General features: G+C 40.8%; 4 protein-coding genes and 1 long non-coding RNA gene across 10 annotated transcripts in view; 1 reads left to right on the forward strand and 4 right to left on the reverse strand.

The window, feature by feature from the left end:
* Window positions 1-3,084: 3,084 nt before the first annotated feature.
* Window positions 3,085-4,885, reverse strand: LOC125240644. Its single transcript, XM_048148642.1, has one exon. It carries the CDS (start codon window positions 4,831-4,833, stop codon window positions 3,346-3,348), a length of 1,488 nt encoding a protein of 495 aa, XP_048004599.1. The 5' UTR covers window positions 4,834-4,885; the 3' UTR covers window positions 3,085-3,345.
* Window positions 4,886-10,147: 5,262 nt separating this feature from the next.
* On the forward strand, window positions 10,148-32,623 carry LOC125241866 (TELO2-interacting protein 1 homolog). 4 transcript variants are annotated; one of them, XM_048150551.1, is made up of 19 exons: window positions 10,148-10,711; window positions 11,528-11,670; window positions 12,327-12,501; window positions 14,330-14,519; window positions 14,905-15,046; window positions 15,474-15,642; window positions 16,015-16,202; window positions 16,707-16,895; window positions 17,648-17,836; window positions 18,330-18,497; window positions 19,093-19,317; window positions 26,020-26,162; window positions 26,517-26,612; window positions 26,866-27,184; window positions 28,165-28,274; window positions 28,655-28,842; window positions 29,056-29,161; window positions 29,726-29,848; window positions 31,951-32,623. In XM_048150551.1, exons 1-19 carry the CDS (start codon window positions 10,512-10,514, stop codon window positions 32,167-32,169), a joined length of 3,282 nt encoding a protein of 1,093 aa, XP_048006508.1. In that variant the 5' UTR covers window positions 10,148-10,511; the 3' UTR covers window positions 32,170-32,623. The 4 variants fall into 4 exon arrangements, with proteins under 4 accessions (XP_048006508.1, XP_048006522.1, XP_048006515.1 ...); XM_048150565.1 differs by having other exon boundaries at window positions 14,905-15,040; XM_048150558.1 differs by having other exon boundaries at window positions 14,905-15,033; window positions 15,464-15,642.
* Window positions 32,624-33,508: 885 nt separating this feature from the next.
* Window positions 33,509-37,929, reverse strand: LOC125238864 (proton-coupled folate transporter-like). Its single transcript, XM_048146336.1, has 6 exons — window positions 37,096-37,929; window positions 36,870-37,002; window positions 36,386-36,487; window positions 35,927-36,064; window positions 35,454-35,610; window positions 33,509-33,669 (listed from the first exon to the last, which is right to left on the reverse strand). Exons 1-6 carry the CDS (start codon window positions 37,927-37,929, stop codon window positions 33,582-33,584), a joined length of 1,452 nt encoding a protein of 483 aa, XP_048002293.1. The 3' UTR covers window positions 33,509-33,581.
* LOC125240460 lies at window positions 33,717-34,936 on the reverse strand. Its single transcript, XR_007178632.1, has 2 exons — window positions 34,481-34,936; window positions 33,717-34,004 (listed from the first exon to the last, which is right to left on the reverse strand). It is a non-coding gene; the product is annotated as an uncharacterized LOC125240460 (long non-coding RNA).
* Window positions 37,930-51,725: 13,796 nt separating the features above from the next.
* The window catches only part of LOC125236196 (ER membrane protein complex subunit 1), a 21,470-nt gene continuing 1,106 nt past the window's right edge, over window positions 51,726-72,089 (reverse strand). The window contains exons 4-18 of one of the 3 annotated variants that reach the window (XM_048142910.1): window positions 71,549-71,747; window positions 70,938-71,271; window positions 69,937-70,123; window positions 69,415-69,531; window positions 68,838-68,852; window positions 68,085-68,251; window positions 67,712-67,858; window positions 67,173-67,340; window positions 66,049-66,153; window positions 64,836-65,040; window positions 64,311-64,463; window positions 64,018-64,194; window positions 53,229-53,362; window positions 52,990-53,089; window positions 51,726-52,281 (exon numbers count right to left, since the gene is read on the reverse strand). In XM_048142910.1, the coding sequence (XP_047998867.1) occupies window positions 52,121-52,281; window positions 52,990-53,089; window positions 53,229-53,362; window positions 64,018-64,194; window positions 64,311-64,463; window positions 64,836-65,040; window positions 66,049-66,153; window positions 67,173-67,340; window positions 67,712-67,858; window positions 68,085-68,251; window positions 68,838-68,852; window positions 69,415-69,531; window positions 69,937-70,123; window positions 70,938-71,271; window positions 71,549-71,747 (2,369 nt within the window). In that variant the 3' untranslated portion in view covers window positions 51,726-52,120. Of the gene's footprint in view, window positions 52,282-52,989; window positions 53,090-53,128; window positions 53,363-64,017; window positions 64,195-64,310; window positions 64,464-64,835; window positions 65,041-66,048; window positions 66,154-67,172; window positions 67,341-67,711; window positions 67,859-68,084; window positions 68,252-68,837; window positions 68,853-69,414; window positions 69,532-69,936; window positions 70,124-70,937; window positions 71,272-71,548; window positions 71,748-72,089 lie in introns of all 3 variants that reach the window. The other 2 variants (XM_048142909.1, XM_048142911.1) reach the window with 2 other exon arrangements.

Raw genomic sequence — 72,089 nt, forward strand, 5'->3', positions numbered from 1 at the left:
TTCTTACACACTGAGAGAAAAAAAAACAGTTTTTTGGTTAAAATAGCGCCTACGTGCTCTTAAGTAAGGTAAGGTAAGGAATTTCAAAGTGGCAATATAAAGCAAATTTTCCCAACTTTGGCAACTTGTATCTTAAAAAATGCTAATCCGATTTCGATGCGGTCTTTAGTTTTCAACTATGAATTTATCTGTCTTTGATTTAAAAAAAAACTCATATTTCGACATTGTACATTTCGTCTGTCATTCTTTGAAGTTATTCAGTGCGAGACGTAAATTTACTTTTTTTTATTCTTTTTCTTACTTTTTTTATAATATTTTTTTTTTCAATTTTTTTTAAATTACATAAAGCAATACCTTTCATTTGAGATACGTTTTGTCAAAATCGGACGATACAATAAAAATATAGAATTTTTTTCATTTTCATAAAACACCTCGCTACGCTCGCCTTCCTAAGGGATGAAATTTCGATATCCTCGGAAAAAATCGTTTACTAAGACGTCTACTATCACCAATTCACCATGCAAAGCGGCTTGCTTCCATCTAAAAGTGCAGCTTTTTTTTCATAACTAGGTAGTATGACTACTATCCCAATACACATTAATGTTATCAAGTTATCAGTTAACACACCTTGCTGGGTCAAATTATACTAGTGTAGAACTACTATCATTATCCTAGTGTTTTATGATTAGCCTGTAAACGGTCCGGATTAGATAACACGATCACATGCGCATGCAAGGGGTTATCTTCAAACGGTTGCAACGCTGCGTGATTTCAGCGATATATTCGACGGGCGGTTAATACCTAATTACAGCTACACAGAGAGAGTATTGAGTCGACCAGACTACAATGTCGATAGGTAGTGCATGTTATGTGTATCTTATAACGCATTCGCTGATAATATCTAGACATAGACAGGCGAAACGGGATGCCAGTAGTCTTAACACGTTCGCTGCGGTACCGAACCGAAAGACCATAGGTAAACGAAGAGTAGTGTTAATGACGCTTAAAACTCTTTTGAATCACTTTTAGGGACTCAGCGAATCTCGAAGTGATACTGAGATTTTTGTTTAACGGTTTTCCCAAACCTATCGAATCGACACCGACCAAAAATCGCTCGTTAGTATGAAGACGCTTACGCGAGTTACGCGTCGCGAATCGTCGTCGTTGCTGAATGCATGTTTGGTCGGCGAAAGCCGATTCCGCATCGATAAATTTGGGGAGACCCTAAGGCCTTATTTGACTCGAGAGTATTTTAGTTATTTGTTATACAAGGGGGCAAAGTTGTATTTTAACGTCGAGTGTGGAATTGAAAAACGAGCAAGTGAAAGGATTCTATAGTGGTTCGAGAATAGAATCCTGAACTTGCGAGTTTTTTAACACACGAGAAGTAAAATACATTTGCACCCGAGTGTAACACAAAACTTTTCCCCTCACTATAGCGAGGAAACTGCAACGCAAAAAATGCGTTTATCACTGCTTCCAGTAGTTCCACAGGTGGTAAATCATCTTTATTACTAGATTCACCTACTTTTATCAATTTTAAAGCAGTTAATTTGACTTTATTCAAGGTCAAATTACTTTACCCACTAGTGGATAAAATGCGTTTTTACCCGCTGGTATTAAAGGACAAAACACGTGTTTCCGAGCTAGTGAGGGGAAAACATTATTAATACCTATTAACAAAGTGAGACTGATGATGATGAAGTTTTTGGGTAGGTACATACCTACTAGGATATTTTGTATAAGTAGTAGGTAAGATACGTTCGTCTTAATGCTCACAGCCATTATGCCACTTATGATTGTTTACAAAAACAGGTTAGATAGATACTGACCTACTGCCTTATTACCTACCTATACATGTACCACTTTAAATGATGGGTTGCAGAAACCTGTTCGGTCGAAATGTAAGAAAAAAGTCTCATTCGGTTCAGCACCTGCCCATTAAGTCTGGAACTGAGACAAAAATAGACTCCCAACCGGTTTCACAAAGGTCCTAACGTACTTATACGGAATATTTGCACTGGAGGTACGTATTAAGATGGTACTTGAATGCGGAGCCCGAGCTCTGAAGCGCTCGAGCTGAGGATGCAATCGGGAAAACGTTAAGATGAGAGAGAGAGATGGTACTAAGATAAGTGGAATCCCAAGGTAGCATATTTTTTGTAGGGTTTGCTACCTAATCATCTAACCTCAAGGGTGTCAAGTAGGACGTAGTCGTAATCAGCGATGAACCCTTATAGTACTAGCTTCGTAACGGGTGGTGCCAGAAAGCGATATTGTAGAATAAAAACTAGAAAAAAAAACCTACACTATAAGCACAGCTCTACATGCTTTTTTTACGTCTAACCTAGAAATGACCCAGGTGCTAATATTTGGTTTAGTAAAGAGTATAATAAATAGGTACATTCCGAAGTTACCGGAAAAGATCGTACAAGTCCAAAGATTCAATGACCTATGTTTATGAGTTTAGTTAGTAAGCTACGTTCTCGTTCGCTAGATCCCTCCTGCTCACCGGCCTGGATCTTACCCATTATTTATAAACAGTTAGCGAGTAATTGGTATAGTGTTGTACCTCTGAGATAATCTCAGGAATTAGTGAAGCGAGTTATTTGCCCGGTAATTGCCCCCTGTAACTTGCGCCGTGGAATGTTTCCGACCATGGAGCATGTGAATTCTCTGGAATAACAATATTTAGTACTTCCTCGTATTCAAAACCGATCCATATATAAGTACCTATTAGGTACATCTACTTATACATACTATAGTTTTTTTTTAATAGGTACTGTCGCGCCATTTACTTGGGGCTGGGTCTCATTATGTGTAATAGCATTGCCAGGAGCGTGTCCTGGGGTTCGTTGTTATATTACCTAATTATGTCTTAGGTCTGTATTAATCAAACGCTTTATTGACTTCTCTTACTGGTAGATAACTACTTACTGACTGACTGATTGTTTAGTACTTAGCCTTATCATTAATACCAACGCACATGTCTACATGATATTGTATCACAAAGTGAATGGAATAGTGATTTATAATGACGACCCTTGGAAACATAAATATGTCGGGCGTAAATAAAATATTGACTTTAGTCGACCGTGTTTTTATTCCTTTATCTAACATAATAATAATATACTTAGTATAAGTTAATAATAACATTTGGTACGGGTATCTACTTAGTAGTTACAAACATATCGTATCGCCCCCGGAACCGTCCATCGGTAACGAGGAGAACAACAGACAGAGCGCGCCTTGCACACGGCGTCAGCCGAACAGAGAGCTCACTCACGACTCTTCAGGTACAGAGTGTCTTAAATAAATAATTGTTACGCCAGCACTGATTTCACTTCAGAGGGGCACATTAGGGGGTGTCTTGCAGGGCTCCGGCGACGGCGGACGGCGCTCTTCAGGCCGCCGGGAGCGATAGTATGCGCAGTATGGCAGTGGGTCCCAGAAAGCGAAAAGTGCTTCGCGTGTGTCCAACACAGAATCCAGCAGCTTTCCCACAGTAGCTGTGTGTCCACATCGACTCGTCGAAGTTTGGCATAAATAAGGCAATGAGACTCCTACTCGAGCTGCCATCGCAACTATCCTGTTCCCGTGCCCGTTTGTCGAGGCTTCTTCACGTACCAGTCTGAATGACATGTGACCGGTCATGGGCTTCGATGGTGACAATGATGATACATATTTCTGCACCCACATGTCGACCTCTTCGTCTTTCTGCGGCACCAATCCTTTCCTCACAGAATCTACGCGACATGTAACGTTGTTTACCGCTCGGGATTCCTTTAAAGTCGTACAAGTCACAATCCTTTCTCCTTTGGGCTCTTTGATAATAACCCACGGCTTCTCTGCGCTTATCTCGCGGGTAAATCTGAAGTTTGATTTATCTTCTGGCATGACGAATCGTAGCCGGTCTCTAGCACCTCTAGCCCCAGCACTAGCAATATAATACCGGCCTTCCCTGGAGGCGTAGTTCTCGCACCACGAACGAACATCGTGTTCGCTGGCCACTACCCAAAACTCCGGTGTCGCCAACCCGGCCGCACGGCACACGCGTATCAACTCCAAAGGGTCATCCAAAGTTACGACGTCACGAGCACTGGGCACGAAACACTGACAACCCATTACTTCTAGATATGGTTTGGCAAGTGCGTCATAATAAGCCGGGGTCGAGGAACTCACGGGTACATAGAACACCGCTGATTCTCTGTCCACTATCTCACGCAAGGCGCGCGCATAAGCTAACGGGTCCGCTGGGTTGGGCCTTGGAACTGTGTAGAATTTGTTAACGGCTGCGGAATATTTCAGCAAAGTAAATTGTCCCTCCAACTCGAAGGCGACGACTCTCGCCCCCGCTGAGTGGAAATTTCTCGCCAAGTGCAACGCTTGAACAGAACTTCCACCGCTGATGAGGACGGTTCTTTGCTTGGTGGTTTGTTCTGAACGGAGAGCGCGAGCAATCAATTTTATCACACCTATTGGGCACTGTATGCACTTCCAGAAAATAAACAGCGACGCGGCAATCCAGAGTGTCGGCAATACCACAAGAATCTGTTTCCAAGCCGGGTGTGCTACGATACTCAGCAGAGCGAAGAGCGGTCGGAAGAAGAGTCGAGGCCCCCAGGTGAGGATTCTGATGATGCGGGGTAGCGGTGGCGGGCGCTCCGGGGAGATGGCTCGTTCTTCGGGGATAAGCGAGAATGTGGAAGAGAAGGAGCGTCGCAGCGCAGTGAAGGTCGGCGGTTGGTGCGAGCAGCGCTTGACTCGCGGAGAGAACACGAGCTCTGTGTTAGAGCGCGCGAGGCGGCCGTACTCGGGCGCGCAGGCGGGCATGGCGGCGGGACTGGCGCGCGCGCTCGACGCCGCTGCATATAAACTACCTCGTTATCAGCGTGCCCGCCGAGCGCCCGCCGCTCATCTTTGCACCCAATTAACTACTACCTAGATCGACAACAAACAAATATACTGAAAAGGAATTAGGATAATGAGTTTATAATTAATTAGGACGCGAATTCGGCGAAAGGTGCAAACTGCAAAAGTTTAATAATTACTTAATTCTCAGAATATATTAAACATTATTTTTGTTTATTCGGAGCCATCGATAAAAGTTTATCGCCCAATGTTTCTGTAAACGAATCAAAAAGAGACACTAACACTAAGGTATGCCAGTTAAGGCAAGATAGAAAACATAAACAATATTATTTTAGAAGAAGTTTTAATTTACTACTCAATAAATAACAAGTTTAATTATCGTTTTACAATAATATTATAACATTATGAATCTTAAAATCTCAATCTACATTGTTTTTCAAAATGTGTGATAGGTACCTACCAACACTCCGACCACAAGCACGTCAATTAGTCGAAGTTATGACTGAATTTTCGCAGGTTAATGGTTTATCTATTATAATGATATGAATTACGTAGCTTTTTACAGTAAGTGCCCTAGGGATGTATACTTTAGGTACCGTGCTAAGATACACATAACAATTATAATGTACCTACTTTTGCACATTTAAAATTACAAAGCCCTTACACATTTAAAGTTGCACAGTGAACTTCGCGCATTTAACAATTTGTGATCTCAAGTTCATAACGAAAACAATAGTGATGATGATGATGATTTAGATCCTGATCCCTCATCAGGATTATAGGGCTCTGAATTATAGTACTTGTACCATAATATTTTTTATGTGAAAAGGTACTTGCTGTAATGTACCTCATATAAATGGTTTCATGAGATATTTCACTATATGCATACATTAAATTTCTTAAACAGTTGCAAGTGTGATCAGATGTTTCGCAGATTTTGAGATATTTTTAAATTCCTATTGAAATTTAACCAAAAAAATTGCTAGAATCTGAAGAAAACCAACTAAACCTTATAAAGCTATAATATTTGACAAGGAGATTGACTAAATATTAGGAACTCTAATAGTCAATTAATACATTAAAATTGTTTTTAAAATAAATGCCTTTCTGCAGAACTACAGTTTATATTACTTAATCTATTGTTCAAAGTGAAAAGTCATGTACATATTTAATGTTACATAATTACATTTATAGATTCAAAGAATATTTAATCTAAATTACATGTGTGATAACATTAAAAATTATCAATAAAAGTCTATGGAGGCCTAAAACATGACATACCTAATCCAGCATTCATAATTAATAGTTCAGAAAAAAAAAGAAAATATATAAGTATATAGGGCATATTTTGATAAGTACATAAGGATAAAAATTATTAATGCAGGCAATTGAGGCAATTATAATAGTATAAGAAAATATAGTCATATTTTGGTCAAGTTAAGGTATAATAGGGTTAAAATTCAGAATACAGAAATAAATGCTATAAAACAATATTTAATAAATATTATTTTGACTAATAAATACAAACAGTAAGTAATTGTTGCTTTCTTTTTCCATTGAATTAATATGGAAATTACATTATATAATAAATGGTAAGTTAGTTTCCTTCAATTCAATTGAGCCATTCTTACAAACTATGTGCAATTCATTATGGGGCTCTCTCTCAAACCTGAACCGCTGCGGGTGGGAGTCATCCATGAACCGTCCCAGTTTCATTATCTTGTCATCTACTTTTATTTTATCTGCTATCAGATTTGTGGCTGGCAAATTCTTCAGAATATCATGAACAAGCAACTCTACTTTACCTTTTTCATGTATGAAAATACTGCTTTTGTCAATCAATTGGGAAGCATGCATAAACACTTCTCCACTCTTTAAAGAAGCTTGCAGGTTACCAGAGAAACTTGTAATGCGCAGATTGCCTTGCTGTATCACATCTATGGTCACAGCCCTATGGAGATGGTCCAGTGATATGTTACCCATGGCAGTTGTGAAGTGGGATTTGTCACTATAACAGGACTTGACGCTAATGGGGCCGGCGTGAGATGTGACTGAGAAAGAGTTTGCCATAACATTGTTGCAATCAATTCCTGCATCCTTGCCTGTTTTCAATTCTATATTGCTTGCTACGAGTCTGCCTCCTGTCTTGACTTGACCCTGCACACTCTCCACTCGAATATTCTGTGCCTTTAGATCCGCGACATTTATTGTTCCGTTCTGGGTCTTCACCACAAACTCCTCTCCTTCTAATTTCGCCAGGTGAACTGAAGCATTTTCTGTTGCAGTAACATGAACTTTTAACTGATATGGAACTTGTATCAAGCAGACGTCATCTCTATCTGAAGATGTATTTTTATTTAGCAGCTCCAGGCGCTTAGAAGATTGTTTTACTTGAAAATCACCCGTATCTTTGCCTTTACTGTACAGTATCATAGTCAGTTTGTCGTGGGCTTTTATGTCGTTAACGTCAATTGGCTGCACTTTCACATGAATGGGGCTTTCCACAAAAATCTCTGATGATTTATTATCAATTGTCTTTTCTACAGTTCTGACAATATTTAATTTGTTCAAATCTGGCAAACTGCTATAATCAACAAAAGTTAACCTCAAAATTTTGAGGCACTTATGTAAGACTCGTTGACCCACCGGAGAGAACATCTTTGACGATTAGATGCACTTTTCAAAATTATTAGAACATTATTCCTATTTTATTATAATCTAATTAGTTTCGCTAATTTCATATTCGTTTTTATACCACTGACAGTACTCAATCGGTCGACATCTGACTTTGACAATGACAGCAGATGCTTTTTAAAAATGGCATATCGCCAAGAATATTATGGCCCCTGTACACACATGGCCAACGGTTCCACCAGCCCTTTGTGAAACCCCTTGGCCAAGATAAGAGCCGCTGTTTACACATTGGCGAACCAATCACTTTGCATTGGCTCTTCATGAAAGATGGACGTGGAATGAAAAAATCTAGGAAATTCTTGGTCATAGACGTTGTCAGAAAAAAAATATTAAAAAATAATAACCCCGTAGTAAAATTAAATTATTTGCAATATTAACAATTTTTTGAATATTCTGATAAGAACATTTATCTTTTTTAGGAAATACATTAAACATTTGCAAGGTTATTTTATTTCCTAAAATCTACACTATTATTGGCATAGATAAACTTATTATTTTCGTAAATATATCACTACTGTCCTCTCTGACGGCTGACGACCAACTGAATGAAGCGCCAACGTGTAAACGCAGTTGGCCATTGGCGCCAAGATCCTTTGATGTGTGGACAAAAAACCGACACGAATCGGTTGGCCGGCAAGCGCAAGCGCCAACTGCCAACTTACGGCCAAGTAGCCCTCTACACACATGGCCAAGGGGGTTGGTGGAACTGTTGGCCATGTGTGTACAGCGGCCATTATATACCATGGATTTTGCGTGCCGACCAATGAGTTGAAGCCAGGTTCATTCACCTTTACTCCTATGTTCTATCTCTTTCCGACACTGTGATGTATTGCCAGATTAGTTACTAAAAAAAACGTATAAAACATTCTTCAATCAAATTGACTTACTTTTCTTTGTATTATACGAAAAAAAACTCAATCAAAAACCTTATTTCTCCGGTATTTACCTCCTGCGTACTATGGGAACACTAATAATAAAAAAATATGCCCGATATGTCAGAATTGTCAAAAGTCATTCACCGATTCAGATATTTATTTTGCGAAATAAACGTTTTTCGACGATTTACTTAAGTTCTGCGCTATGTATTGCATAGTGAACCATTGTGGAAGTAAATGGAAACCGAAATCCGACGTAAAATTTCACAAGTAAGTACTTATTTTACCAAAATGTTCATAAACCTCGCTGGCAATAAATTTTCTGCTATTTTGCTTGTAATCTTGGTTAGTTCTTATCATTATATTGTTTTCATTGTCTCAAATTATATCAAAATTCCCACGAATAGGTTTAGAACGATAAATATGACCTTTAAAGAAAAATAATGCTATGTGTGGTTTTACGACTAGGGTGACCAATCTTTTTTCTTGCATGGTATTTACTCTTATTGAATGGAGCTAAATCTATCAACTTGGTACGGTTTCTATGTTCATAGTTCATATCACAGTATAATAATACCAACTTTATTGTTTATGTCTTTACAATTAACATGAATAATATTAAACTTTTCAGTGTTCCAAAAGATGAAGGAAGGAGGCAGCGTTGGCTGTCGATTGTACCGATAAAAGGAAATGTTTCAGAGCGTTCGACAATTTGCAGATTTGCACTTTAAGGGCCAGTTGCACCAAACCACCTGTAAATGTAGGCTCTGTTCGTAAAATTTTACCGATTACGTGGGGGACTTAACGATTTGTTAATTACCACACCGGGGGTTGATAGCTACTGGGATTAGTTTTCCCAGTAGTTACTACCAAAATATTATTGTGATAGTTTAAAGTGACTGAAACATTTTTTAATAAATACAGGTGTCAGTAAAAGAAAAGTTATATTTTAAGCCTCGTGTTGCAACACTCACCACGCTCTTATTCTGGAACGGTTCTGAAAAAAAAATCCCAGTAGTTTACCACTGGTAAAAACTGTACCGTATTTTGTGGCGTAAGGCAAAGTAACTGCAGAGTGGTATAGAAATGGACCTTATTGGCGGTTGACAAATTAGTAAGGTGCATTAGAGTACCGAATGACAGAAATGTTCAGATAATTCCGAAAGGGGAATCTTGATATGACGGAAATAATGGTGATTTCTATGCGACTTTCCTAATTAGACGACTTTCGGAATTGCCCTAATGTACCTTACTTTTTGAGTTTGTGAGGATGGATGTTCACTTTCGTGATAAAACGATTGATCGGATTTGAATTTAATAAGTTACAAAATTAATCAGTCGTATAAACGTAATACGTCAAATTCCGCGGGATATCCCTAATGTATGCTTAATCATGGACACCCTAAAGAAAGAGATGCAAGACCGGCGTGACGTAATTCAAGGTCAAATTTTCTGGCTTCAACGTAATGTTCGGCACGCAATATCCATGGTATATAATATTCTTGCATATCGCAAATCGTTTTGTTGGATTACATTTTTTATTTATTGGAATGTTGTTTATTTAACTTTTATTGTTGTTAAAAGTTTAATTTTAATAGTTATTTTTATTTAACTAAGAACATTTGGAGCATTAATTTTTTTTCAACTTTTCTAAGACGAACGCATCCTAAACAAATTATGATTGTCATTTTGACATTGTAGTGGTGCTGGTGTTTTATAAAATCCTTCTAATTTCACGATCGAATTAGATTTACTCCGAAATTATTAAAGGAAAGTGTATTCTTCATAAAATTAAGTTTACTTACAAGTTTGTTGTAATACAAGTTTCACAACATAAGCCATCACTTTATTTATATTACTTTTCATTGTGAACCTGTCAAAGTGCTCGTAGTTTGTTCACGCTTTCTTTTAAATTCATATTTCATTAAGACTCAGTTTTTACATTGTAGAAGACAAGTGGGAAACAGCTGATAGCTTTTTCAATTACTCTCTTACTGTTTTATTGCTACTAGACGCGTAGAAGATGATTCAGATTATTTTAGAAATAAAGATATAGACCGTGTAAAGTAAATGAACACCATGAACGTGGATTTAAAGCAGACGTTTGCGCGCATCAAGCCAGTGTGCGATGTTGTGATGATGTGCCCGAGCGCGGAGTCCATCGCGCAGTTCACGAGCCGCGTCGGCGAGCTGAAGAAGGAGGCTGTGCAGGAGCTGCAGCAGTACCTCCTGTTTCCATTCATAACCCATATAAAGTCTACTGAAATTGAGTAAGTTAAAACTTTTTCGCAATCCAAAGTTTATACTTTTTGCTATTATATTTTGTAAAGCCCCTTACACACTTTTATTCATGCATGGTCTGCCTGCCAGCCTGTATAAATTTTATAGTTTAAACCAATTTTTAATTAAGCACATGTGCACTGCTGGATTCAATTTATCAGTTTAATATTTTAACACACAAAAAAGTCACTATAAGTAAATAAAAATTATTATACTTTATAATAGCTTATTTTAGTAATTTATTAAATAAGACTTTTTTTAATGATCAAAACATGTTATCATGTAAGTTTATAGAGCTTTTGCAAGTGTATATTTAATTCTGAAGTAATGTATGGTAAGTCACTTACCATAAGGAGGAAATTTGCTTGAATCTTAATACAAATTGTCTTTTAAAGCATGCTTATGCCTAAGTCATAATGAGGTACCATTTGCTTGAGAATGGCAAATTAATATTTTAAAAATCATACCCTACACCTACATATTACATAACACTAGTGTTAATGCTTAATAGGCTGTGCCAAAACTTTTTAAATAGCTATAAGATAAGATAAGATAAGATAATTCTTTATTTGATAAAACACGAGTGATATAAAGATGTTAATATGTACATTCGAGATCTTTACATGCTTGGCTGAATTTTCAGCATTCAAATATTTATTACATTAAATAATAAGATTGATAAAATTGTACAGTTTTTATTTGACAATTTTGTAGGTAATGAGATGATATTATTTTTGTCCAGTTTTCCAGTTTAGTTTACAACCTAGAGGGCATCGAAAAATAATGTGCATTTTTATATATTTTAGGAAGAAATATGAGCTTCAGTGGAGAATAATAGATGCTATCCGAATGGTACTGGAGAAAGTGACAGTGATCAGTTTTGAGATGTGCATCAAGATAGAGACAGGGCTGCTCACCCTGGTGTTCGATAACTCCAAGCCTGGCATGAGTATGATTATCTTTCAAGATATATAATGTTTTGTAGGATTATGAACCCACTTTTAATAAGGGTATCCCCAAAAATGGGACTGGGCTGGTCACGTCTGCCGCATGCATCCTGACAGATAGGCTAGTATAGCCACCAAGTGGATGCCACAAATAGAGCGCGGACGTGGCAGGCCCTGAAGAAGATGGAGGGACGATTTAGACACCTTCCTCACCAACTGGCCGGAAGAGGCACTAAACCGGGAGTCATGGAGGTTAAGGGGAGAGGCCTTTGCCCAGCAGTGGGACACCATTATAAGCTAGATAAAAAAAAAATCCCCACAGTACTGGCCCGAGCACTAGATCAGTGTAACGAGATATCGTTTAGGCGCCACTTTTGCCTAAAAAAATTGTATTTTTTCTTTTTAACATTTTAATAATTTGCCTAAAGTGGTCGCTCTACCCTGATCCTGCCCTCCCCACGTAAAACAGTATATTTTGAAAATGACGTTTATAAGACGTACTTACATGTAAATAACGCGTTCTTCTATTGGTATTCATCAATAAATGTGGAAGACTCTTGTGGTTGCTTTTTACAAAAAAAAACTGATTTTATGGAGATTCTTATTGGAATTGCGTTTGTTTTTATTTAAAGTGATATTTTACAATTTATAATTTTAGTTGCTGATGTGCCAGAAGAATTAAAGCACTCTATTATGAAGTGCCTCACAGTGCTCATGTTGCACATAGATGAGCATGTTCGCAAGAAGTTGCTTCGAACGCAGGTGCCCCTCATTGCTCAAGCCGTCTTTGTGTCCGTCCACCTTGCCAAGCTGGAGAGGCTCCGAGCGCTGAGGTTAGTATCTTGTTCTTGTCTATTATACTTCAGGATTTTTGGCACAATAAAGTAGAAAAATATATCCATACTAATATTATAAATGGGAAAGTGTGTGTGTCTGTTTGTCCGTCATTCACGGAAAAAGGGAGCGACGAATTGACGTCATTTTTTAAGTGGAGATACTTGAAGGGATGGAGAGTGACATAGGCTACTTTTTGTCTCTTTCTAACCCCCCAGTTCCCTAAAAATGGTTAGTGTCAGTTTATATGGAGCATTCCACAGTTTTCGAAATGAACGCGAGCAAAGCCGCGAGCAACAGCTAGTGTCTACATAAGACAAATAATTCAAATCAGTACTTACTACTACTCGTATTATTTGCTACTTGTCTCAGTCCTAGGCTAATCTCATCCAGAAATATTAATAAACACCAGCCACTATGTCGCCGCGTGGATCCCTTCTTCATATAGAATAAGATACTTCCTTAGTATTGAGCTTAGGGTGAGGTTATGCGATGCACTTGTTCTTTCACAGTTTGATTACTGCGATACAGTATATGGGCCACGCCTTCTGTCGCGTACTCAGAGATTAATACAAAGAGTGCAAAACGCCTGTGCGCGTTATTGTTTTGATATCCCTCCACGAGCGCATGTAACGCCATATTTAAATAAGAACTCCATTCTAAAAATGTCCACGCGGCAAAAGATCCATTTAGCGTCGCTTATGTTCGGCATTGTTCACCATCAGATACCTTCGTACCTTTACGATAAGCTGACATGGGCGCACAACTCCAGATCCTCAGAGGTTAGGACGTCTAGGTACCTGCAACTTGTCTGTCCTCGTCATCACTCAGCGGCCTTTCGTGGTTGTTTCCAGTACGCTGGTATGAAGATCTGGAATGACTTGCCTCCACCAATCCGTTCGCTGAAGTCGTTAACTGGTTTCAAGTCAAACTGTCGTGCGCACTTTTTACAAATTCAAACGGAAACTTTCACGTAGCATGTCTTTCACTTACACATTTATACATTCTCACTCACTTATACATTTTCACTATACGAGTACCTACCTACTTTGTTTTCTGTGGCAAAAATTTAAATTTTGAACTGCGGTTCACTAACACAGTTGGTATTGTTGTCCTACCGTCAAAATATTTTATAAATTCTTCTGTTTTTTTTTTTTTTTTTTTTGTAACGGCTGTTGTGTTTTTTATTTTTTATAATTTGATTTTGTATGTTTATTTTAATTATTCTTTTGTTTTTTTTTTCTTAATTGTTTTTATGTGTCGTTGGCGTACGTGCCGCCACTAAACCTAGGTCCTCACAGAAAACCAGCGCTGCGGGTTGCCGTGGCACCATGCTGAGTGAGGGTCCTATTTAGCGTCCATTGTATGTTTTGTTTGCATGCCTTCTTCTTTTTGTGTGTACCATGTTGTGACGTTAAATAAATGAATTCTATTCTATTCTATTCTATATTTATTACAACAACAAGTTCAAATCAACATCCATAAAAATGTATGTACTGCTGAACAAAAATATTTTTGTTTACTGTCAAACATCCAGATTATTCCACATATTAGCGTTTATTTTGTATCTGTTCTACAGAAATGAGTTTTGCGTTTATATAAACTACGTCGACTGCGAAGGCGACTGTGGGATATGGGGTAAATTGTGGCGTAGGCGAGAGGCTGGCAACCTGTCACTGCAATGTCACAGTTTTGTTTTCTGTCAACCCCTTATTTGCCAAGAGTGGCATTGAAACTTGAGTAGTTTCATATGCTCTGCCTACCCCTTCATGGGATACAGGCGTGATTGTATGTTATGTTATGTTTATAAACTACGTGTGTCTTCAGGCTAGCAGCCATTGACTCTGTGACCGCGCACACCGCCTGCCACCGCCAGCTGACGGATGGGTACCACATAAAGGACATCCCACTGGAGGCGCTGGTGGTGGACATGCTGGCCAGCATCCTGCCCGGCGTGCTGGCCGCGCTGCAGGACGTGGCCACCTGCACTGACAACCCGGGACATGCGGTGCAAGTGGTAAGGAGTTTAAAATTAAATTACTGGATTAGGATTGATATTTTTATTTACTACTACATAGTAGTGTCAGGAAAATGTGTCTAGGAAAATGTCAGGTGGTTTCATACATACAAGCATACGATCCGCTTGATGGTAAGCAGTCACCGCCGTGCCAATGTAATTCAAAATGGTTATATTATTCTCTATTGTAAATATATACCATGATCATTCTTATTGTCATATATCACGTTATGAACATACAGAAAAAAAAAACTTGAACAAAGATTTATTACTGCGAAAGACTTGTACTGCCATATGTGGTTCGAATAGGATTAGCAAGCTTGTATTGTTGTATCTCAGTGTCTAATATTTAAATTGTTGTGTTAACTTTTGCTACACTTTTCAGGCAGCAATAGACGCCATACACCGCATACTGTGTCTCACGATGAACGACAAATACTTGCTCAAGCACTCGACTTTAACGGCCGAAGACTTCGCAAAGATGGTCATAGACAAGCGAAAACCTAACAAAGAAGTAAGCAGTAAGGGTAATAAATATTTTTAAGGCACTTTCTACGTTATTTTGTGTATTTATTTAATTGGTTTTATTCAGAATTGGTCAATCCTTTCCAAGGCATTTATTTTATATTATTACAGCATGCAAATATCATTAAAATGACTAAGGAAGTAAAACATGATGCTTACTTACTCCAATCGCACCTTAATATGTGGCTTTTCAAGTGTCCTTATGCTTTGAAAATAATTGGCATATTCATCTAAAACTCAGACGTATAAAGACACTTGTGATGGATTTTTAGTGAAGAAAATAATCTTCACAAAAAGTTCATCAATTTACGTTTAAAATTATTTTTCGTGCCAATGTACTGCAATCAATATAGCATTTTTTTATTTATTTGTGTCATCATTCTACCAAAGAACACATAGAGAGGGTTGGTCACATGTAGATTGTTTCAGAAAAGAATCCCAAGGAGATATCCAAACGTTCAGCCGAATGGTTCGCAATGGCGGGCGATAAGCTGGTACTGATTAGCAAGTGTTTGTCGGAACTGGTCACGAACGATCATCCTAAAGTACGTCGTGAGCTCGGCGTGTACTGCGCGAGGCTGCTCACGGAGTGTCATCAGTGAGTCTTTTATCTTTGGTCATTAGTTCACTTCAAACGTCCTGCTGATTGGTTCGCGATGGCGGGCGAGAAGCTGGTACTGATTTCTAAAAGTCTGTCAGAAGTGATCACGAACGTTTACCGTAAAGTGTGTCATGAGCTCGGCATTTCCAGCGCGATGCTGCTCAAAGAGTGTCCAGTGAGTCTTCTATCTTTAGTCATTTCACCTCAAACGTTTTGCTAATTGTTTTACGACGGCGGGTGAAAAACTGATGCTGATCAGAGAGATCACGGATGATTTTTTACACTAATTTTTGACTTTGCATTGGAAAATTCGAAATTTTACGGAATTTGGTAAGGTATCTTTTAAATTGCGATTTAATCTTCCGCCAGAACAATGCAGCCATCAGTCTCCATCGCCCTGGACCTGCTACTGGCGCTTTCCGGCGACTCGCATCCCGAAGTGTCAGAATACTGCTCACAGGCGGTGCGAGCGCACTGCGGCCGCCACGTGGCCGACAGCCTGCGGGACAACTTCACAGCCACCGTTGCTGGCCTGCCGCGCGTGTTGAACAACGTCGGTGAGTGAGCAGTGCGCACAATACTGCCGTCTCGTTCGCACCCCGATGTGTCGGAGTACCCATGGCCCATGGCCGACAGCCTGCGCAACCACTTAATTTAGGCGGTATGCCGCGCGTAACTGAACAACGTCGCTGAGTAGTAACGACGATACAGGTCAATTCACAAGAGCTGGCACGAATGGAACGAATGTTTGAATGAAAATATGCATGTGTGTGACAGATTAACCAATAAAATGGTGGCTCTTGACAGTTACGACTGTATACCAATACAGGTGTCACTCACACAATCAAAGTTTCGTTCATTTCATTCGTGCCAGCTTTCGTGAATCGACCTGTACCTGCCGTCTCGTTCGCCTCTATCCTGTCTTCTGGATCTATCCTAATATAGAAACTGGCCTCCAATCACAGGAGGTTTTAGCTGCGTGCCCTAACCTACTATTCGTGGATTGAGGATTAAAGGCATTATAGTGTTATATTTATTTATATCTCCTGTCTTTCTTTCAGATTCCGCCCGCAAACTAACAGCCCTAAACAAGTTATACGGCTACATAGAAGTGATGATGGACTCCGCACAACCGCAGACGCTGACGGCAGCGCTCAGCACCGAGGACTCCCTGCAGGGCCTCGTGAGCGCGCTGCTGGAGGCGGCCGCGCTGCACACCGACCTCGTGCTGCTCGCGCGCCACACGAGAGGTACAAGGCTTTGCACATCTTACACAGCTCAGCATGGTGTGATGATGGACTCCGCACAACCGCAGACGTTCGTAGCTGCGTAGTTCAGCGTGCGTAGCTGAATGCACAAACACGAAACGAAACACTCGTAGATATCTATCTCTATCGCTCTTGCGTATTGGCGCGAGCCAGGCTACCTTTCGCGGCGGTTCGTTTTCGTTTCGCGTCGTAGAAATACCATTCGGCTACGGGGCCTGGTGATGTGCGAGATGCATGCATCATCACTTACCATCAGGTGTGATCGTGGTCAAACGTCTACTTATACATACTAAAAAAAAAAATGATGATGTAATCAGCATTGCTAAGCTATAAGCGCTAGGGAGCTTCGCGTGAGAGCATGTTGACAGACTTATATTGACCGGGATTACCTTTTTGATTTTTATCGAGCTGTCGATATTTAAACGTAGTTGCATCATGATAACGGAAAACTGAAGAAAACGGGTGGCAAATTCCAGATACTGCGCGCGATCTACCCTCATTTGCGCATTTGTGAATCATTCAAAATTTTTACTTTAAGGGCCTCCGCTAGATGCCGCAAACACTCGTCGCGTGCGCACACTCCCGGGTCCCGCCAATATGTAAAGTCCGTCACACTCGCTCGCGCCGTTTAGAGCCGTTCATACGATTTCTTATTAGACGGGCGTCCGTTCCGCGCGTCCTTAGACTCGACTAGTGTTTCAGTTTAAGACTGCAATTTTTATTTAATTTTATAGACGGCGTGCCGACGACACCGCCGACGTCATCACCGTGGCTGAAGCTGCGGCACCTCTCGGGCTCGGCGACCGCTCGGCTGTGGAGCGCGGCGCGGCTGCTGGGCGGCGCCGAGTGCGCGGCGCTGCTGCTCGACCGCCTCGGCCCGCACGCCGCCGAGAGCGCCGCGCTGGCCAACCAGCTCGCGTCAGGTATCTCATCGACCTTTTCATTCTCGCGTAGATCCGACGCTTTCCGATCGCTGCTTCGTCTAAATCATTTCACGTCATTAACGTCATTTCTATCATTTTTCAACGTGTCGACATGTAGCCGCCGTGCAGGATCAGGTGTCTGGCTCCGAGGACCATAATTATGTAGCCGCTAAAACTTCAATTTGAAGTAGACCTAATATATTTCCTAAAAGGTCAGTACCTTTTTACTGATTTAGAATGGTGATTCGACTAAACGGTCTAAGTATCGAAGAGTGATTTTCAATATTTGAACAGTTAAAACGGACGGTTAAATTTAGGTGCCTCTAATTGCCCGCAATACATCACTTGTGGTACGCCCCTATTAGCGTAAACTTTACTTACGGAACTAGCCGAACCTGTCGGCTGCGTTTGGCTATTGCTTAAGACAAAGTGAGAATTTATACTATAAAAGGTTGCGTTCGTCAAATCACAAATAACAATTTCTTATTTACAGCTCCTAACGCCCCAACGGAATTAGCGCAGCGCGTGCTAAGTGCATACACGGAGGAGAGCACGTGGTACCTACCGCTAGAGGTGGGCTGTGAAGAGGCGCCCTCTACAGATGAAACCCTCGACCCATCTGTGTACGACCCCCGCGCATGGACCAAGGACAGCGTGCCAGGTAGTTACCTTTCACCACACCAACTGGTAACTGCTTTCTTTGCTGTTCGAAAACAGATAGCAAAACTACATTTTATCCACTAGAGTGCAAAGTAATTTCATACAAATTTTAATTTATTTCAATCTGGCTGGTAGAATTTACCTGTAAATGATGATTTTTAATCATAAATATTGAATGAATTGATGGATTTGATTTAGTTTCATATTTTATAGTCAGTATTTTGTTCGTGATGGTATGGTGAAAATTTGTGTTTCACTCGGTGGCAAAGTTTGTTTAATCTTGTTAGGTTGACTGGTAGAGAATGCCATGTAGCATTAAGTCCGCCTTTTGTAACTGTATATTTACTGGGCAATAAAGTTTAAATAAATAAATAAATAAACCTTCGTGTCTTGAAACCCTCGCAACGCTCAAGATTCCACTTTTGAACCAATATTGGAATCTTTCGCTTGCTCGTGTATCAACATTGGCACGTGCGGTTAAACAACAACCCCATGTAAAACAAATAACTATTGTGACTTGTATGAGGGGGAGCGCATAGTTCAAGGTTATTCTCTTTAAAAACAAATAAATATCTGACCTTGGTTTTCTGCTCCAGGTCTATACGAGGGCGCTACTGAAACTCGCTACACGGGCATCAGCTACGCGGCTCCCCGCACCCCGCGGCGGGCAGCGGGCACCTGCGCCACGCTGGGCGAGGCGCAGCGCAATATGGCGCTCTCCTGCATACTGACTGAGGGCGTCGGCCTAATGGCGAAGAGGCTTATGGCTGACTTTCAACCCTATCTTCTGAAAACGCTCTGCTTGATACTGGAGAGAGTCGGTGAGTTCTCATGATTATAACAACACACCTAAAACGTACACCCTTTAAACCGCGTACGTAACCAGTTGCGATTAAAGAATTTGTTTTTTTTTTATTCTTGCACTCTCGAATCTCGTTGCAGGTGCTAAACAATTAGGTCTAGAAATAGGAGCCCCATTGCGGCCAGGTAGATTCCTTTATTACCGTTTGGTAGCCAAAATTTCGTAACCGGCTACAAAACGGGAAATCCGGGAATCTTGATTCCCATTTTCTAGCCGGTTACGTAGTGAGCCAGAGTAGTACCGTTTGGTAACTAAGTTTTGTAACTGGCTACAAATTGGGTATCAGGATTCCCAGTTTGTAGCCGGTTACGTATTGGACCAGCGTGGTACCGTTTGGTAACTAAGTTTTGTAACTGACTGTAGAACGGAAAGCTGTACATACGGACAGCCTGGGCCCCATTTTATAAACTTACAAGTTACAAGTTTACAGGCGTTTTCTGGCAACACTTGCCCCGTTTTTTACAATTTGCGTTTTATAAAAGTACTGTCTTACAATTTTACAGGTTACAGGAACAAGTGCCTGTAGCTTAACCAAAGACAAAAATATGGGAGTTTAATAGTTTTAAACTCATAATCGAACAGGCGTTTTATAAAAATATTGTAAATTACAAGTGTAGGTGGGTACACTTGTAACAAAAACTTACCGGGGTCTTGAGTCCTGTAACGGCATCTAAGTAGTTCAGTTTTCTCGGTTATTTCATTCAACAGTGTTAAAATGATCCGTCTCTTGAGAGATTCTTCATCCGATTCTTCAGATGACGAGATACCGCGACAGCGTCGACCTAGGTTGTTTCGGCCTCGAACAAATTTGGACTTTCTGACGCCGTACGAGTTCAACGAACGATTTAGAATGAACTCCACGCAAATGGAGAACATGCTTGCCGAGATTGGAGATTCCTTGGAGTCCCCGACCAACACCAATCACGCAATGAGCTCGAAGTTGCAGCTCTGCGTTGCCTTGCACTGGCTCGGAACTGGCTGCCAATACCATGCCGTGGGTGACATGCACGGCGTCTCCAAGTCAAGTGTGTGCAAAGCTGTCCATGGCGTTGTTAAGGCTATAAATAATAAATTATTCAACAAAGTAGTCACCTGGCCAGAGGATATTAATGAGGTAAGTTGCTACTAGTTTTTTGAGCATATTTAGAAATCTGCTAATATTAAACTGTTCAATTGATTTGGAGAATTGAGGTGACAATAAGAACTATGTATGATTCAATATATGTAAATTAAATTGTTTAATAAAGGGGACTTATAAAGCTTATAGTCATACTAACCCGCTGCATGTTGGGACTTAGGACTTACATAGTGGACAAATGACAGGACAGATAGTCTGTCCTCTCTGCTTAAACTTTGAAACAAACATACTTACAATGTAAACTATAAAAAAAATATTTTACTTGTTGCAGGTAGTAGCGCAATACCATGCAATTGCCGGTATGCCACTTGTGATAGGGAGTGTTGATGGCACCCTCATTGAAATTGACGCACCAACCAACCGGGAAGACCAATTTGTTGATCGACATGGAAACCACTCGATCAATTGTATGGCAGTCTGTGGCCCTACAGGAATATTTTATTTTGTCAGTGCCCGCTGGCCTGGTAGTGTCCATGACAGCAGAGTTCTAAAGAACTCGCTGCTATACACAAAAATGGAAGCTGGTTGGAGACCATTGCCTAATTGTGTCCTTCTTGGAGACTCTGGCTACCCCTTATTAAATTGGCTTTTGACGCCTACAGGTATTAACCTGGACTCCGTAGAGGTAGCCCGATACAATCGGGCACACAGATCAACCAGGAGAGTTATTGAAAATGCGTTTGGTATTTTAAAAGAAAAGTTCCCTTGTTTGAACTATCTAAGAGTAAACCCAACATTTGCAGGGGAAATTTTCAAATGTTGCACAACATTATGCAACATTGCCCGCACCTTACAGGATGACCAAGAAATTCTGCGGGAGGGAAATTATAATAATGTTGCTGATAATATGGTGGTGGAGAGGAATCTGCAAGGGCAGCGAAGGTTACAGGAAATGTTAAATTATTTTAGAAATTAATAAAGTGATTTTTGCAATAGATATTTTTTGTTTTATTAAGAGTTCTAACTTCTAAATAGTGTATCTATCAATGGTAGTCTCCAAATATTGACCAGCAATACTAACAGCATTAAGCACCTTTAATTTAGACATTTTTATGGATGGGCTATTCCCAATATATTTCTTGTTATTATATATAAGTTACTTTTGAGAACATTCGAAAAGCATAATCGTACAGCGTCATTACGTGTATGAGATGGGAAGTGATAACAAGAACAGATGGTAGGTCTTAACCTATGATGGAACTCTTAGATTCACAGCATCGCCTATAATTATGCATGTTATTGACGTTCATCCAGTGTCCAGAGTACTACTGTAGGAACTCTAAACTTCAGTTCAGACCAAAACTGAAAGCCGATGGGGCCAGCAAGTTCTCAAATGGCGACCACGTACCGGACAACGAAATATTGGAAGGTCATCCATAAGGTATTCCCTGGGGGAATTAGTTAACTAACAGGGTGATAATGATAATAGGGAATTAGATTTGCTGCAATTGAAGGGAAAGCTATGTGAAATAAAATTAATTGTTTGGATTTAGTCTTATATTTTAAAAATGTATAAAAATTGCACTTAGACTTCTTATTCACTTTGAAGAGATGCCGCCTCTCGGCTCCGTTAAACAGAAAAATAGTAACCCCTACACACCTCGGCCGGTAAATAGGAAAGCCTCGGATCACATCTGAGATATTTCCTATTTTAACGGCCTAAGTGGTAAAGAAGTTTTAACGAACAATAAAATACAGTAAGCAACATGACCAAAATTGCATTCAAATATTTCAAAGTCAACCACTGTATAAATGAGAGTAAATAGTGCCCCTAGACTGGTAGCAATGTCAAGATTAAATCTGATACAGGACACTTGTTACCATATATGTTCAGTAATAAACAGAGATTGTTAGTTAGGAGGCCATAACTAAAAACTTCCTGTGTTGTGTTTACTCTTTACCTTAAAACTATTTATTAAATTTAGTCACTTTGGTTGTCAATAGATATTTGGTAATTTAGTAGAAAAGGTGCGATTGATATGTCACATTTAACTAGACAAGCCTAAGAATATTTGGTTTAATTTCCATCAGAACCTCACCTACGGTTAAGACACTACTAGGTACCAACTGCAGGTTTTACCTAACATCATAAAGAAATTTTCAATTTTTTTATTGAATATGAGGTCATAACATAATCAATTACACACTAATCAACAATTAAAAATTTCTTTTAGTAATACATTTTTAAACACAAATCAAAGTATTTATTATTTTGTAATAAATATTTTGATTCATGTTAGGTATTAAGTACACTATTATATTTAAATTGATAAAAATGTCATATACTGAAGGCCAAAAGGTTGCTGGTTCGATCCCAGCCCCTTAGCACTGGAGGTCTCTGTCACTTTTTCCTTAGTATATGACATCTATTTCAATTTATAATTGTTACTGTTATAATTTCTACACAAGAAATTTACTTAGAAATTACACATAGATTACACACATGCACCTCAGATCACAGATATATTCACAAATTTTTTTATAAAATAATGAGATCAAGATCAACTCCACACTAATCAACAATTATAAATAATAACTGTAATAAACTAATAATAGTAATCATTTATCTAATTTACTTACCGCCTTATTCATAAAAACTTAACAAACCCATTTTGTCATCATCACTCAAAATATCTTTTGTTACTTTTTAACAAACACTAATGTGAAACTGACAGATAAGGACAAACAGTTTTTAAGTTAACAAAGGTTTGATTATCGTTTATGAACAACACAGTTAGGAATGCATGCAAATGCATGTTAAAATATTTTTGAGCAATATATTGATTTAAACTAACACGATCTTCACTCATATTATTAAATTAAAACGGGACTTAATCGCGTAAAACTTACGTTTTATATTTAACCCGACGTTTCGGACATGACATTACGTCTACCCGTGACCACGGACGTAATGTCATGTCCGAAACGTCGGGTTAAATATAAAACGTAAGTTTTACGCGATTAAGTCCCGTTTTAATTTAATAATATTTTTGAGCAACTTTGCATATCTGTCTGATGGCTCAGAATTAGATGATTAAAAACTATTTATTAACCATACAAGAATCATATTAATGGGGCAAGCAAATTAGGTAAATAATAAGCATTTCCAGGAATAAATTCCCAAGCAAGCTGGAAAACCTTTTGTTAACCTTTTGTAATTTATTCCTGGATATTTTCATAATTTGATTGCCCTATAAGTTGACTACTTATTCAGAATCTTCTAAATATTCAATGTCATACTGTTCTTCATCACTGCTGCTTCCATCTTCGTCAGTTTGTTTGTTGTTGTTGCTGGCAATAGTGTGGGCTTGATTGGCCCATTTATTTGATTCAATGTTGAGCTCTTTTTCTATTTTTTTTATTTTTAGTTCTTTTAAATAATTTTCTTTTTCCAACAGTTTGACCATCAAATAATTTTTTTCATATTTAAGATCTTGAATCCTTTTTTTAAATCTTTTTTCTCGTGGTGCTTGAGTTCGGTTACTGCTTTTCTTCTTGGCAAGTGCAGGGGTGTTAGGTCTTTCACCATGTGTTGTGTTGATTGTAGATGTAGATCTACCGCCATCAATATCAATAGAATTTATTTCCGCTTCACTAGACTCTGCAACAGGTAGCCCTACCAGGGTTGGTGACTCCTTCCCTATGATGCTATAAATCATATCATCAACATCGGTGAACTTTGTGGTTGCACTTCCAGTGGCCCGGCTGTTGTCACGTTTTTTCTATAAATAAGATAAAATAAATAAGTAATCCTGCTATATACCACCCCCTGCTGGGCACAGGCCTCCTCTCATAAATAAAATATTCCGTTTATATTATAGAACTTAAACTAACAAAAGTTACATTCATATTAACTCTGCGGGGCTACCATAGCAGAACATATTTACAATGACGACCGGTCTGGCGTAGTTGGTAGTGACCCTGCCTGCTAAGCCGCGGTCCTGGGTTCGAATTCCGGCAAGGGCATTTATTTGTGTGATGAGTACAGATATTTGTTCCTGAGTCATGGATGTTTTCTATGTATATAAGTATGTATTTATCTATATATGTATGTATATCATCGCCTAGTACCCATAGTACAAGCTTTGCTTAGTTTGGGGCTAGGTTGATTTGTGTAAGGTGTCCCCAATATTTATTTATTTATTATTATTATAATGGTACTGAAGGTAAAAGTAGTGAGCGTAAAAGGTTGCTCCTGAAACTTTCTTCTCAGAAGTCAATAATTCAATACATTCTTTACTGTTTTTCTATCAATGCTTTACAATATCTAAATGTAAAAAGACAATTTTTTTGGCACTGAGATTGACTAGTATGCATACATACCACTGCATTCTTTCTTAAATTTTGCCAGAATGTGTCCCTGGTGTACATATACTCTTTGTTATTAGGCACCAACGCCAACGATTGTGCCATGGCATGCATCCGTTTCCAGGCACTAACCTTATCAGTCTTTGTTAAAGTATCTGAAATAGGTAATACAATGACAATATATTTAATATTGGTTTTATTGATGATTACTTTAATTTTACAAAGTAGAAACTGAAAAGGGTCAGTCCCAAGTGGGTGCCGAGATTTGTCGTTGACTTATTAGAATTCGTCTCGTTATATATGTATTGTGCGTTCACATAATGGTATAAAATACTACTAAGCATAATTTTCGATACGCAGTGAATCTTTGAAGTCGCATATACCGATACTATGTAATGATCCTCTCCATTGAACATTGGTAAAACAGTACAATTTGTAAATAATCGTGCTTTACCTGAAAACGGCCCGAAAAGTACTTCTTTAGTACTAAAAACCGCTCTCAACCACTCAATTTTGGCTTCGTTTCTGGCCATAGTTCCAATAAAGATTCAAAAAGCTTCAAAGTCCCGACAGTAGAACGAGTTTTTATGACAGATGTTTTTTTTTAAATAGTGATGTCCGCCACACCTGTAGATGTCACTTGTAATCGAGATTTACCGTGGTCCATTACAATTGTAAACTTTTGTGTGTATTTATAAAACACCTGTAATCGTGCACAGTGCATTACAGGTACCTGTAGCCTGTACACTTGTAACCTGTAACTTGTAAGTTTATAAAACGGGGCCCTGACAGAGCAAAACTATAAGGGTTCCTATGGAAGCTGGTTTTCAACCATGGCTACGAAACGGTAATAATTTAGGGCCAGTTGCATCAACCATATTTGACAGACACGTCATCGTCAAGCAGCAGACGTCTATGGAACTTCCCATACAATAATATTTAACGATCGCTTTAACGGTGACAGATGGTTTGATGCAACCGGCCCTTAGTTTCATTTTGTAACCAGTTACAACATGGGATTCTTTTTCCTGTTTCGAAGCCGGTTACCAAATGTGATTACAAATCGGTAATGGAAAAGTCCTAATATGAAGCCAGTTACGAATATGGATTTTTTTCCCGTTTCGAAGCTGGTTACCAATTTTGAGTTACGAAACGGTACTAAACCGTTCGTTTTAAAGCAAACCGTTCAGATATTGGCATTTACTCCGTTCGCAGGTAGTACGTACGAGTTGCTTCACCTAGCTGGCGTAAAGGCCATCAGCGACATCGCGACAGCGTGCGGCCACGAATCCGTGCCCGACCTCATCCGCTGCAACGCTGACTACTTCACGCATCAGATCTCTGTCAGGCTAAAGAAGGTACTTCGTAATCTCCGCATCTGATTCTTATCGCATTATTTTATAAATGATCGTGTTAGACCGCCTAAATGAGGAGGCACACTGTCATTTTATCCCTCCAGGCGGCGCCTGTGCAAGTGTCTAGGCATGCCACTGTCATTCATGTGAGAGAGAGAAAAAACATATCATCTTCTCGCTCTCACGTATAAAATTCTTTATCTGCGCAATGCAAGTGCAATGGACGAATAGGGTGGCGCCACCTTTGAGTGTGCCTCCTCATTGTTTATCTCTAACTTTGATTTCGATTGTTTTCCCCCTAACTATCTTTTTACTGAGTTGTGCTAGTAAAAAGTATTGTATCTATCATATTTTCAGGCTTGGAACACTGAGTCAGCACTTCAAATCCTGTCCGTGGTTATGCAGTACAGTGACGCGAGTATACTGGACTGTCTATATGGAATAGTGGAAGATGTAAGTAACTCTAAAATTGTTGGACCCTACTCCAGTCAATCATTATTGTATTTATTTCTCAAGTAGATGATGAGATTGATGAGCCTCTAGAGTTTGTTCGGGAGGAGAAAGTGATAGTCATAGGGTATTAGATACCAAGCATTTCATGACTATTTTATTTTCGCACAGACTCTAAGACTTGTAGGTTTTCTTTGAGACTTTTATGAAAAAAAAAGTACACTATAACACATTTTATAGAAATCTTTAATTTTAGGTTCTTGTCCAAAGTTTGGATAAATATCACGAAAAAAACTTACAAGCATACCTTCAAGTGTTCCTGACTTTCATAACCTGCATCCGAAAATGGTTTCCTGTCGAGGATGAATCCAAAAAGACTGACAATAGTAAAAAAGGAAAGGGCCAAGAAATCGACGTCTTGAAAGATCTGATGGAATATCTGGCGCATACTGAAGAGATGGAGAAACTGATGAAAAACGAAGAAGTGGAGACGAAACAAACGGCAGAAGAGATGTATAAGGAAGATCAGAAATTGAGGGAAGAAGGGATCTTGGACTATGATGATAAAGTTACAGGTGAGTTGTTTAGTTGGTCGGCTTGCATTTAAAAGGAGTTTAATATATACTCTGTCAAACAAGTCTGTCAGTAAATAAGAACAAAGAAAACTATAGGTATCCTTTTCTATAGCACCCTAAAGAAAAGGATGCATATAGTTTTCTTTGTTCTTATTTACTGACAGACTTGTTTGACAAAGTATAGTAGCTATTTTTAACCCCCGCGGCAAAAACCACGGGGTGTTATAAGTTTGACGTGTCTGTCTGTCTGTTTGTGTGTGTGTCTGTCTGTGGCATCGTAGCTCCCGAGTGGATGAACCGATTTAGTGGTTTTATGTATGTATGTATGTATAAGCTTTATTGTACATAAAGGAAACAAAAGAGACACAGTTACAGAGTCAGTAATATACAATGTAGGCGGACTTATCCCTTAATGGGATCTCTTCCAGTCAACCTTTGAGGAAATGAGTAGAAGCGAATTAACGATGAGTGACGAATTCAAAAATGTACAACCACTAAAAGAATTAAATGTAAATTTTGTATACACATGGTAACAAATATATACATATACAATTACATTAATACACCAATATATACATATATAATAATATAATAATATATAAACAAATACTCATAAAATATATATTTATATAGGTACTTAGGCCAAAAAGTATATGGATATTAATTCGAACCACAAAGCAAGACGACAATTAAAAAAATAGATTTTTGTTTGAAAGCTGAATTAGTCGGGAGTGTTCATAGCCATGTTTCATGAAAATCGGTCCACCATGTCGCGGTCGAGGCTTTTTTCAAAATTTTAATTTTGTGGTTATCAAGTAATGTTCTCATACATCCATGACATTATGCCATAAAATATCAGAATTATTAGATTTTTGAAAATGTCTAAAGACCTTTGGTTTGTCTACACGGTAGGAATTTTATAACCAACTGTAGTGTTAAAGTTGTTATGAGACGTGCAGTAAATCGAATGTGTATTTCAGAGGAAGCCCCTCCCCTGCCTCGGCACATCGTGGTGACGCGGACGATTCTGAAGCGCTGCCTCAACTTCCTCACGTCCAAGAACACCGAGGTCGCCATCCTAGCGCTGCAGGTAGGTTCAACATCGTGACTTGCGTCGTGTCATTCACGAAGTCGTGCGCTTTAGTTCGTTATTTCATGTTATAAAGTAAATGTGACATTGGGGCGCATTATACATGAAATTTGAAATCGAATTTCACGAAAGTACCTACGCGTGGGTAGACCACAATTACAATAAGGTCACTAAGGGAAGTGTGTCATTCATACTTTTACCACTAACCATGAGTAGCAAGTAGCAAAAGTATGAACTCGGAAAAATACCTCTGACTATGAGTAAAAAGGTCAAATGTGAAGGCTAGACACACTTCTCATTATGACACACTTACCCGTATTGACCTAACTAATATTAAATACCATTTACAGATATTATAAAGTTCATTTTACTTTATTCAGGTCTTAAACGAGGGTTTTCCGATTCTGGAAAAGTATCAAGATGAATTGCTGCCGCTGGCTCACCAATGCTGGGCGCCGCTAGCCGCGCGCTGCGCCGCGGACGACGCTGTTGTACTGCGCCGAGCGCTGGAGCTTCTAGTCACTATGGCGGCGCTGGCTAAGGACTTCCTCAGACAGCGGGCGGCTACGTAAGTCGCACTAATCGATTTTGAACACGTACTCGTTTTACATCGTCCATTTACTGCCGTCGGCACACGTTTGCGTAGACAAGGTTTTTTCAACACACTTGCTCATAAACATACGTTTTTAGGCTCACATTACACACATTGGCTCTCTTGTATCTTAATGTACTATTATCTGTATGTTTTCGGAATTTGAAAGGTTACCTATCATCTTTCCAGGGACGTGTTACCGCACATATACTCGTTCCTGCACAAGTCGGCGCGCGAGAGCCACCTGAAGGACGCGGGCGCCGCCTACCGCAGCTCCGCCGCATACCGGCTACAGGTAACGCTTAACATATGGGCATTTGGTCAAACAACTAAATTCAAAATGTGGAGATAGCTCAAACTGTAAGGAGCGCACGATCCCATTACTATATCAACATTTTCAATGATTGGATTCGTGTACAGAAATTTAACTTAATATTCAGAATACAGACAACATCTAGGATTACAACGAAGATAGAGTCAATCTTGAAGGATTTATAATTTTCAGTTAGTAATACAGTACAATGTCGATAATCTGGCACTGTTGCTGACACGGATGTGCCTGATTAGTGCAAATTCGGATTAGTGGATATATAACCATTCTCTAAATATTTTCATATTTTTTTTATGTATGTCGTATAAAAAGACTGCTAAAATAATACGTTCGAAAAACATTCGACCATTATCTGGTTTTTAGCCACTTTTAAAATGAAGCGAATAAATGGTAAACTTGCACTTGAAATTATCACCTGCGTCTCTATTTTAGTGCTGGATTACTGGACGTTTCGGACTACCGAAGTGCCGGATTATCGAGCTTGTACTGTATTTCATTCTCTAAAATCATGTACAAATTTTTATGCAGGCATGCGCGCTGAACGCACTGAGCACCCTGGCCTCAGACCTGGTGCTGGAGGCCGATCGCCTGGAGGCCGCCATGGCCTGTGTCGACCACTACCTCAGCAGCAAGCAGCCTAGGCCTCTGCAGGTAATATAGTGTATTTGTTATAATATAACACTTAAATGTACCCCAGCCAAAAATACTATTCGTTCTTTTATCGGCGGTGATCACGGTCTATAATTCTATATCCCATTGTAGAGTGATTACCTTTTTAGGGTTCCGTAGTCAACTAGGAACCCTTATAGTTTCGACATGTCTGTCTGTCCGTCCGTCCGTCCGCGGATAATCTCAGTAACCGTTAGCACTAGAAAACTGAAATTTGGTACCAAATGGAAAAAAATGTTTTATTAATGTAAAGTGGGGGCTGATATTTTTTTTCATTCCAACCCCAACGTGTGATATATTGTTGGATAGCACAGATCAATACAACAAGATGGCCCTTACAGGGCGACTCGCGGTCACCAAGCATACGACAAATCAGGTTTATAAAAGTTTGAACGCGTGCGACACCGATCAGTAGCGCCCAAGTATACGACCCGCTAACAGTGTCCGTGTCCGCTCGGGAAAAAATCTTAAATAATCAATTTTGGTTGCAAACAATGGTCTCTTACAGCATAAAGTGGTGTGGCAAGTCTTCTAACACTTCTACATGTAAAAAAGATGGAACAACATTCCACAGTTAAGTCAAATTAATTATTTTGTTGAATATTGTTTATTGTCCGCGGAGTTCATTTATACTGGTCAATATGGTTGTGCTGAGCGGCGCCGAGGCGCGTCCATCCCTCTTTACCGAGTTAAAAATGTGATATGCTATCCCTTTCACTTAAACGACTAGGCATGGGGCCATGTTAGTTTATGTCTGTTGCGGGAACTTCGTACTGCCGTTCGTACCATGTGCTACCATTTTATGAAATATAAAAGAAAGCAGATTTGTAATAGTGAATAATTATCTAGAATCTGTAGAGTCTGTAGTGGTATTTAGTTCATTGATTAGTTAAGAATATTTAGTTGGTTATTTAACTTAGTAAACGTAAGTAAAAATGCACAGTTTAGTTATTAGTTACTAGAATGATTTTTATTGAGATGCTATCACAATTATCATCCTCCTTGCGTTATCCCGGCATCGGCATTCGCCACGCTGGGGTCCGCTTTGGAAACTACTACCAAGATTTGGCGTAGGCACTAGTTTTATGAAAGCGACTGCCATCTGACCTTCCAACCCGAAGGGTAACTAGGCCTTATTATAATTTAATTATAATATTATAATTTGTTGCAAAACAAATTCACCACAGTACTGGTACCGGTACCATTGTCTATAATAGACATGTCCCATTCCCATCCCTACTGCTAATCATAAAGGCGCGCCATTATTTGAAACGACCAATGGCAGCACCGTGCGCGCCCGCCTCACCCCGCAAGGATTGGTGATTTGCGTCTCGAACAATATCGCTTGCATTTGGCTTCTAGTGGGGTGTTCTGTGTTGGATAGGTATTTAAAAATGAATAAGGGTTTACTAAGATCGTATTTTGATAATATTAATATTTTCGGAAATAATCGCTCCTAAAGGAAAAAAAAGTGCGTCCCCCCCTCTAACTCTTGAACCATATGTTTAAAAAATATGAAAAAAATCACAAAAGTAGAACTTTATAAAGAATTTCTAGGAAAATTGTTTTGAACTTGATAGGTTCAGTAGTTTTTGAGAAACATACGGAAAACTACGGAACCCTACACTGAGCGTGGCCCGACACGCTCTTGGCCGGTTTTTTGTCTTTTTGAATCCCTGGTATTTCGACGCAGTTATGGTCAAGGGTAACTAAATTGTGTTCTGAGGAACTGTTTGACATGATGCCAACCTCCACTTTTCATCATCGCACCGCTCGCCATCGACTGGGCGTTCATCCACATACCTTGCAACCTAAATGGTCGCGCACCGTGCGGTTTCGAGGAATTTCCCCCGCGGACGCTCCGGCTGTGGAATGAGCTCCCTGCCGAGGTATTTCCGATAAACTACAGTATGGGGTTCTTCAAAAAAGGAGTGTACAAGTTTCTAATGGGTCGGCAACGCGCATGTGACACGCCTTGAGTTGCAGGCGTCAATAGGTTACGGTGACCGCTTTCCATCAGGCGGACCGTATACCTGTTTGCCACCGACGTGGTATTAAAAAAAATTATAACCGTTTATCCCCAGGAGCTCGCTGTGAAGTTCTTCAAAGCAATGCTGGAGTACGACTTCGGCGCGACTTGGTACCATCTGCGCGTGGTCGCCGACAACGAATGCGTACTTCACCCGCCGGACTGCAAGCCCATAGACCTGGTCCCCATCATCGGTACCCCCTACAGCCCCTCCAAGAAAGATCTCGAACGCAATGTGGCGCTCGTGTTCACGGGGTACGAACACCAAGGCTAGCACACGCCGTGTCTGCGGAGATGCAGACGCGGTAAACGAAAACTTGCACGGTAAAGTGGAGCATTTTACTAAATGTACTAGTTACTCGTATGTCCCGTTTAAACTTGAATTTTATAATGTGTATGTTTTTTACTCTGCGACAATGGATGTGGAAAATGCTCAATAAAATTCAGACTTGAAACTTTGATATAATGTAGGCCATTAAATAAAAATATGTCTATATGGGACAGCTCATGAATATCTCATTTATACTATTCAGATTCAAATGGAGTTAATTGTATCGTATTCAATACGATGTTTTACTTGGAACCAATCTGTTAATCCAACACTGCATTAACAGCGCATATATACATCCCCGTTTTTTCTAGCTTTATTGTTGAGCCTTAACATTGATGTCTGTATAAGCATGTATAATATGCACAATCATTAACATACCGTTTCAAGATATATGACTGTGTTACGCCATGTCTTGCGTGGGCGACGGTCGCGCGACCGTCGCCGTCGCGTCTCATACTTCCATATCGATAAGGTTTGATTTCGTATGCGTCGCATCGCCGTCGCGCGACCGTCGCCCACGCAAGCCACGGCGTTATTGGAATTGGGCTACTGGCGCTAAATACGGACAAATATGATTAATAAATTAAGACGTACGAAACGTATTTTTACAAAATTGCAAAATGATCTTCCGCCTACTATGATTAGGTAGTAAATTTTTGAAATAATGATAATTTAACTCCTTAAAGGCTAGTAGGCATAGATAAGTACAGCCATAAAATTATGGACAAAAATTGGTAAAACCATTTTGTAGGACGTAAGTTTTTTGCCATTATAAATGTTTTCTTATTGTGTTTAGGATCTCTGTAGATAGTTACTTAGTCATTGTACTGTAATAAATGTGGATAAATGTTTTTTTTAAATAAATATGCAATATATATATATATATTTTTACTTTTATTACCAGAGTTCCAAATATTAATAACATGTCTAAATAACCTAACCACAAAATTAAAATTTTGATTAAACCCTCGACATAGTGGACCGATTTTCAGGAAACATGGCTAAGAACACTCCCTACTAACTCAGTTTTCAAACAAAAAAAACTAAATCTAAATAGATTCATCCGTTCGGGAGCCACGATGCCACACACACACACACACACGGACAGACACGTCAAACTTATAACACCCCGTCGTTTTTGCGTCGTGGGTTAACACTTTCGAAACCGGGCTCTACGCGGCGCTACGACATTTTCGCTACATACGGGGAAACCCATGTAATCGGCTACGCTTCTACGAGCGGTGTGCCCGACAGTCGGGTTCTTGGTAGCGAAAGTGTTAAATATCATTAATTTTTGTTACATTTACATTACAGATTGGCTTTATTATCTGAAAATATTACCCATGTCCACTTAGCTAGGCAGGAAGATCGGATTCATTTGGCAAGTTCTCTAGTTCAACAGGTCGATGCTTTTGCTTGTAACGGTTCCTAATTATAAACCATCTGTTGTAACGTCTAGGACTGATAGGACATAAATAAAATTCTACCAGTACGTTAACAAAAATAATTTATTAAATAAAAACTAAAATTTGAAATAGGGTCGTGGGTGGTCAAGGCCCGGGTCTAAAATTTGCCACCGCGGAGCGGTACTGCCCTGGCTGGTGGTTATGACGGTGGTCCGCAGCAGGTGTGGGGGCCAGCGCTGAAGAGGAGCAGGGGCGACGGCGGGCGAACGACTCAGGCTCCAACCCAGCCGTCTGGATGTTGTGTGTGTGGATGCTGGTGACGGTGTGACACGTCGGCCGAACGGTCTTCTTTTTTAAAAATAACGGCGCACCCTGTAAATTTCCACGCATAGTCTTAGTGATGAGACCTTGTTCTTGCTCGCTCTGATAGGTGAACACCCTGTGACGATGATGATGATGATGAAGGTGAGACCAAGAATAAGCCGGTGCACCAGCAGCATAAGTGCATAAGCAGATAGCGTGTTTGTGTTCACAAATCAGAGCGGAGTTACAAGCACAGCAAGGAAAAGCACAGAAGTAAGGAAGAAAGAACAAAGAAAGTGACTAAATTAAGAAGGAGGTACGCACACATACTTATTCGTACCCGCCATTACATTACTTAGCACTAACAGAACAAAGGAAATTGCAAAGTCATTCCCTCTAAAAGCGTTTAGCATAAAATGGGAATGAATAATTTAAATTAAGCATTTAACACTGTTAACAAAAGATAATTACAAGTGAGCTCACATTAGAATTAAAATTACACTATGTACTATTTTTTAAAATAACGTTCAACACTTTGCACTTACCAGTACGTGGGTGCGGGAACTCGTTATTTCGCGATTACGTCGCCGAATATATTTAAATTAAATAAATTTGCAGGTGTCCGCGCCCACCAGAAAATAATTAAAATTATAATTTGTACAGCGCGCGAGACGACACGGGCTGGCCCGTGTGCGCGACGGTACGTACGTGCGTAACGTTTGGCGGCTGGCGCGGACTGATGACTGGGCGGCGCGGCGGGGCAGCGCTCGCGCCAGTTCCAGATTATTCCGTGACGTCAGCTCAGACCGGTCGTAGTACAGTTGATACGAATAGCGCATGGACGGTCGGATTAACCTTGCGATGTCTATTACAGAGGTTTTTTAAAACATAATTATTTTATTTTATTCTTAGTCGTACTTTAAAATAGAAAAGTAGAATAAGATAATTAATGTAAATATAAAATTGATTGTTAAATTTGTAAAAATAAATAGTTAGTTGATTAAAATAAATAATAAAAATAATAATTGATTAAAATAATTCATGCAACTATAATTAAAATTGTAAAAATAATAAAATTAAAGCTTATAATTAAAACATGTACGTGCAACGTTACACTGTAAAATAAATAATTAAGGTTATCATCGGTCACGTAAACCATTAAAGACAATTAATGTGTGTTATGCTAGAATCCTTCTACTTAAATAAGACATGGAAGTCGATTTTCGAACTTCATTTCGTCACTCTAAAGTCTGTGGAAAAAACGAAATAGGTACTCTTTTAAAGTATGGGCGCTAGATATTGGAAATGCGGAAAGAGAAGCGTCACAAAATTAATAGGGTCGCATACATTCCCGAACAGATTCGAATTCAAATGTCTTAGTAGGTAGTGGACATATTATTGAACGAAACACACTATATCCAGCGGTCCAAGTTCAAAATTCGGCCTCCTGTCATTTCTTGTTTTATTGTTCCTGTTAGGCTCTGAAAGATAGGTTTAAATATGACAGTAAAAACGTACATTAACATGATAATAGGGGGCACTGTCATTCCAGCACTAAACACATACACCGCGCTTGTAAATTGCTTCACAGTCTGGGCGTATATGGTCGCATACAACGGGTCGAACACGAGCGCAGACAGGGCCTCCATTAAACTGAATAAAGAATTCATTTTGCCTGGAAACATGATAGAACTTATTACTCACCTAACATACTAAAATTCTATTAGGTCGCCAATAAACGGAACATACCTAATTCTTCACTAGGTACTAATTTTGACGTCATTGAACGCAATGCAGTGTAAGTGGTTGCATTCAAAAATTGTACTATAGGAACTGCAAAAAAAAAACAACGAAAAAATTTTCTTCAGAAGCTCCATATTAAATGAATTTCGACGAACGATCGAGTGTGAATACTTGATTAGAAGTTATATTGCTGTTTAGCAAGTTTGTAAATATGTATGTGTACCTAAATGTATCTAGGGCTAACTTACCTAAATACATTTGAAAATCAGTTCGGACGAAATTAATGTAAATAAAACCCATGAGTTTGCTCGTAACTGAAATGAGACAGAGCACGGGGTCATCCACGCCCCATCGCTTGCTCAATATGCTTATTGACAAAAAAACAGCTGGAACCAAAGTAAAGACACATGCAAAAGCGGAACTTAGGTCCCTAGTCTTGTTGTTCGTAAGTATTTCACGCATGTTGATTAAACTTGTAGATATAGCAATGAGTTATCTCTAGAAGGCTAAGGCAAAGCATTAGTCTAAGAAAAAAAGATCACACAGTCCAACTAGCCAGTAACAGTACTTATTATAGTATAACGTAATTAATTTAACTTTGTAGTGTTATCTGGATAAAACTGTTTTTATATCCATGTGATGTTCTACTTTAACACTTGGGAAATAAAGTCCACATTTACCTAATCCTATGTAGGTACTTTACTCACCCACTGCATGCAATATGTGACTGTATGTCGAATACATGCTGTATTTGACTGCATCCCAATTGAGGCGATATCGTACAAATAGGTAAGTAATTATGTGTTCCCCTAAAAAAATTACGAAATCAAATCTCTCACTACGTACTAGTCACTACAGATAGAACAATGAAACTTGAGCAGTTTTATGTGCCCTGCATACCACTTTTGGGAATACAGACTTTTTATTTATCTATGTTTGTATTCAACATGTTTCTTGTAGGTACCTACTCAATTGAATGTCATAAACGTACAAGATCAATATGAATACCACAGTTGCCACAGTTTCGTTTTCTTTCAACCCCTTATTTGCCAAGAGTGGCACTGAAGCTTTAGTAGTTTCATGTGTTCTGCCTACCACATTTATGGGATACAGGCGTGATTGTATGTATGTATCAATATGAATAAAAAACTCAATTTATTTTTTTCAATTTTAATTCAAAAGTGTACATACCGTGGCCGGCTCCAAAAAGAATAGCAACAACTAATAAGTGCAGGGTAATCATCAATTTTACGTCACCCTGCCTTTTCTTGGTGACGACAGATATGGTATCTTTTTGCAGAGACAGCAACTCTGAAAACTTGAACTGGAAAGCAAATTCGATAAGTAGATAGGTCTTTAGTTCATGTTAATTTGTGTAAACCAATAAATAAGTACCTAGGAAAACCTTAATTTTTACCTTTTTGATATCCACTTTAGCGGGATTTGTATTACTTTTTAAACAAACATATCCGTATATCATTGTCATTAAATATAAACAGCCAGATATTACGAATGTACCCACATAACCACAATATTTCAGTAGGAGTCCACTCAAACTAGTTCCTATGAGTATCCCGGTTGTTAGGCACAAGTTCACCATGCCAATACGAAACGTTCTAGTCTCTGGAGTAGAAATGTCGCTAATATAGCTAAAAACTCCAATAAACGACGTTACGTAACCCCCGGTAATAGCCGGGAATAATACTTCTAGGAGCATCGTAACTTCTACGGGGATCTCATAGAAGAGAATACTGCTCACTATATTGCTTACAGTCATGAGTAAGTCTCCGAAAATAGGAAGCAACATGCAGATTTTTCGGTTGCCAGTTCTGTCGCTCCAGGCCCCCATGAACATGACAACGAGCGTTGGCAAGGCGGTGTGAATTATGCTTCTCCATGTTTCTACCGATGAAATTACCTTCTGCACTTCTCGCTCGTATTCAATCAAGTTGCTGCCATTCTTATCGATTAAAGGATTACATATTTCGGGGCCATAATTTAGTTTCACGAGACAAGCTTTAGCCAAATTTAAATTTTGGGTCGCGAGTTTTCCCAGAGCCGCCGGTAAGATCATACCAGCCATAATGGGTTCCACAGTTATGTTAGATCTCAAACATTTTAATTTTTCAGTGAGTGTTTTTCTCGGAATTTCGGTTTTGTCTTTATCTGATCCGATTTTATCAACAGTTGGTATTTGGCGAAGTAACTTTTCGTCAACATTTTCCAATTTGTTATTTTGAGAACAGTGCATAATAAATAAACTAGAACATCTACAATCAACTTGATTAAACTAACCCATACGGGCCATACGTATGATACTCGTGCTACTGTAATTTACTCAAGATAACTACAATTGCACCTGTATTCCTTATAATACCTACAGTATGTATGTTTGTACGATAGAAATAGTACATACACTACGATAAAAGTGTGAAAAATAGGAAATTCAAAACGATATGGCATTATTCACCCACTCGGAAAGGCTACTTTTCTTCCCTGTGAGGAGGGAGCAAAGTGGCTCTTTTCCACACTTTGCTGTTCAAGAACTTTATGTTGCCAGTATTGGCTACGTGCACGACAATTACGCCCACTACCATGTGAACTTGAAGTGGAAAATGTCAAAAAATGACATGTAAACAAACATTATATTTTAACGATTTTTCGTTAATTTTAAATAAATCGAATAACAAGAGCTACTATTTCAAGTGTAATTTAGGTAGATAGATTATAAAGACATGGATATAATACCAAAAATCAGTTTCCAAAGCATTACTCAAGGTATAAACTTCCAACCCCAAACTACAGAAAGAGTCAATAAATTGGTGCTGGCAGGGCATATAAGGAATCTTGAAGAACATAGGAGTAATGGTACAAGTTCTTCGAGCTAGTGATATGGTATTCGCTAAACCTCCGTCCCGTTAATGCCATATAAAACAAATCTAAACGTAAGTACCGCGTAAACGTAAGTCATGTCCGCGGCCGCAGAAATATCCGACACGGGCCTATTCCCAGGCTAGGCCTGAATCTTTAAGCATAATCTTTTACGGTAGGAAAAATACTAACAGCGTATTGAACAATATTAGGTAAACAAAGCTTAAATATAATTTATTATAATGTTTTGTTTTGACATGTCACTTACGTTTTCTTTTCACCGTAGCTATCCATTTAGTTCTTTGATCCAATTTCCAGTGTGCTCTAAGAAACGCATAGAACGTGCAACGACTATTTATGCCATTATTTGTACAATTAACAACGAAACAACATTGATGCCCCATATCAAACATTACACATTGTATTATATTTTATGAGTTTTGATAGATGACAACCACAATCAGTGTCGATTTTGACCACCGCAAGCACTGCGATCGCTTTGCTTACCCCCTCCATGCACTTCGCACGAAGCCAATAAAATATTATCGCAACAAAAAGGGAATGCACATGGGTAATAAATATTGTAATCGATCTTTGATTGTAGATTTAGTCCGTATTACATATTTGTACATTGTCGATTATCTATATTTAGAAACTTAATCACTTCCTCATAGTTGATGTGAAAAGCAGTGTGTCACGTGGTAGCAATATAATTTCCACCTTGCCTTGGGCGTTAGACCACCTCGCGTGATAATTTTCTTAAGGTAGTATTATTTTAGTATCATACCGTATAAGACAAGTTATCGGCCGTCGTAGCTCAACTCATCACTATTTGCACTGAATGTTTACCCCATGTCGGAGCCATTGAGCAACGTGTAAGGAACCTAATGTCAACATCATAAATGCTCTCCAAACGAAAACAAAAATCAGCCATGTAGGAAAAATAATTCTTGCATAAGCGAATTTTGGCTTAGGTAAAGGTGCCTTAAACAATATACGGAAAGTATACAAATATTTAAATTTACGAGTAAAAGGATATATTAAATAAAACTATTTGATGTAGGTAATTCAACTGTATTTTATAAAAAATCTGTAGTTACAGCAATATTACCTACTCAATAACTATTGATTAAACTGAACTCTCTAGTCCACAAAGATCCATGTTCACACCAAATTGAATGACTGGCTCAGTCCAATAAATATCTATAAAATATTGTGTCAAAAACGTATTATTTACATATAGTTTTTGGCAAAATCTTTATTGAACCGAGCCTATAAGTGTGAGAGCTACGATCCACATACTTAGGTTTCAAAATTCTTTCGTAGGCAAACTTTAGAGTAAACCTTTTTTTGTCCATAACTTGGAAAAATAAGTAGGTGCAATGTAACTCTTAATCTACCACAAAAAACCTGTCGGAACCGTACAGATGTAATGAAACTTTAACTGAATTGGTAACCTTCTGTATTTAATACACTACATCATATTACATACATAAACTTTAGATATATAGGTAGGTACTATGTATTTGTTTTTATTTCAATCGACATCATGATAAAAGAGCGTTTGTATATATGTATATTCTGATACGATTAGTACAAATATATGTTGCAAATGTTTAAACTAGAATGGGCCATCCTATTTACAGGATAAAAAAAACAGTAATTTGGAACTGTGATCGATTGATCGTAAATAAACTGCGATACAGCACGTTATTCTCATGAAGTGTCCACAAATTTCAAATTCTCATTTTGACATAGAATTAGAAATCGTTCATGTTTTAAATCACATTCGTAACATTTCTAATGGAATCTGTACGTCGATAGCATGCATGCATTTAGGTTTAAAGGTATTTTGTGTGGTCTATTCAAACATTTACAGTTAAATAACAAATATGTATTATACAGTATTTGTATGTCTCCTAGAACGGGCTATTACATTGTAGCTACTGACTTGTTTCAATCTAATGACAAATCAGGTAGACATGTACACAAACATAACAATAGTTTATATGGGAGAGTCGCATAATGTAGGTACCGCAGTCGGGTAGGTAAATATATTTATACATTAATCGTAATTATCTAACGTAAAAACAATTCATAAATAAACAAATTCGTAATACTTAACCTTACCACTAAAACAACGTATTGTGTGAGCAATAGTGATATTCAGTTATTTATACTATTTTTTTTAAATAAAGAGATGCAAGCAGAAAATGTGAACATAAATAAAATAGGTGCACTCTAATCTATCTACAATTTGTTTTAATGAAAGTATAGAACAGGCGGGCAAGCATGGGCGCGTGATATAGCTCATATGCGTCAATGCGTCCTTTTTGCACTTTCAATAAGTGCAATAAAGACGGACCCACGCGATAGCCTATATCACACTAGTGTGCTAGACCCGCAGGAGCATATAAAGCAAACTATAATCATCGCATTATACTAAAAGTGTTCCCAATAATAATCTTACTCTAAAAGTTAAATTAATTTAACCATTTCATTATTTTCGGTGCTTCGTTCGCACTTGACTACTGTCACTTAATAATATAAAAATTTTACCTTCCAATAAAATTATTATTATTTTGCCTGGTATATCCGAGGTCTTTATAGAGAGAGTACGTCGTAGACGTTGCATCGGACCGATAGATGGCGCCATCGTTCGTTGTAAGTCGCTCCGGCGTCACACCGCCGCGATGTTGGTAGTCCCGTTTTCCCCACCTGCAACATAAGGCTCCTTGCGCCCCGACCCGCCACCAGCCACCCTCATTGTTGAGGAGAAGTGCCGACGGTATATTAAGCCTACCAGGAAGGCATCACTCAGACCTCGGATATACCAGGCAAAATAATAATAATTTTATTGGAAGGTAAAATTTTTATATTATTTGTGCCGTTTGTATATCCGAGGTCTTTATAGAGACCTGTTTATTATCTCCTGGTGGCGAGTCAGCTGGCGCGCAAGCCTTTGGTAGCCCTATTGGCATAGCATAGAAGAATAAGTGAATCAGTTGTTGAACCGATTTGACAGATGTATCAGTCGAAATCGCCTTCGATCCGCGAATATCTCGGTGCCAGAAACGCCTAAAGAGATTTTCGTGATGACGTTTAGCTTTAGTCAGCGAATAGTTAGAGAAATGACATTATTATACATCGCAGATCAAAACCAAAAAAGATGTAGGCGAGGTTGACTTGAACAAGACACAAAAACTTTAGATACACTATTATTATTAACAGAGACGTTATTTTATCAGGTTATAAACCCAATTTCAGACACAAAGTGTGGAAATTAACTGTAAAAGTAGTGTAACTATCTGTACTGTAGTAGGGTAACGTAATTGATACTGCTTTTGTCAACCCTTCGTAAAAATTATCAAAATCAATATTAGCTTTGATATGACTATTTAAAGTCCAACGTCTTACGTCCATATCAAACACAGAAAAAGGTCATCACTCACGCGCCCAAGGGCTATTTGTTACAATACTGGTATTTTCGATCAGACTATTTCGCGTCAAGCGAGCGCGGTTGCAAGCGAGACTCCTGAACTCTGAACTCTTTTTAGTGAGGGCATTTGAGGATACTGATCGCTCGGTAAAACTAGCCTAGAAGATGAAAAGTACGAGCGCTGTCGATTGCTACTACACTGGACGGAGGTATCAGTCGATTTCTTCAAGTCAGTCATTGACTCTTAGGGTAATCCATTACCTAATCCAAAACCCGATGCGACGGATTTCTACTTCGTGCAATGAAGGTCGACAGCGTAGACTGAGAGGTGACGTCCGTGTCGCATCGCTGGTGGTTGCTGAACACGTCGTGGTAGCAGGTCAAGGGATGAATTAAAACACCGCCACACATGCGCGCTTTGAGAGCGTAGGCGGAGCGCAATAATGGCGGTGCACCGCACAAACGCTGGCGTTGCGCCCAGTGGGCGCTAGCGGGAACTAACGAGCGCGGATTGCGAGCGCAACGCGCGCGGGACGCGAGCGGAATGCGCGCGCATTCAGCGCGCTGATAGCGTAGCGTTAGCGAAGCGGAATGCGCTTTATGTGTGGCGGAGGCTTAATACGTACCGTTGTACGGCGTAATGCAGGGCTCTCGCAGACGAAGAGGTACGATGACGGGCGAAGCAGAAGAAGGCGAGGTCACCGAAGGTCACTTGGCTCCCAGGGGGTGCATACTGACCTCGTACGACAGTCTGTTGGAGTCAGCAGTTACTGTCGTAGTTACTCGTAACAGAAGAGACGTAGTCCTGCCATCGTACAGCATAACATAACATACAACCGAACTGTGCATAGCATATAGTGCTATGCGAACCTTAATCCGGCTGCATGTCACTTCAGTCGCCAGCGCCACCGCCTGTTGAAGATTATTTTCCATCGGAAGAGCTTTACTTCGTACAATGTTACGATTATTGAAGGTCTTATCGGGCTGCAGATGCAAGCAAAACAGGAGCGATTGGCCTACAGCTATCGGCAGCTGTACGAGGTAATGCTGGTAACTGCAGCGGTGTAACCTTCCTCTGTAGACTACGAAAGTTGTGAAATTGATGAAATCAGGTTCTACGATCGCATCAAGCACTATTAATTCAGTATAGTCGAGCCAGATGATAACTACTGAAGTCCTCCTGAGTTCCTGGCCCCTTTCGCTTTGAGCTGGAATCTCAAGTTCACTAAGGCGAAGCGGGTTTATTTTTCCCAATTTGTTTATTAGAGGCTCGGCGAACAAGTTCATCTCGAATGGACAGGGGGCGCCACAAGCCTCCGGGAAATCTTCGTGTACTTGGAACCCCCGCGGCCAGATTACCGATCGGTTTTGGTGTCCGCCCGGTAAACAGACGCACGCTCAGGATGCAGGACGCTGGCTCGAATTCAGATCTGGACATTCTGAAAGAGATTTTTTTTTTTTTTTTTTTAATTCCGCAAACCTTTACGATGTCTTTGACCTACACAATGAGCGATGTACAGGAACCACAGGGTCGTCTCGCGAGGCGCCTCTCCGATTAGATAGCCGCGAACATCGTCAGGACACCCTCGCAGCAGTGCGGCTCCTCGCTGGTTATTGACGTCTTACCTCGTTCAACTATGGGTGGCCAAGCCACGTTAGGACGTAGCATCTTTAGAATTTATCTGTTCTCACTTCGGCGACGGAGGAGTCCTTGGTCAAAATAGAATGTAAATACTGTCAAAGTACTTCACGGGAACTGGAAAGAGAAGAGTGGATACCATAGTGTACGGGATGTCAGCTGATAGCGGCGCCCGGCGTCACATTGGAGGGTAGTATCAGCCTGGTCAGCAACAGAGACTGCAACGATACCGTAGCAGACGGAGCCTGGATAGTCGTGGTCGTGGCACCATTGTAGCGGAAGACAGTGTTCGCGGTGAGCGTGACATCAGGCGCGACGGCAGCCGCCGACGTCGGCGTGGCGGCCAGCGACACCAAGGGAGCACATCAGCAATCTTACCAGCTTGTCACTGCAGCAGAAGGTGTTACGTTCGGCGGTGAGATTGAGACGGCCGTCGTCAGCTCGAAAGGCGTCTTCGATGCCCCTGTCGCGTCACGCAGTATCGTGCTCGGTGGCCCTCTCGAGGTCGCCGCCGTCAGCGCGGGAGGCACCGGCGCCAGCGTGGCAGTCAGCTACATCGGTGAACAGCATTGACAGAGTTCGCGGCGTCGTCACGGCAAACGCGGCAGGAAAATTAGCGACGCCTTCGCGGCAGCCGCAGTATTGCGCTCGGTGGCGCGATGAAGGTCGCCGCGTCTCCAATCTTACCTCGTGCGATCGAGGCGACATCAAGGCGCCAGCATCAGCGTGGCGGCCGACGACACCGGTGGAAAACTTCAAGTAGCTTGCGGCGTTGTCACGGCAGACGCAGCAGAAGGATTGCGACGCCTGTGCAGCGGTTAACAGTATTACGCTCCGCATCACCACTGAGGCGCCAGCATAAGCGTGGCGGCCAGCAATACTGGTGGACAGCTTCGGCAGGGTCGCGGCGTTGTCACGGCAGATGAACGCTCTACATCACCATCGAGGCGCCAGCATAAGCGTGGCGGCCAGCGATATTGGTGGACAGCTTCAGCAGGATCGCGGCGTTGTCACGGCAGATGAGCGCGCTGCATCACCATCGAGGCGCCAGCATAAGCGTGGCGGCCAGCGATACTGGTGGCCAGCGATACTGGAGGACAGCTTCAGCAGGATCGCGGCGTTGTCACGGCAGATGAGCTCGCTGCATCACCATCGAGGCGCCGGCATAAGCGTGGCGGCCAGTGATACTGGTGGACAGCTTCAGCAGGCTCGCGGCGTTGTCAAGGCAGACGCACGCTCTGCATCACCATGGAGGCGCCAGCATAAGCGTGGCGGCCAGCGATACTGGTGGACAGCTTCAGCAGGATCGCGGCGTTGTCACGGCAGACGAACGCTCTACATCACCATCGAGGCGCCAGCATAAGCGTGGCGGCCAGCGATATTGGTGGACATCTTCAGCAGGCTCGCGGCGTTGTCAAGGCAGACGCACGCTCTGCATCACCATCGAGGCGCCAGCATAAGCGTGGCGGCCAGCGATATTGGTGGACAGCTTCAGCAGGCTCGCGGCGTTGTCAAGTGTAGTGTAGTCGTGACGTAGCTTATTTATCATTGTAAAGGCTTGACCTAAATGAACCATAATTAATATTATATTAAAACAATACTTAAAGGTCAGCCTAAATGTCACGCACGTAGGCATCAACTATATAAGCCTAACCATCTTCAAATAAATGTTCATTACGTTCATTACTTAACTGGAAACAAGAGTATTATTTTATCACACCTACCGCCGACCATTATATGGCGATCCTGCCAGGATCGGGCTGCTCGAGCACTAGCCACTTGCTCGAGGCAGCCCACCCCGCCCGCTCACCCCGGACTACAACCGCGCCAGCTCAGCCTCCACGCCGAACGCTCTGAAACGGTATCACCCAGTTACTACGTCGCCCCAGCCGACCATGCGTGCCAATTCACCCCAGCCACGCTAAGCTTCGCCGCTCCAGCAGCCAGCTCCACTGGCCCATGAAGAAGATCAAGTGCCAATCGGTAGCAATGTGCCAGTTCACCGCAGCATCGTCTACCCGCTACTCCTCGTCGCAGCACCATGGCTCCGCACGACAGCTCCGCACCGCAGCACCATGTCGCGCACCGCAGCACAACACACCGCACCCGCCCCAGCCCAGCGCGCAATCAGCTAAAGCATGGTATAATATAAAACCTATTATTATTTAGCCACTATTAACATTAGTGTTTTTTTTTCTTAATATGTTTCTAATATATTTTTTTTTAATACCTTAAAGTTCTAAGTAAGTGTCATTTAAGTATATCTAGCTTTTCAGTTACATTTTATTTAAAGGAAACTAATTTAATTTTAAAACTCTTTGTGTAATTTCAATGAGATGTGTACATCGGATAAGTCGTTCAATAATTACTATAAATATTACGGAAAATCTTTTTTTAAGATAAAATGTAGTATTGTTCAGAATTGTTTTAAATTGGAATTTATGTCTTGTTATTTTGTTTAATTGGATGGCACTATATTACTAAACTAAAACATATAGGATTTTAAAGAACGCTTAGCTTGATCAACTTTGAGTTCCTGAAATCTTGTACACTTAAAGATATTTTTGTATTAGGTATTTGTTTGGGAAAGGTAATTATGAAGAAAAATAACTAAAAATAGTTATGTCTATCGCATCTTCAGTAGCACATATGGCATAGCCAGGGTACGCCAGGATACAAGCAGGTACGATATCCTTGACGGCTGACCATGATTTCGATCGAGAATCAATCGTGGAGACCCTTGGACACACGAAATAGTGTGATTCGTTTAAAGCAATGCCTGAATTTATGAAATACATATACTAGAGTATATTGTAATCGCCAGTGTGAGCGATATTTTTTTCTTGTATCCTGAGCAAATAAATATGAATTAAGCTGAGTAACAGCCACAAATGAATATGCGTTGTGTACCCGTATCGTTAGTGATGCACTTAGACTGCACACTTACCTATTGTGTTTTATCCCTTTCATAACAAATACATAAGTCAATATGATAGACAAGAAAAGCAAAATGTTATTATCTAATTGAGATTTATAAAGCGTTTATGAATAATGTCACTACCTCGTAATTAAAACATATGATCAGATGACGCCATCCAAATAAGGAATCGCTAAAGCGCAGCAATTACATATCATATTACACATCTCAACTTAAGTAAACACCTGTCATGCAACAATGTAATTAATCATTATGAATGAAATGTTATAAATAGATTATGTATAACTACAGATAGCATTAACCATATATTTTTGTTTTTAAGATCTAGATTGTTTAGGAAAAAAATTTTTTTAACCAGTAACCATTACGATATATTCTGTATATAAACAAAAAAAAATGTCAAAAACATTTTTTTTTCCAAAAAGAGGGAAGGTGTAGTGTAGTCGTGACGTAGCTTATTTATCATTGTAAAGGCTTGACCTAAATGAACCATAATTAATATTATATTAAAACAATACTTAAAGGTCAGCCTAAATGTCACGCACGTAGGCATCAACTATATAAGCCTAACCATCTTCAAATAAATGTTCATTACGTTCATTACTTAACTGGAAACAAGAGTATTATTTTATCACACCTACCGCCGACCATTATACAAGGCAGACGCACGCTCTGCATCACCGTCGAGGCGCCAGCATAAGCGTGGCGGCCAGCGATACTGGTGGACAGCTTCAGCAGGATCGCGGCGTTGTCACGGCAGACGAACGCTCTGCATCACCATCGAGGCGCCAGCATAAGCGTGGCGGCCAGCGATATTGGTGGACAGCTTCAGCAGGCTCGCGGCGTTGTGACGGGGGCAGGTGGCCGCGCTGGTAGCCTGCGTATTTAGTCCGTTGCTTCTGGAAAGTTATGTATGAAAATGTTGGCATAATTAAGGTGGAAACCCATTACACCATATCATGCTATGACCGTGCTATGAACGTGTCAGACAAAAAAATATTCTTTGTATTACAAAGTATGAGGCTATGCATACTAGCCCGTTCCATCACCGATCATACCCGTAGCGTGCCATGCACGGACCGTCAAATATTGTCGGCGAGGATATTTTGCCGGTGTCGAAACGCTCCGTGAATGGCACGCAACGGTGATAGAACGGTGCGTGCAGGCGGTCAAACGGGGTATAACCGCGTATGGTGACCGTTTGAAGCACGTTATACACGCGTTGTCATACTTCTTTCAGTCACTATACTCGCCTATGCTACGGGGATGATACGCGGACACTACGGTCACTATACTCGTCTATGCTACGGGGATGATACGCGGACACTACGGTCACTTAACTCGTTATGCCCGGATATGAAATGATGTGGACACGTTGTAGTGGGCATAGCCATCCGTGTCGCGTTACATTCCGTGCCTGACACGTTCATAGCACGGTCATAGCATGATATGGTGTAATGGGTTTCCACCTTTTTAATGGAAGATTTTTTTTTATTGGGATATGTACATTACAGGCCGAAGTTATTTTTCATCAACCCTCCCCATCCCTCCCCCCTCTGCGTCACCCCTCTTCCCCCCTTAAATAGCCGAAAATGCGGTTTTTCGCGATTTTTGACAAAACCGTTGTAGATACAGAAAAAGCGTGTAGGAAAAAAGTAATCCTTGATAAATTTACTACAAATCGTTCATTGACACTTTGGTTCTAGCACTTATAGGTTTCGCGTGATCCATCACGAAACTTGGTCCTTTACTGCAATTTTCTTTAGTGAATGTTAAGTTTTCTCCCAAATTGCTTACGAAATCTGTTTGATATTACTAAAATATTATAAACTGAAAATGAATTTCAGGGGGAAAAATCACTACCATGGGTGGGACTTGAACTCACGGCTACTGGATTGATACTCCAGGGCTCTACCAACAGCTACCAAAAGCTCATTCCCAGTCATAGATACACTATATAGATCAATGGTACTCCTAGCGACTACTACCGTGAAAATATTACGTCTTAAATAGTTACTGGAATTCCAAGACATATTGGAAATTCCACCCATGGTAGTGATTTTTCCCCCTTAATTTTATTTTAGTCATGAGTTACAATATTTTAGTTATATCAAACAAATTTCGACGATTTCGTATGCATTTTGGGCGAAAACTTAACATTCACTAAAGAAGATTGCAGCAAAGGACCAACTTTCGTGACGGATCACGCGTAAACTATAAGTGCTAGAACCAAAGTGTTAATGAATGATTTGTAGTAAATTTATTAAGGATTACTTCGTTCCTACGCGCTTTTTCTGTATCTTCAACAGTTTTGTCAGAAATCGAGAAAAACCGCATTTTCGGCACTTTAAGGGAGGGTAGAGGGGTGACGCAGAGGAGGGAGGAGTGGGGAGGGTTGATGAAAAATAACTTCGGTCTATAACGTACATATTTCAATTTAAAAAAACCTTCCATTAATTATGCCGTAATTTTAGCTAATTTCCCCCTGCTAATTGACGACTGATCACTAACGGCGCGGCGCTCGCGTCGGGGCAGCAGCAGACATACTTACAGCGTCGCACGCGACGCCTATGCGGCGGCCACAACGTTGTTCGGCGGCACCGCAGAGGTCGTTAACGAGGAAGCAACTTCTACGCAACTTCGGCGGCGCCGATGTGGCGGACAACACTGCCGCGGTCAGTGGCGCTATCGCAGCGCTACCAGGAAGTTTCGGCGCCGACACGTGTCCGCCGTCCTCCGCACCGAATCGGAACTGAACATGTTCTTTCTAAAATAATATGAAGCTGCTCACCCATTCGTCGGAGAAATTCAAACCTCCTTGGAGCGCGGTATTCCTTCACCGCGCCCTCCGCCGCCGCCGCCGCCGCCGCCGCCGCCGCCGCAGCCCGCAGGTCGCGCAGCCCGCGGTCGCGAAGCACGTGGTCCCCGGAGCACGTGGTCCCCGGCGGAGCAACTTACCTACGTTACCGCTTATATTCTCGCGCGAAACTTTTAATACGCGGATAACACTTGCTACTTTAGTCTCGGAAATGCGAATAGTTTAAAAAAGAAAACTGATTAACGGTAACGATTTTTGCAGCATGGAACTTTCTTACAAAAAGTGGGTAGAATCATAAAGCACCGCTCGTTCATTTCTATCGTGAGAACCCCGAAAGACGAATAATGATCGCTAGCGAGGCATAATATATCTCATTATTCAAGACGAACGAGCGTAAATTAAAAGGGAAGAAAGAATTGACGGATGAAATTGAAAAATTTCATAATTCCGAAATGTTATAAGCCACTTTTTAAATAAAAACACGAATAATTCTGGTTTGACCAGAAGTAACGAGGAAATAGAAACTAAAAGATTAATTTCGAGACACCATGCTGTAAAAATGTTCGAACGGAATACGCGACAACCGGTCACTTCGGCGTTCGACGAAACAATGTGGGTGGCTGGTGGCGGGTCGGGGCGCAAGGAGCCTTATGTTGCAGGTGGGGAAAACGGGACTACCAACATCGCGGCGGTGTGACGCCGGAGCGACTTACAACGAACGATGGCGCCATCTATCGGTCCGATGCAACGTCTACGACGTACTCTCTCTATAAAGACCTCGGATATACAAACGGCACAAATAATAATTTAAATTGATCTATATATATAGGACTGTAAAATAACTTAAATACAGTTAAATATTAATAAAATAAGAAGGCCGTCACCGAAACAAACACAAAATAATTGAAATGAAAATACACCGATGTGAACTTACATCAGGGCATAAGACCATATTGGAATGGATATCAACGTAAATTAAAATTTTACTATTTTGGAACCAATCATTCAAAATATTTTTACAGGCTTAAACATTGTTAAATTGGGCTACCTAATTTTCTTTTAATATTAAAAAGAACTGTTACATGTCACTCATTCTAGTCAATTTCGGTAGCTACTATATAAAGCCATATAGTGAGGGACTCTACCCAGATTGTTTTAAGCCGAAACACAATGTATGTACCAATAGGCGGCGTATTGGTATTAAGCTATTGGCCAAGCCAAATCTACAATCGTTAGTGCTCAGTGGCGAACGAAACGTAGCTAGCTCTGTCGCACCAATAGGGGAGAGCTATAGAGAAATACAGCTATTAGATACGGTACGTTTCAGAGCATGATCGATTGGCAACTTGTGCAAACACCCTGTAAATATTGCGCGTTATGTTTTTTCATGTTTAAGTACGTATATGTGTATTATTTATTTATTCTTGATAACAGAACTATCTTGGCATGAAGATCTAAAAGAATGCAAGTGGTGTACATGTATCGGTATGTAGACACAGTTTTATTCACGTGTATGCTTGGTTTGTCGAGGCTTTATTTAGGTATTTCATTGCTATTTACTATCACGTGCTATCTTTTGGCATTTTAGCTACTGCCCTAATACAGTCATATGTGTGTCAGGCATTAGTGTATCAGGGTAACGGCGTAACAAATTTAGTAAAAGAAAACAATATAAACAATTGGAATTCATAGAAAATAACAAAATTTGGGTCAATCTTATGACCAGAGATCGGATTTTTGTGCGTCATCTCATACTAAAAGTCATTAAAATGACGTAAGTCACTAAGAATGTCGCAAATCCGTCTGATCTCTGCTTATGACATATTCATTAGCAAAAGATAAGATGTCACTTGTGCCCTACCTTACAATGCCCATGTGGCAATATTGCTTTACCTAAAATTGTTCGCAGCTTTGACTGTGACCTTGAATTGTCCTACATTACAACAAAACAAGAAAGTTCATTGTAACCATTATACACTCTTAACTTGCAGTGTTAGCAGTGTGGAACACTCGCGGCTAAACATATCTCATGTTTGCTTTAAAAATCAAATCAGGACTGTATAGATGGCAGTGTGACTATTTTACAATAAATGCACCTTCATCGTCGGTCTTCATTTCATCAGATATTTAAATAAAATGAATACTTAATGTACATGAAATCATATGGCGCAGGCAGACTAGGTGATTTGTTTAGAACAGTGCTCTGTAATGCTTTATAGTCCACAATGTATGCTGTACATAATATGTGTTCATTGATAATGTATATGAAAGTGTTATTTTGAGTATAATGAATATTTAGAATTTATTTTATATTATTAAATATTGCACACTGCACACTATCGAACTGCTTGGCTTTGCAGGTGCAAAGTCAATTTACTTACTATTACTGGGTAACAAACAGATAAACCTTGAGTAGTTTACATCTTACAAACTACCCGCGGATGTATCACTAGGATAACACCTACTAACCTGACCCTATCTGATATTTCCACGCATTCAGTCCCAATTATTTGAGCTCCGTAAAGAATAATCAATACGGGCGCTCAAAATTCGAATCAATACCACATTATAAGTCCAGTAATATTTTTTCTCAACAAATGTACGCCGCGCGGTATGTATTTATGAGCGCCGCGTACGTTTGTTAGAAGAGGTACTACTGGTTCTCTACTGTATCAGTACCTACTATCATTAAAATTTGATAACGCTCCAGCTATACAGTCAAAACTTATTGAACACATCACTTCCACGCGTTCTTTAAGGTTTTCCGCGAGGCGAAGTACTTGGAACTGTAGGTGGCGACAATGAGGCCGGCGAGCACCAGCGTGATCAGATAGTAGTCGAAGTCGTCCTTCAGGAGATCAAATGTTTTTGAGGGCGCCACTCGTGTGTAGAACAGATCTGTTTGAAGATGAAAAACAATGGTTATAGGCGATTTCAGCACTATTAACCCTTCGTCTGTGTTTGATAAGGATCCTAACATAAGGCGTTGGACTTTAAAATAATATATATCAAAGTTAATTGTTTTATGACAATTTTTTGACAGACACAGACGAAGGGTTAACTGGCTACTCACAATTAGCGGTAAACCTATGAACTCTCATTAAACACTGATCATTGGTTTGAATTGTTTAAACATGCCAAATGTGAAGGCCAGACACACTCCCCCTTATGACACACTTACCCGTATTGACCTTATAATATCAATTGATAATACGATAACTCTGTGGATTGGAAATTTACATCATATAGAACCAACGAGACTTGCTGACACAGATTTTAACAAAATCAGTAAGACTCGCCGAGCCCAGTGGCGATCAGTACTTCCGAGAGTTCCGAGTCATACAGCAACAATGATCATAAGAAACTTACCAAGTCCAGTGGCCAGCACTAAGCTGGTGCTCTCGATGCCCGCAGCCTCGGTGTAGAGCGCGCTGACGCGGTGCAGCGAGCGGTTGTAGTTGACGACGGCCTCGGCGGGTATCAACAGCATAGCCACTCAGTTGCTTTTGGTAGCTCTAGTTACCAGCTGTCACCTTTATTTTACTTGACAATAGAGGCCATTGAAAATTTTAGAGCAATTGAGTGGCTATACTACCAGTGACTCACCGAGTCCAGTGGCCAGCACTAAGCTGGTGCTCTCGATGCCCGCAGCCTCGGTGTAGAGCGCGCTGACGCGGTGCAGCGAGCGGTTGTAGTTGACGACGGCCTCGGCGGGTATCAACAGCCTATACTACCAGTGACTCACCGAGTCCAGTGGCCAGCACTAAGCTGGTGCTCTCGATGCCGGCAGCCTCGGTGTAGAGCGCGCTGACGCGGTGCAGCGAGCGGTTGTAGTTGACGACGGCCTCGGCGGGCAGCGGCAGCTCGGGCGCGTAGGGGATGAGCCCCTCCTCGCGCTGCTCGGCCGTCGGCGTGGCCGTCCGCCGCGGCTCGAGGAACGCCCAGGGCAGCTCCACTATCGCGCCCGTCGATAATGCCACTGACGAAACGATAAACCGATTTAAATAGGATCTTGAAGTATACAGAGTGTACACTGTACAGTATGTTGATGAGATAATTGTCACCTGCATAAAAACTACTTTGTACAAATAAAAGTGAATATAACGAACACATTCAAGCAAAAAAAACTGACTCGTTTATGAAACGTACTGAAAACGCTATTTCGGGGTCAGCTATTACGTTTTTACGAACAAAACTCAAACAAGATTCATGCCTAAGTAACGAGAAACAAAAACAACTCTTGAATATGTTAGCAGCTAGACCCTACTTAAGAGGGGGTCGTACGAAATCCTCGAAAAGTGCATTCGGCGTTTAACAAATGCTGCTCACATTTCTAAATTAAATGAAATAAAATAAATGGAGTTAATATCTTAAAGAGTGTGTCTACAACTTTTGACTATTCAGAATCTCTAATTATTAAAGGTATAATAAATAAACACACGCAAAGTTGACCTAAAATGAGAAAAACGTATGTCGCCGTTTAGTAAACTTTGTTAAAAAAATTCAATACTTTAGTTATAACATTAAGTGATTCTAAAAGCCAGATAAATGGACTAGAAGTTTTGAGGTTTTTTATATTTTTCCTCTCAAAGGCAACAAAGAAATTTTACCTTAAATTTAAACTATCGTAAAATTTCCATACATTCGCCATTGCTGTCAGAATTCTCCTTTCGATTAGATGCCGTGAGCGGCTCATCGGAGGCAGACGTGTCGCCGGTCGCTCCGCGTTGACAATTAAATTTGACAAATATTTTGACAGAAAATGGTGTACGTACACGAAAAACCATACCAGTGTAAAACTGTGCTCAAAATAAATAGGGTAAATCAAATATGTCAGGTGGAGATCCAATCTCATTTAAAATTTAAAGGTGCATGGCTTGTGCATAAAAAATAAATAAAAATATATCACATTATTAAAGAAAATAACGAACACAACCGAATGAGTATAAATGATTTCATTCTAGTTCGGTTAAATTGAAAAAAGTTTCATGTTTTGTTTTACTCATTGGAATACATTTTCATTACGCTGGTATTAACATTACGTCATTTTAAAAATATATATGACAGTACCTACGTCAAATTTTGTCAACCAAACTTCACAGGTTGTATGTAAACAATTACAATTTAATTTATTCATACATATTCAGATACGTATTAATCGATTCTTACTTAGAATAGAAAAAAGGGGAATGCGAGCGGGTATAGGTATAGTGCTTCTGGTTCAAATTTAATTGTGTATATAAAAAATCACTCAATTTCATTAAAGATTTACTTTGTGCATACCGCGAACACGTAACCGTAAGTTGAAAACAATAATAATTATAAATCACCTAAATACATCGTTGTTTACAAAGCGCTTGTTTTGAATGGCACTTCTCCACTCAACTAGACCAAATATTCATGGAACACCAGCTGGTGACCAGCATAAATGACTATGAACAGCCGTGCAAAAATATCTGATTTTCTATAGGGGGCCATATGACGACATGTTCCCGGCAAAAAATTGTGATGCTCCGTGACCGGCAAAAACATCGTCTCTCTTTCTAGCGTCTCGCGAGCGTATAGCGTCGGGCCAACTGTATGGAAAAAGACGCCGCGTCAGCGCGGCCATACAGTTGGCCCGACGCTACGATCGCAAGACGGTAGATGTGGGAGGGTCCTTATCCGCATACTTATCTGATCGGGTCGCTTAAAAATATTTGATTCTTTATAAAAACCTAAATTACACTCTCACCCGCATAAATATCTATCCATTGTAAAGCAAATATATATCTTACGGGCTAGAAATCATTAATATGTAATTAAAGTGCAATAATAAACCCTACCTGGTTGCCTTACAGCCGTAAATTGTATGAGGTGATTTGACAGTTCACAAAAACGGTACCTATAGACTTGTGTCATTGGATATGTCTGTCTCATCTGTTCTTAAATTATGACAAGTAAACTTATTGCAAATCTAGTATCAGAAGCCTTTATAGGTACAAGCTTTTATTCAACTTGCCTTGTTAGTTATGTTAGTTTGAGTCAAAACGTAGAAGCTAAATTTGACCCACTTTCCGGTTTCCAATTGAGCTGAAATTTTGCACACATATAAATCGCAGCGTAATCAAGTGACAATGCAATATTATGGTATCATGGAGCTAATCTGATGATGGAGCAGAAAGGTGATCATAGGAACTCTGTTATGAAACGTCGTATCCCCATTGAGTCAGGGGTTTTTAGAAATGTCTCGGAGAGCAATAAATATTTTTTTTGCAAAAAAAACATTATAAATTGGGAGGTGTAATTTTTTATTATCTCTTACATAGCATTAAGAAGAAAAACCGACCAAGAGCGCGTCAGTGTAGGGTTCCGTAGTTTCCGACATTTTACATAATGACAATTTAATAAATACCGTAATTTGGGGTGAAAAGGGTTCCGGGGGTATATAATGTTATTATATTTCTTGACATATTCCTTCTATTTTCCGCAATCAAAGTAGGAAAATAATATATTATGTTTTTTTATTATTATTTGTATTTAGGACAACAGCCGTAAATATTCAACTTACATAGGTATTTTTACATAGTCTTAGGCCAATAGCAGTTATCTGTTGAGTGAAAAGTATTATACACAATATGTTACTAAAAAAAATGTGTGAATATTTAAAATTACAGTGAAAATGTGCAAGCCACACATTTTTATTTACAGTTTCATGTCTGTCAAAGTTGACGTTCAAATTTATTGGATTTTTACTCATTTTAATCGTTCATTATCCTTTTGAATGTGTATACACTTCTAAAGTTTATGTATAAATAACAGAAAATCATAAGACATATTTTTATTTTTATAATGGTTTTCATGAAGAAAGCGATGCAACTGTGTTGGGGAATTTTTACGGGATGAATAAATATCCGCGGCCTGAGGGGTGAATGGGATCAGGAATGGGGGGAATCGGGTCGCAAAGGGGGTGAATAGGTTTACGAAGGGGCTGATTAGGGTCGGAAGAGGGGTGAATTGGGATGTGTGGTCAATGCTTGTCACATTGTATAAAATATATATAACTTACCTAAAGTGGTATTTTTATGAATGACTTCTCTGTATATGGACGCAATTTATACGTCAATGTATTGCTTCGTAGTTAGACTAGATACAAGAAATTAACACTTAGAAATGTTAATCACACTTCTGTCTACCTCCACGTTTCTACTTAAGTCCGCAAAAATCACCCATGGTTGCTATAATATAGACGGATTACTTTAAAATAAAAATCATAAGTATAAAACTATACAACTAGGAAAGAAATAAAATTATTTTATTGAATCATTTTTGATTTGTTCTTTTTCAAGTTTATATAAATAATAAATTTTCAATTCGCTCAAAGATTGGAAGAGATCCCTTATAGGGATAAGTTCGCCTTTGTACATCATAACTTTACTGTATTTTTATGTCCTAACTTGTCTTATGTACAATAAAGTGTTCACATATATACTGAGCCGGGAATCGAACCCGGGTCTTCAGCTTACGCAGCTAACGTTATTACCACTAGGCAACCAGGCCAGGTTAAAAAAACGGCCAAATGAGAATTGTAGCACGACCAAGTTTCCCACGCGTAACGCAGGTAGAAGGTTCCGCCGGCCCTTCCGATTCCAACGGTACCGCACCATTGTTTCTACATTGCGATGGCCGGCCACTGCAGATGCGCGGGTCCAGCGTCCCGTTACTCAGGAAGGAAGCGTCGCTTTCACCCACGCCGTCGGGTGGTATAAAAGCCCGCCGGGACACATCCCAAATCAGTTGACATCCCAGTCTGCTCCTAACTAGGACCTTACTCTAGGCCTAAGATAGCTCCTTGCTAAGTACGGAGAAAGCCCGTTCCGATCACACATTGCGTAAACCCCTGCGTTTGGCGTAAGGTCGCAATTCCGATCACACACGGAGAGTCTTCTACTAGCAAGGCGTGAGCCCGGTTCGGAGTACGTCTCGTTACGTCACCTCTTTTCGGTACACCCGCTACCGTCGCGTCCATAGTCAAAGTGAAGTTCAGTGAAAGCAACAGTGTACAGTGCTAGATATACCACTCACGGCATTCGTGTTACTTAGTGTTACTAGACTACATTGTGTAAGACTATTTGTGTAAACCTGTGTGTAACTCTTGTGTTGTCTAAATAAATCCAATTGGAATCGTTGTTGTTGTTCTGTTAAGCCAGGCCTGAACCCTCACCATCTTATAAGAGTGTCGACTTATTGGGACCCTTAACCCAATTAGTCTGCGCTCGGTAAAGGGAACAACATCACCCCTTTACCGCCTTTTACAACTGGCGCCCAACTAAGTGGCCCTGGCTTCAGAACCCAGAACACGAGCACAACACAGAGCGAAGATGGCCCTCACAATGACCGAAGAACAGCTCCAGCGCATCATCGCAGCTCTAGCACCGGCAAACAGACAAGGGTCTTTCGCACGATGCAACGCAGTATACGACGGAACTGGCGAAAACGAGGCTGCAGAGACTTTTCTCGCAGCTATCAACGTGTACAAGAAAATCGAGAACATTGACGACGAGAACGCTCTCGAAGGGCTTACCCTCCTTTTAAAAGGAGACGCCGCTGTCTGGTGGGAAGGTGCCAAGTCAGACGTCAAGTCCTGGACGGATTTTGAGAATCGGCTGCGGCACGCGTTCGCCCCGAAAATACCAGCGGACATCCTGTATCAGAGGATAATAGAACTCAAGCAGGATGCGAAAACCCCCACTGAGAAGTTCGTCGCAAAGAAGAGGGCACTTATAGCCCAGCTGCCTTCACCAATCCCACCGGAGACCCATCAACTCCATATGATTTATGGTCAGCTCCACTTGAATATACGGGAAATGGTACCAAGAAGCGCTTTCAAATCGATCAACGAACTTCTGAAACTCGCACGGAGCGCTGAAGAAATCCTATTGGAAAAGAAGACGAGCTGGGAAGAAAATGTTGCCTCAGTACCTTCAAACAATAATCGGAACACTTCAGGCCGACAACGCTGCGAGTACTGCGATAAGAACGGGCACGCCGAAGCAGATTGTCGCACAAAGAAGCGGCAACAACAAGAGATGAGCTCAACTGCAGGGGGAGATGTGAGCAAGGTTGCTCCATCAGCACCGGTTAGCATCAGTTGCTACGGATGCAGCAGACCCGGCGTCGTTCGCAGCAAGTGTCCTAATTGCTGCAGAAATGCAAATCCAGGAGACCAGAGCGTTGGCCTATATTCTTGGGCCCCAAGCGTACCTGGTGAAATAGGGCCAAGCCCTACAGCAAAACTTCAAGCAGGCTGTACGCAAGTTCCCTCTACGGAAGAAAGGGAGGAAATAAGAAAAGAAGCATTAGACAAGAATAGTCAGGAAGCTTTGAAGTTGCAGCCACGTGATCCAGCAGTGGTCATTCCAGCTCATGCTGAGCGTGCTAAACTTGCACCAAAACAAGATAGCTCTGACGTAAAGTCACAACGTCAGCTCGCATCATGCATAGTCACTCGGAATAGTGACTGTCCGGAGAAGATTAAACCTCCCCAAGATGCAGCGTTTCCATTGTTTCTACATTGCGATGGCCGGCCACTGCAGATGCGCGGGTCCAGCGTCCCGTTACTCAGGAAGGAAGCGTCGCTTTCACCCACGCCGTCGGGTGGTATAAAAGCCCGCCGGGACACATCCCAAATCAGTTGACATCCCAGTCTGCTCCTAACTAGGACCTTACTCTAGGCCTAAGATAGCTCCTTGCTAAGTACGGAGAAAGCCCGTTCCGATCACACATTGCGTAAACCCCTGCGTTTGGCGTAAGGTCGCAATTCCGATCACACACGGAGAGTCTTCTACTAGCAAGGCGTGAGCCCGGTTCGGAGTACGTCTCGTTACGTCACCTCTTTTCGGTACACCCGCTACCGTCGCGTCCATAGTCAAAGTGAAGTTCAGTGAAAGCAACAGTGTACAGTGCTAGATATACCACTCACGGCATTCGTGTTACTTAGTGTTACTAGACTACATTGTGTAAGACTATTTGTGTAAACCTGCGTGTAACTCTTGTGTTGTCTAAATAAATCCAATTGGAATCGTTGTTGTTGTTCTGTTAAGCCAGGCCTGAACCCTCACCATCTTATAAGAGTGTCGACTTATTGGGACCCTTAACCCAATTAGTCTGCGCTCGGTAAAGGGAACAACATCACCCCTTTACCGCCTTTTACAACTGGCGCCCAACGTGGGGCGCCAGTTGTAAAAGGTGGTAAAGGGGTGATGTTGTTCCCTTTACCGAGCGCAGACTAATTGGGTTGAGGGTCCCAATAAGTCGACACTCTTATAAGATGGTGAGGGTTCAGGCCTGGCTTAACAGAACAACAACAACGATTCCAATTGGATTTATTTAGACAACACAAGAGTTACACGCGAGTTTACACAAATAGTCTTATTCTTGTACAATGTAGTCTAGTAACACTAAGTAACACGAATTCCGTGAGTGGTATATCTAGCACTGTACACTGTTGCTTTCACTGAACTTCACTTTGACTATGGACGCGACGGTAGCGGGTGTACCGAAAAGAGGTGACGTGACGAGACGTACTCCGAACCGGGCTCACGCCTTGCTAGTAGAAGACTCTCCGTGTGTGATCGGAATTGCGACCTTACGCCAAACGCAGGGGTTTACGCAATGTGTGATCGGAACGGGCTTTCTCCGTACTTAGCAAGGAGCTATCTTAGGCCTAGAGTAAGGTCCTAGTTAGGAGCAGACTGGGATGTCAACTGATTTGGGATGTGTCCCGGCGGGCTTTTATACCACCCGACGGCGTGGGTGAAAGCGACGCTTCCTTCCTGAGTAACGGGACGCTGGACCCGCGCATCTGCAGTGGCCGGCCATCGCAATGTAGAAACAATGGTGCGGTACCGTTGGAATCGGAAGGGCCGGCGGAACCTTCTACCTGCGTTACGCGTGGGAAACTTGGTCGTGCTACAGAATCTATTTTCGCACAATTGTAAAACTAAATTATTTTTACTAGTTATTTACCTCCAAAATACCAAATAAAATTGGGCTACATAGTACATCGTTTTCTGAAGATTTTGGGTTCATGGGGTCGGAACGGGTATACCTAACGTAATTTATGGTGAATAGGGCCAAAACCGACTTTTGAACGTCGATAGCAGTTTTTTTATATGTGCCATGCTAATTTTTTACACAAAAAATCTTCCGGCAGTGTGAACTTCGGTTTGTCTTTGAAAATATGTCGTTTTATTTAGTAATTTTCGCTCACCCTAACGTTGGAGTGAATAGGGTCGGGAAGGGGTGAATAGGGAAAAGGGTTGACTCTTTCGGATTGCGAACAAAATATGACCTGTCACGAGCAAATTATATTTATTTTACCAAAAAATAAGGATTTAATATGTTATGAGTGGTCGGTAATGAAATCTACACATATTATGATAACCCTTAACCACCCTTAACCAACCTTTATAGTTAGATGGTGCTCTGACGCGGTGAATAAGTAAGTATGGTCGTGGGCAGTGCGGATGTCAAAATATAAGCATAGTTTGTTGCTATTTTTCATGTTTAAATAAACTTCTAAACTAACGTAGTGGGTATTAAAGTAAAAGGTTCACAGTGAATATTAGGTTGCCAGAAATGTGTTCAGCTATACCATTGTATTGAATTTTGTATCATAAAGTCAAACTAGGTATTTACTACTAATGATTTACTCTTTGGGGTGTCTTTGATCACTTGCATGGGGTAACATTGACCATAATGACACATAGTTAATTATTGTCTGATTTTGTCACGGTACTTGTTGAGGCTGATAATTTGATCGCTTCTTGTGATAAATATTGAAATAATTGCAAATAAAGTTGGTTTTTCGAAGATGTTAGTTTCATGTGCTCTGCCTACCCCTTTATGGGATACAGGCGTGATTGTATGTATGTATGTATGTATGTTAATTTTTATTCTTGATCAAAGTAACCCCAAAATAGTGTTAAAGAGTTGTAATATTTGACTGCGAACCATTTTTTTTTTTATCTTTTCTTGACATAAAATACTTTTGTAAGGGATTACATTCAATTATCATTAAAAAAAATATATAGTGTATTAAAGTAACCCCAATGTCAGTTTATGTTTGATCACATCGTTTTTTTTCTGCGTACATTATTTTATTTATTTATTCCTTATTGCACATAAAAAAATAAGTACAAATGGTGGACATAATGCCTTAAGGCATTCCCTACCAGTCAACCACTGGGTTAAAAAGAAACATTTCATACGTGCAGGCATCGTGACAGAAAACAATAATCCTGATATCACTTATTTTCTTACCTTTTTAGATTTTTAGCAGGAAAAGACTAAAAAAGTTGATGGTCCCATTTTTTTTCTTCCTTAGTTACGTTACGTTGACCAATTTTGGAATTTATACTTCTCTAACTCCTACATTTAATGGGTAAAAATACCCATTAAATGTAGAAGCTAGAGAAGTTCAAATTCCCAAATTGGTCAATGTAACCCTAGTTTACGGTAGACACCGTCAACCTATTCTAATAATTATCTTTTTATTTGAAAGAAAATTCGTTACGATAATATGCATATAAAATATGCAATCTAAGATAAAAAATACTTTTCATATAGTTACAAACTTAGTTCAGATTTTTTTTGTACAACTTTTAAAAATTGTTCTACCTATCAAGTTCAAAATAATTTTCCTAGAAAGTCTTTTTTCTACTCCCGAACTACATATTATTCGTCATTTACAGGGTCGTGCATAGATCTTTAAAACCCTACATAAAAGTCTATTCCCCAAAGCCAGTGTCCGCCGGCTTTCCGCGCATGCGCGCAGTATCGAAAAAATTGAAAACGCATTGTTTGGCTCTGTAACCATGGCAACGCCTTATAACGATACGGCGCGCGTGCGCGGGAAGGCTTTGGGCAGCTGAGCTGACAGTGCAAACCTTTGCGTCAAAATACAGGAAACAGTGTGAATTTCACGAAAGTTATTCAAGAAACCTATTAAAAACTAAGTGCATGGTCGTAAAAAAAGTATTGTATGCAACGGTGTTTAACTGAGTCAAAAAATACTCGTGGCGTCTTAATAACAAATTTCGCCTCAATTTTTGATCTCCTTTAAACGCCTGTTGCATAAAATACTATTTAAAGTTCTGCTTTTGAGATTTTTTCATATTTGAGAAAACAGCCCTTATGGCCTGAAATACAGCATACGGCAGTGATATTGACATTGATATGCTTTTTCGTATTTTGATGGTATTTTGACTGCACTGTATTTTTTGCCATGCTAATTTGAACCTTATCTCTGAGCGATGTTTTTTAATTTTCAGTTACATCACAGATGTGTATGACATGACATCTAGGTTTATATTGACCGGGATATAGACCGTGATTACCTTTTTGATTTTATAATATAAGTCTAATGAAAATAACCGTGAATCATTCAAAACTCTTATTATGACATCTAGGTATTTAGCCATTTAAAAGAAACTACAAGGGGCTTTACAGACGTAGCGACTGCAACTGGTACAGGGCCCAAGCCATAATTTAAAATTATATTGTGATTTTTATATCTATTTGTGGTTTATTTAATACTAAGTATGAGTTTCAACATTTTCAACTCAAGGAACTGAAATTAAGAGAAGGGACTCGGAAATTGGGTAAGATCAAGAGTCTGATGCAGATGGCGATGGCAGTATTGGATAAGATAAGATATGCGTCGATATTCCCTGTCTTTCTTTGTGTCTCTGACATGACTGCTGCTAGCTGTACTCTATTCATTAGGTTTTTATTTTATACACATATTTTATTTTTGTATCAAAATAAATGATAAATTGATAAAAAACCTAACGACCAAAAAGAATAAAGTACCTATCTGTTAGTCTTTAATACACCCCGCATATACGTAATGCACAGCACAGGCCTCCGAAGACCGGCAGGGCAATCATGGTCGCGCGATAAATGGTATAACATCGGGCCGTCCCTATCGCACTTACAAATAGTGTGATAGGGCTGATGTTTTATCATTTATCACGCGACCATAATAATTGTCTGCCTGGAGGTATGGCCTTTAGCCCTTCACACACGTCTTTGAATAATGTTTGCGGGGATAGGCAGGCTGACGATTTTTAATCTAAGTATAGAAAAGTAACGCAAAATGTAGTGCATAGTAATTTGAAATACACCTAGATAAACAATCAATTGAATAAGGAACGTTATCTACATATTTAGGTAAATTAAATTCACATGAGACATGAACAGAGAAGGAAAGCTAGATGATGCGTATTTTTTCTCTGTCTTCTTGTATGCTACCTTTTTTACAGTTTTAATTTCTCAAAGGAGGTCAGTAGTTGACTACAAACTCAAAATAACACTCTTGAAAAAAATTAAGGGTCACTGACCTTTCACAGTAAATTGAGGTAGTGTGAGTGAAGGGTGTTTGTGTGTGTAATGGGGTAATTTGACAGATTCTGAAAATTCTCCCTGCTCTACCCCCTCTTAACATTTTTACTGACACGTCAGCTATTTTAACGAGCGCAGCTATAGACCGATATTAAGCCCCGTTTCCTCAGCATTTACAGCGTGTCATGTTCACGATGATGATGTATAGGCTTCCACCAACGGACGGCTCCGAGAAGAGTAGGTACTCACGCAGCACGTGCTTGTCGGTGAGCGAGCGCTCGGTGTGCGTGGTCGCAGCGGCGGTGGGTGCAGCAGTCAGGATGTAGGTCTGCCGTTCCACCGACGGCGCGCGCTCCGACCGCAGCGAGCTGAACGCCGCGCCCGCCGGCAGCCAGCGCTGCTTGCCCTCGTACAGCTCCATAGTCGCTATAAAATTAATCAAAATTATTTTTTCTGTATTCAAAGACTGGAGAATAAGGCAGCCCCGATCCAGCAATGTCACTATTTAACTGCACTAAGTATAGTAAAGATTGTGGACTCACAGACTTCGTAGCGCCGCTGCCGGTCGCTGTAGTACACGTATGCGACGAAGTTGTCCGAGTGCACGGCGAGCGGCTCAGCGCGAGCGCGCCGCTGCGTCTGCGCTGCCACCACGGCGCCCGACACGCCGTCCACTAGCGTCGCCACCACTACGTCTGAAAATAATAACATGTTTGGTACACGAATATTGACACACAAGTTATTTATACCATGACGATGGCAAACAAGCATGGCCACCTGATGGTAATCACTCATATACAGAATGCATGTTACCGACTCAGATGTAGAAGAAGGTAGAATGTATGTTCCTTCGTTCAAGGTTGCAGAGACAGATGTGTGGTGTGGTTTCTATATACTCACCCTTGCGCAGGACCTTCAGAGATGAACAGCACGAGGTTCGGGTAGGAATATTTGTGCAGCACGGAGCGGTCTCCCAGTACTCGGCCGGGCTCGTCGGGCCGCTTGCCGACCGCTGACACGATACGGTGCCTTTAAGGTTATTTACTCTGTAAAGTTTACCAACTCACCCTTGTGCAGTGGGTCAGGGCCTTCCGAGATGAACAGCACGAGATTAGGATTGGAGTATTTGTACAACACGGAGCGATCTCCTAGTACTCGTCCGGGCGAGTGTACTCGCTCGTCGGGCCGCTTGCCGACCGCCGACACGATACGGTGTCCGGAACCTTCGGACCCGCCGAGGTTCAACGACCACGTCTTTTCCGCTACTACAGTCTGTGGTGATAAATGTTTAAAATTACATTAGCACATAACGTTTATAAGGCATTTGTCATAGGCAAGTGAAATGAAAAGTACATTTATAGAAACGTAACAGCTTATAACGCGAATGCACAACCCATCTAGCGAGATCGCCGCAAAGATGTTAATTTTTTTTACTTAGAATATAACTATAGGTATCCTAAGAAAGCATTTTATACAACAATCATTTAGACCCAAGAATTGTGTTTGTAGTTGTTTCGTATTTGAATAGATGCAACTAAAATAAGTTGTATAGCTCAAATTCTAATTTAATATAGGAGCTTCTATGTGTGGTTAATAAATAAATCATAAATTGTCATAGGTATATGCCTCCTTTTTTTTCAACGTGAAGAAAAAGGACTGCATGTTGTCTATGATAGTGTAATATCGGCCTTAAGCATAGTCTACATCATTTTCTGAAGTGATATCATGTGTGTTTGCTCAAGTCATTATTGGTACAATATAACACTATGTTCTCGCGTTTTGTACACATTTTTTAAAGACGCACACGGTGAGAACCAATCCGACCAAATGGAGCGTCACTATTATTTAAAAATTTAAAAACATCCTAAAAATTTCAATAGAGAGAACGGGTCGTCGTTAACATGGGGACCAGTGATTCAGATGTTGAAACCAAGAGATCTATCTTCGGACCAGTGCGCGGATACTATGAGTGTTGTGTGTCGTGCGGTGGATAATAAACATTAAACAAATACGGGTAGGTCAATTTTATTTGTCTAACCCGAACATTTATAAAAACGGGTAGTTTGGTGTTGTTTACATCCCCATTGACATTTTGCTGGGACGTCAGTCTTCCGCGACTACGGCTAGTGCAACCTGGCCGAAACATTGGAGAAAAGGTAATAATGTTATTTGATCGCGTTCGACCCGTGTGTGTCTAGAAAATGTCATTATTGGTACAATTTGAGATATCAGTCAAACCAGACAGTTATAATTAGAGAGTGGAGCAATAAATAGACTCACCTTTCCGTCATATCTGAGGGCGTAGCCCTGAACCTTGGCCGTGCTTCTATCGGCAACGTAGATAAACATGTTCTCGACTAGCGGCGCGGCCGACAGCGGGAAAATCTGCAGATGAAAGTTATATTAGTACAGAATATTGACACAGAATAATATTTCAATTGATGAAAGTAAATATTTATGTCTGCATTCCGTTCTTATATATCAAATTGAGTCATCTAGCTCTATATGCGTAGGTCAAAATAATATTCCTTTACTACGTGGCGATCTACTAAAATAGAGGAGGTAACGACGCAAACAATTGTATCAGAGGCAGCTTTAAAATTCATGGGGTTAACTTCGGAATACTTGACTCGTCTGCCAAGATCCGACACGTATCAATCTGCGCCAAGATCGCACACGTATCGGTCGGCCAGCAGCAGCCACCTCCGTTCCTATACAGTCACGTGTCGGCTCCGTACCTGCACCGTCTCGTCGGCGTCGAGCAGCAGCAGCGCGTGCCACCCGTCGCGGTCAGGCTGTGGCACCACGACGGTCTACAACAGCCGGTCCCGTGTCGGCTCCGTACTACGCTGTTCCGTGTCGGCTCCGTACCTGCACCGTCTCGTCGGCGTCGATCAGCAGCAACGCGTGCAGCCCGTCGCGGTCAGGCTGTGGCACCACGACGGTCTACAACAGCCGGTCCCGTGTCGGCTCCGTACTACGCTGTTCCGTGTCGGCTCCGTACCTGCACCGTCTCGTCGGCGTCGATCAGCAGCAACGCGTGCAGCCCGTCGCGGTCAGGCTGTGGCACCACGACGGTCTACAACAGCCGGTCCCGTGTCGGCTCCGTACTACGCTGTTCCGTGTCGGCTCCGTACCTGCACCGTCTCGTCGGCGTCGAGCAGCAGCAACGCGTGCAGCCCGTCGCGGTTAGGCTGTGGCACCACGACGGTCTACAACAGCCGGTCCCGTGTCGGCTCCGTACTACGCTGTTCCGTGTCGGCTCCGTACCTGCCCCGTCTCGTCGGCGTCGAGCAGCAGCAACGCGTGCAGCCCGTCGCGGTCAGGCTGTGGCACCACGACGGTCTACAACAGCCGGTCCCGTGTCGGCTCCGTACCGACACAGTCCCGTGTCGGCTCCGTACCTGCACCGTCTCGTCGGCGTCGAGCAGCAGCAGCGCGTGCAGCCCGTCGCCGTCGGGCTGCGGCAGCACGGCGGCCTGCAGCAGCCGCGAGTCCAGCGGCACTGTGCCCTCGCCCGTCGGGGTGCCGCGGATCGGATTCAAGTTGATCACCAGCCCGTTGCCATTATCCTGCACAACATATTATTTTCTTCAAAAGTTATTAGAGGTAGATAGATGTAGTGCGAAAAGCTTTTCCTTCGTATTTTTCCGGAAACGTTGACACTTGACTGAAATAGCAAGACGTGTTTGCACGTTTCCGTCAAAATACGAAGGAAATTCTCTTCTTCAAAGTACGAGTATATTTTTTTCGCGATATTTTTGCCTGTTTATCTATTTCTTATTTAAAAAATCTAGTCAGTGCGTTGTGTAATTTAACATGATTTCCCAAAACGAAATAGAAGGCTACGTTCCGAATCGGAGTCCCCTTTCGATTTAGAATCTGAATGTACCTCCTGTTGAGTTCTGACTCTCAATAACAATGTAGGAATAGTAGAACTTACCGCCTGCCTGCCAACAATAGTGAGGCACGCGTCGTGCGGCGGGTGGCGCGCGGCGCGCCGCAGGAACATGCGGGCGCCGTCCGCGTCCAGCTGCGGCTCGTAGCGCTGCCACAGCAGCGCGCCCGACAGGTTGTCCATGCCGAATATCTGAGAACACAATAAAACGTCAAATGTCCCTTCTACCAAAAAGCCACTATAAAATTTATACGTATTTGACATTTTCAAAATGAACATGTCGCAATATCTCAAGTGAGGACGCTAACGAGTTTTTTAGCGATTTGAGTGAGGGGAGCGCAAGTGTGACAGCGGTTTTAAGTAGGTAGGGACATTCAGTATAACACCTAAAGGTGCCAATATAGGAGTGTGAGGTCACCTTGCCCGCGCGGGTCACCAGCACGATGACCTTGTGCAGGTTGAAGTAATCGCGCACGAGCGGCGAGGGCTCGCTCGTGGCGCGCTCGCCGCTCAGCCCGCGCAGCAGCGTCTGCAGCTGCTGGTACTGTGTGCGCAGGCGGCGAGTGAACGCGCCCCATACTGAACCTGCCAAGATGACGAATATATTTGATAGATTGCATATTATTTGATTGTAAGCAGCAATTCGTGTATTAAGCCGTGGATATTATACTTGGGTGCGTGAAAGTTTTTTGTGAATAGGAATAAAGGAACGGGTTCAGAACCTTATCTTTCTCTTAAGCTGTTGCAAAAGAAACCAGGTCAAAAAAGACAAAAATACAAATTTTAGCTCAAGATTTTAGGAATAAAACAAAAAGCAAATGTACCTAATAATACACTCATTTCGCTAAGCACTCTTACGCTAGTCAAAGAGTGTTTGTCAAACAAGCAGTCATTGAAAGTATTGGCCTAAACTCTAAAGTGTTGTCAATACATCCACAACTGATTTACTGCCATAATTTGTTGCTCTACCTACAAGCAAAGGAGCAAGAATATCGCGTACCGAATACTATTTCGCTTTCACGATTGCCTGTCAGTGATAACATAAAAGTATACATTATTGGCGGCTACTAATACACATTGTAATTACTGTTAGCACTGTGATGTTGGTAGTCTCTTGTCCAACATTTGGTATACTTGAGTAAACACTAACACATCATCAAGCTACACTTACCATACATCTTGGCAGCTATAAACATAAAGAACCTCTGTCAATCAATACCAATCAATACCAAAACCAAATAAACGTTTTCTATTCTATTCTATTCAATAGGTAATTAATAAATGAAGGAAAATTACACAGCACTGTAATGAGTTTACGTATCATGGTTAGGTCAGGCCGCTTTTTTCATGTTTATCATGAGAAACCCAAGCAGACACAGAGAAATGGGAAAAATAAGTCTCTGAGATTGCGTCGAATTACCACAACTCCTCCTTAAAATGCTCTTGCTTAGAATGCCTTATGGCATTAAGTTCGCCTATTATACATTGTGTTTTTGTGTTCAACAAAGATTAAATAAATAAATAAACTCTTTCCACACGTGTAAATAGGTCGCCGCAATTAGAGTGCAGACAGTTCTTCAGAATGACCGTGACACGGTAAGTTTATTTTTATATAGGTACCTTTAATACCTTATTGATGATTCTCGTGGAGTTTAAGTTTGTACAGCAAACGACTTCGTTCATTTGTCTCTTTCGCTTACACAAAAGTGATGAAGAGGGAAAAAATGCAAGTAATTTAGTGAGCATACCTTCCTTCTGGTCGAACTCGGCTTCGATGGCTGCGTCGAGGTCTGAGACTGGCAGGTCGACGAACTGCGCCGCCACCACGTTCGCGAGCGCCTCCTCGCGCGCCCACAGCACGCGACCTACAGAATTTTATGTAACAAATCAAGTTAGTACTATCGGCCACACTGTTTGTACATTTGTAATCCTTATGGCTCTGAACCATTTGTGAACAGAAGTAAAATAATATAAAAAAGGTTGATTTTTTTTTTACTAGCGACTTTTGCTAGCTTAACAAGGGTGCGATGTGATAGTGAGTATATTGTCCTTTGACTCGTCGGCAATTTGTACACTTCTTTTTGCTGTGTACTTAACACAGCAAAAAGGAGTGTACAAGTTTCTAATGAGTTGGCAGCGCCCATGTGACACTCCTTGAGTTGCAGGCGTCCATAGTTACGGTGAGCGCTTTCCATCAGACGGACCGTTATGCTTGTTTGTAACCGACGTAGTATATAAAAACAATCCATAGATATTATAATAGTAAGCACCTCCTTGCTGCACGAGCAGCGCGGCGTCGTCCTCGGCGGCGAGCAGCAGGCGGCAGGCGAGCTGCTCGCGCGCGCCGCGCGCGCACAGCGCGCCGGCCAGCGTCGGCTCCGGCACGTGCGCGCCCGGCTCCGCGCGCACTCCCGCTATTTCGGCGCCGGAGAGCGAGTGCGCACACATCGATAGACCCTGTTGGCAAATAAACATTGGCTTCGGTTTCAGTTTCTGCTGTAAACTGTGCTGTTTCACAGTATAAGACCGGTCTAACCAGAGATCGGACACCTGAGCGTCATTCTAACAACATAAGGTTAATTATTCCGAAAACGTCTTACAAATGACGCCCAACTGTCCGATCTCTGCTTATAAGAAACGCCGCGCGGTATGTATGAATCGCGCGGATGGGAATGATTCATTCTCGTTCATCTTCCGCTTACATGTGTTACATACGTACACAGCGCGCATACATAAACACCGCGTGGCGTACGTTTGTTAAAGTTGATACTGATCTTTTACTGTGGCCATATAAAGATGTAGTACATAATCCTTTCCTTTCCCATACAGTTTATACTAGTACAGGGGTCAGAAATACACTTACTTAACTTTGTCTTGATTTTTACCATAGAATAGTTACGACAAATAAAAATATAAGTAGTTTAAGCACTTTTTCTGGCACAATAAAAGATTTTTATTTATTTATCGTATTTCTTCGTAAACATTAGTTTTTGTCATGCTATTGTAACCAACCTCAGTATATAAATTATAGGATGGCATGTTATTAGAACCACAAGGTCAGAAAAGACAGTATGGCAGTTTCAACACTAGATGGTGGGTAAATCATATGGATGTAAATACAACTGAGACTGACAGAAATGGCATGCCACGCGAACGCGTCATACATTTTCGTGAAATAAAAAGATGTTAAAAAACTGGTTCATTCACAAAATAAAATCATATTTTAAAAATTATAGAACTACATAAAATTATAAACAAAAATTTGCATTACCTTAACACTGTCATCCCAAACTTGTAGTACTATTGATCCACTAGGTCCATCTACAATTGCCACACTTGCCAAAGGATGACCAAGTGGCAAATTCAGCACCTCAAACTCATGGTCTTTGATCAGGACTATCTTGGAGTCTTCAAGTATAAAACCGGGCAGCACACTGTTGCCGTCCAAGGGTCGGATGTTGCCGGAATACTTCTCAATGTCAATGTAGTTGGAGACGGGCTTGCTGATGATCTGAACGGCTTGGGAGGTGACATCCAGCGAGATGAGGAGATTGCTACCCATTTTTCCTGAGGCACAGACGTAATGCGGCGCGGCTAGGAGGCAACTGCATAGGACAATTTTTTTTACAATCAATATTTTTTAACAGAAATAAATATTTATAGGAACAATATGTGGAGAAAATATATGATTATTTCTTTGTACATCTTAATTTATTTTAAATAATTAATGAACCTACAGAATCTTCTAATTGAAATAGTAAACAGATGTTCCAAGTTTATATTTTTGTAGAAACTGGCATTAGTAGGCATATACTGGAATGTATTTTGTCACATCAAAACAGGCTTAATTTTAATAAACTGATTAATTTTAATATATCTCACCCTTCATTAGTCCATAGTGCTGGCAACTTGGAAGTGGACCCTCTATTCTGTCCCGTCATCAAGTTGTACATAGAAACCTCGATCTGCGAGCCCAACACTGGCAACATGTGCACCAGCATATTGTTCTGCACCCACCACTCGGAGAACTCTGCCTGGTCATCATTCTGGAGTGTCAGGGACCATTCCCAGAGCAGAATACCTAGAAAACAATTATTGAAACATTAGAGTGGTAGTTAACAAATGTTTTTATTTATTTTGGTAGCATACACATCAGTGGCGACTGGTGAAAATTTCTGCTAGGCAACACTGAGCAAAAGGAAACCTACTTTAACATTAGGTACTTTACTAGTAATCAATTTTAGGCAAGCCGGTGGGAATCGACTTGTACGGACCAGCCGCTCTTGATACACATTACACTGGTCTTGTGAGTAAGGACATACTTGCAAGCCTTGTTCATGTGCTGCCATCATCAGTTTTCATTTATTTGCCTTATACAACATCCACAGGATGAGATGGGATAGTGCTATTACTTCCTGAGACT

Source organism: Leguminivora glycinivorella, chromosome 2 (genome assembly GCF_023078275.1).
Source record: "Leguminivora glycinivorella isolate SPB_JAAS2020 chromosome 2, LegGlyc_1.1, whole genome shotgun sequence".
NCBI lineage: Eukaryota > Metazoa > Arthropoda > Insecta > Lepidoptera > Tortricidae > Leguminivora > Leguminivora glycinivorella.

Coding starts and splice junctions, on each gene's coding strand:
- LOC125241866 (XM_048150551.1), top strand. CDS start 10,512: ATGAACACCATGAACGTGGATTTAAAGCAGACGTTTGCGCGCATCAAG. Junction 17,837..18,329: donor GGCCAACCAGCTCGCGTCAG/GTATCTCATCGA, acceptor TCTTATTTACAG/CTCCTAACGCCCCAACGGAA. Junction 18,498..19,092: donor GACCAAGGACAGCGTGCCAG/GTAGTTACCTTT, acceptor TTTCTGCTCCAG/GTCTATACGAGGGCGCTACT.
- LOC125238864 (XM_048146336.1), bottom strand. CDS start 37,929: ATGCACTGTTCTCAAAATAACAAATTGGAAAATGTTGACGAAAAGTTA. Junction 35,611..35,926: donor TGATTTTCAAATGTATTTAG/GTAAGTTAGCCC, acceptor TCATGTTTCCAG/GCAAAATGAATTCTTTATTC. Junction 33,670..35,453: donor CCCCCTATTATCATGTTAAT/GTACGTTTTTAC, acceptor ACGTTACAACAG/ATGGTTTATAATTAGGAACC.
- LOC125240644 (XM_048148642.1), bottom strand. CDS start 4,833: ATGCCCGCCTGCGCGCCCGAGTACGGCCGCCTCGCGCGCTCTAACACA.